Consider the following 72,089-nt stretch of genomic DNA (forward strand, 5'->3'; position numbering starts at 1 on the left):
TCTTCAAAGTCAAGGCAATTGGATACTGAAAGTCTCCTTCTCCATTCCTGGGCATTATACAGATAGGATGATATTGGTATCTGCTGGGAAAATTCTCATATTATTAGTGGCCCATCAACAACATAGTCATCTTCTGGATTGGTTGTTCACTTGAGGAAGCTGAGCTAGGACCTTCAAAGATCTTCCCGTCTGATAAGGGCTCCAGTACACCCTCAGAATAAATGAAGCCATTGTTTCTACCAGGCATAAAAAGGTCTGAAAACACTACATGTAATGCCTTAAGTGTGGAAAGCATGCATTTCTTTCTCCTCATCTACTGTGAAATTTGAAAAGACTAATGTGATTACGCATCTCTGACCAAGACAGTTGAATTGCCAAATAGAAAAAGTGCCAATCCAAAGAAATTTTTCTAGGACACTGCCCAACAGTTCAAAAGGAATAAATTATTAACCAAAGATGGAACAGCTCAGCCAAGCACAAAAAAAGTTTTCTTCCTCAGATCTAAAAAGCAAATGTGCAAGCTTACTGTATTATGCACAACATATGGTTTTCATTATTGTGAAAAATGTGACGAACTCAAAAGCAGCAAATGCAGATGTGAGTGGCTGGTGCTCCTCCTTGCCTCTGTCCTGTCAAGTCAATTTTTGTGGTAGGCATCATGTTGGCGTCTTCCATTACTTTGTTTGAGTGACTTTGCTTCTTCCCAGTACTGTATGTTTCATAAGCAACGCAACTGAGTAAGTCAATAAGTGACCCTGCTGCCTTTGCTCAGACAGCCACTCATTTTCTAAGAACCACCAACATAAACTTGCAAACAACCAAATATGACAAAGCTCTCCGCTTTAAAAGCTATTCAGTAATATGATACTCAGCTATTTGGAGAGGGGGAATCTGAAATCCATTTTAAGCTTAGGCTCTTCAGAGTTCTGGTCCTTGATTAATTCCCCAGCATCTTCTTCTGCCATTCCCCCATCCCCCAACAATATCTCAATGCCCAGTTTTTTCTTCTGTTTTATTTCATTGAAAACAGTCTTCTCACTCTCTCCAGCACTGTAATTTTAGATCTTTACTAACGTCTCTTCTCCTCATCCTTCCAGTTTGAGCACAAGTAACCCGAGACCTGCCCCCACCTCACTGGGTTGAGCTCCTCTACACAAACCCTCTCCCACATGTCTGTTTCCAAATGAACATCCACTTCTCTGGTCAGCTCATGTGTCCCCAGAGGCTAGTGAGAGTTAGTGTTCTGATGCTTGAGAAACATCTGATGAGTAAGTTGTATAAATGACTTATGCATGATATACTTAACCAATGTTGCTGCAGAGTCGTTGTTTGCAACAGATATCATTCAATACAAGAACAGATAAAGAAATTATCCTGATTCTTCTTAAGGTTACTTATAAGAGGTAGACTGCTTTTTCTCTTGCTTCTTGTGAGCAGATTACCACCATGCAACCATGCAACCCCTGGGTAATGGTTACCTTGATCATTAAGTTTTCCTTCTGTTTCGCAAACCTTCTAGTTCTTACTACTTGCTATTCATAGAATTATGAAATTCCTCGTTAGTGTCAAGCCACAACACTGGTTTAATCATTAATGAGACTACAAAGTTTCCTAATACATATTTGAATTATTGAACAGACTTCTATTTCCAGATTGGAATGTGAGGAATTTTGTGCCTGCCACCACCAAAATTGAAGGCTAAAATCTCAGAAACATAGAACATAAGTATAAATTTTAAAGATGGGGCCTTTGTTTATTTTCTTAATAAAATGATTCATTAAGTCTTTGAGAATTCTATACAAAGTATTTTGATTTATTCATATCCAATTTCTCCCTGTAACTCCTCCCATATCCACCCCACCTCCATAATTCTTAATTGTATGTCCTCTGGTTTTCTTCTGGTTTGTTTGTTTGTTTGTTTTTCACTCATCAAGGCCATTTTGTGTTCCTCATATACTTCTGGGTATTGAGCCATAAACTGGAAGGGATTCAATTTATGACAGACCTTAAATTTATGACAAACCTTACCCTCAAAGAAAACTGAGTCTCTCTCCTAGGATCCATTACCTGCCCAGTCCATATCTCCTCCTTTAGAGGTAGGGCTTGTGGGTCCCCTTCTGCTCCCTGCTGGACTCTGTGCAAAAACACTGCAGCTGCTCTGAGCAGCTACTGTAATGAACATATCACCCTGCCCGATGTTAAAAACATTTTGTCTCCAGTAGCTCCCAGCCTCTGGCTCTTAAAATTCTTTGTAAGGTAAGCCCTTTAAAAAGGTGATTAACCTAAAATGAAAAAAAAAAAAGTTAGGTCACATCCTAATCCAATCTGCCTTGTATTCTTATATGAAGAATTATGGCTACAAAAGAAGAAATTGGCCAAACACATACACTGAAAGAATCAAACTTATCAAATTTGGATCTTGAACATAGACCCTCCTTTCACATAGAACTGTGAAATGTGAAATTATACTGATATTTCCCAAATCTATAGTACTTTCTGATACAGCAACGGTTCTCGACCTTCCTAATGCTGCTACTCTTTCATACAGTTCCTCATGTTGTGGTGACCCGTAACCACAAAATTATAATTCTAAACTTAATATTTTATCACTCCAATCTTGCTACTCTTAGGAATAGTCATGAATATAATGAATAGAATATCTGATAGACAGGAGATCTGATATGCAACCCCTGTGAATGTGTCATTTGACTTCCCCCGAAGGGGTCTCTATCCACAGCTTTAGAACTATTATTGTAGTCTAGCAAAGTAGTTGCAACATCGAGTTGAAATCGACCACCCTGATCTACTCAGTCATTCATTTAGTGTTTGCAACTAATTATTATCTTTATAATCCAGAAAGAAATGTGACCCTCAAATGAGAAACCTGTTGCAAACAATTCATTATCACTAAGTAAGTGCCAGGTGTCGTAGTGGGTGAATCAAGGAATGACAACTTGTTCTTCCTTCAGTGGCTCAGGAATTCTGACCTGAGCTCTCTCATAGCTAGCAAAGGGGGAAAGAGGCTGCAATAAAATTTAAAACAATTTTAAAAAATAAAATGAAAAACAAAAAGCTGGATGTAAGGCAACTGATCGTCACAGAAAAACAATAGCTTTAAGACCGTATGGCTTGAATAAAGACCCAGATTCACTGCCACACTTGGTGGTGACTTTGGGTTAGGTCACTTGTCTTCCCTGAGCCTCAACTTCTTCATCTATAAGTGAAAATAAAAGTAATGTTTACCTTAAAAGGTTGATAAATGGACTACATGAGGTACCTTACGAAAAGCACAGGAATTTACCAGACACTGACAAGTAGACAGCTCTGGTTGGCGGAGTGAGGGGGTCTGGTCCTTCAGCTCCTTCTGTCTTTTCCCTAACTCCCTCTATTGGGGTCCGAAGGTTGGCTGTGAGTATCTGCATCTGTATTGGTCAGGATCTGGCAGATCCTCTCAGAGGACAGCTATGCCAGGTTCCTGACAGCAAGTGCTTCTTGGCATGAGCAACATGAAGGGACCCATGGCTCCAGCTGAATATGTAGCAGAGGATTGCCTAATCTGGCATCAATGGGAGTGGAGGCTCTTGGTCCTGTGGAGGCTCGATGCCTCAGTGTAGGGGAACGTTATGGGGGTAAGGTGCAAGTGGTGGGGAGCACCCTCACAGAAGCAATGTGGAGGGTGCTGGGATGGGGAGTTTGCAAAGGAGAAACCCGGAAGGGGGATAACATTTGAAATGCAAGTAAATAAAATAACCAGTTTTTTAAAAAAGAAAAGTAGATAGCTTAAAATCTTGTCCAATTTCTATCCAATTTGCTGTAACAAAGTAGAAGAATCTGGGTGCATTTATTCAGCTCATCTTTTGGATATCTAAGGTTGCAAGGTTGTATTGAAAACAGGCAGAATTTGGTGATGGTAATGAAACACTCAGCAGTAAAGAACAAAGGTGATCTCTTTTTCTCTACTAACAGAGCCACTAATCCAGTGATAAGGGCCCTCCCTCATGACCTCTTGGATCTAAATCACCCCCTAAAGGTGCTACCTCTGGATACCATTAGCACATGACTTTAAGAATTAAGCTTCCAACACAGTCATTCCAGAAAAAAACGATGGTTGTAGGTAGAAGAGCCAAGACCTCAGAATTACCCAAAATTGCCTTCTAGTTTTTGATCTTCGTGTTGCTGTGGCTACTGCTTGTCTGTTTGAGTGAATAGTTTACATTTTACATTGTTTACATTGAACAAATAAAACTAACCAAACAAATTTAGATATAATTTAATTCACTCATAATTATTTATCAAAATAAAAATGGTTATTTAAAAAAGTAAAGTTCTACTCGAAAAATTAGCCAGACCCAAGTCAAAGCCTTCTCCTTCAGTTTCCTAGACTAGTGATGCAGGTGTTGGGCCAACTTCTCCAGACTCCCCAAACCTGTTTCTCTCAACTGTAAAATAACTCACAATAATAACTACCTCAGAGTTTGGCTGTAAATAATAGAAGCAATTATATGTGTATGGTACTTAAATATAATAGCATTTATGTGTTGTGTGCTAGTCATTGGCCTGTGCCCTTGAATTGTATTTATTGGACTTATTATGGTCTTCACAACAGATTTATGAAATAAGTACCCCTATTATTCTCAGTTTGCTGGTGAGGAAGCTGGTGGAGAGTCTAAATAGTTTGCTGTAGGTCATGGAGCAATAGGTGTTGGATGTGGCCCCAGGAAGTCTGAGCTATTAGCTATTGTGAGATGTCTACCTGACCCTACCCCCAGGAAATGATAAATATTCAATACTTGTGTTTCCCTAGGGAATAATTATCCTTTCTTAAATTTCATAGTATCTTGGTTTCAGAAAATCTTGCTTAAAAGCTAAGGCAATTCTAAGAATTTTTTTTTTTTAATATCTCATAAAGTTATATTAGTGGTAAACCTTGGATTTCTCATCTTTTTAACCATGAATTACATTTTTAGTAGCAACTTGCTGGCATGGTAGACACATGTGGATCATGTAAATGAAAGTTAATTATAAAATTCACACAATTCACAGGGAAGTGGAAACAACATTTATCAAAATCTACAGAAGATTCAAAATATCTTTACAGCGTAAAGAATGTTTGGGTATTTTTAGTTTTTAGAAAAGAAAACACAATGACCAATAGATATTTTTCAAACCAAAAAGTAACTTTCTCATAAAATATATTAAACATTTTAAATCTTCTTCTAAAAAAAATATAATTTTTCTTCTGATAGTAAAGAATCTTAAAGAAAATCACCACAGTAGCTGAAATTACAGCACTTCGCCATGATTTTCCATCTTCTCCTGACTTAAGTCATGTTTATCTTCGCTTGTCTTCTTCCAGCACACACTGAAGCACTGAACATACACACAAACACACACACACACACACACACACACAAAACACACACACAAGCTGGATACTGAAAGACAGAAAAAGAGCCAGGCTTCTCTGAAGGTACTCAGATTGTAAACTCACTACAGTCATTCATAAACTGGATTTTCCAGGGCAGGGATTTGTTAGCTGGAGAGGAAAGCAGGTGAAGAGAATGGGAGGAGAAGGATGTGGAGGTGTTGGCGGGGCAAGGCCTTGAGGGTGGAGACCAGAGTATGTTGTAACTGATACTGCTTCTGGGAATGTGGAAAGGGGCTACTGGACAGATATACAGTGTTGATTACATTGTAATCAGTACCCTGGAGTTAAAGAATTTTACTAACTATAGTGGGGCCTAACACGGGTCAGTCTATGTCTTTAGAACTTTTTCTGGTCTGAGCAGGGAAGCAGAAATTTAAGAGCAAATCAACTTAGCATCCTAAGTACTGCTGCTATCACAAAAGACAAGGTTTTAAAGAAGCCATGGTAGTGGGAATTGATAAGGAGGGTTAAGAACTGATCTTGAAACCCTAGGTTTCCTTATGGGCTTTAAAAAAAAAGAAAAAAAAAAGTCCCTGTTTCCCCCTCTCTCACGTGTATGATTTATGAACAATCTAGAAACAATTTGTTAAGATTAATATTTATTGCGCTATTATTCTGTGCCAGGCCCTGTGGTAATGCTTCACATGCATTGCTTAATTCTTACTTAACAAATAAGGAATCTGAAGCATGATAAAGGGAGCAACACCCTCTGGGTCACCTTAAATCTCACCCACAGACCTTCAAACTCCTGTTTACTTTTCTCCTAGACACCAGTCTCTTTAGTCTGAATCAATCCTGTCTTCTTTTTAAAAGAAAAACTTTTTTTTTCTTTTCGAGACAGGGTTTCTCTGTGTAGCCCTGGCTGTCCTGGAACTCACTCTGTAGACCAGGATGGCCTCGAACTCAGAAATCTGTCTGCCTCTGCCTCCCAAGTGCTGGGAGTAAAGGCGTGCGCCACCACTGCCTGGCTTAAAAAGGAAAACTTAAGTCTCCTTCTAATCTCACCAATGACTACCCAGCCAGAGTTCTGTAATGATGGGTTTGATAACAAAACAATCTCTCTCCATTCATCAGCCACTTTCTCCTAAAACTTGAGCACCAGGTACTGTGCCTTTTAAATTTATTCTTACTGGCTATTACTGCTCTAGCCCATTCAAAACCTGCCAAATGTTGAGCTTATCTCCGTCAAAGCACTAGGCATCCGGACCATTTTGCTTTTGGAACGTTTTTTGAGTGCTGCAAAGCTGCTTTCTTCAGACGTCTTCACTCATACTTCAAAGCTGGTTTTTGTTTGTTTGTTTGTTTGTTGTTTTTGTTTTTTGTTTTGTTTTGTTTTGTTTCCAGCTCTAGCCAGATCCTTCTGGTGAAGATGTGTTCCTTTTCTCATGCCTTTAGCCCTGGCTTTCTGTTATTTGTCTCTTCTTCTCTTCTTCTTCTTCTTCTTCTTCTTCTTCTTCTTCTTCTTCTTCTTCTTCTTCTTCTTCTTCTTCTTCTTCCTCCTCCTCTTCCTCCTCCTCCTCCTTCTTCCTTTGTCTCTGCTGGTCTCCTTCAACATCAAGCCCTCATATGTGGCCACTGTTGAGTTTCAGTGCCGGGTCCCACACCCAAATGCATACGAGTAGGACTAACTGAACTTGGAGGGTTGGTTACTTGAGAAATAAGAGGAAGGGTTGTCAGGGCATATGAGGAAACTTGGAGGGAGCAAGTCATATTTCCTTATGTACATTCATGAAATTCTCAAGAATAAAGAAAAAAATTAAAATGCAATGCCTCCACTTACTCTTCTCAGTACAATGCTGGGTGTAAATATGTTCCTATCTTCTTTTCTCAGTATTTTTTTTTCAAGATCTAGTTTCAAGGCAACTTTGAAACCAGTTGGCTTAACAACACCAACTCTGTATTTTCTGCAGCCTCTCCAAACACTTCCCTGAGGAACCAGGCACATTCACCCAGGCTTCCTTCTATAAGCGGACAAAGTACACAAAGAACTCATTCTGCTGTTAATCTCGGGCTTCCCGGTGTGCTCAGATTTCTTTGTGTATGAAAATAAATGCCAATGAATTAAACTGACAGAATGCACTTTGAAGTTTGCCCCTGGGAAAGTGAGAAAGGTAGGAACTTAATCAGTGGACTTGTGTCCTGGCAAACAGTCACCCTGGCACAAAGTTAGTTACTCCAATGCCTGCAGGTCTGGGGACCTCAATCCCCAATCTGGATGCTGAGCCTTAAGGGCCAAGGTGGACCAACAAGTAAGCTTCCATCAAAGTCACAATATGCAAAGCTATCACCAATGCTGACAGGTTAAGTGAAGGCATGACTAAGGACAATTCAGGATAATACACAGTTGACACTGATCTGAAACAGAAACGCCAAGAAGATTCTTAAAACTCCGGCGCTGGAACATGACTCAGGTTTTTGGGATCAGAACAAAATTAAACTCTCGTGTTCATTGTTTGTACAAAACACCAGTAAATAAAAGCGTTATCCTCACCCACCCCTATCCCATAACAATATTCATTTATGAGGTGAGAAGCTAGGAAAAAGCTTAATACACACACACACACACACACACACACACAGCGACATCCCTAAAAAAATTGTGTTTGATCCTTCCTCTGCTTGCTTGTAGTTTAATATCTATTGAGGATGTGAGGAGAAATTCAAGTTTCCCAGCCTCTTCTCTCCTCTCCTATAAGATTAGCCTTTGAGTAGCTGAAGAAACTTTTTCAGAAAGTTTGTCTTCCTTCCTTTCAACTTTTCCTTTGTTACCTCACTGTCTTCATGCAGCCAGAGGCTGGAGAGTAAATCCTGTTCCGGAATCGGCAACAGCTGAAAGCCTAGAAGCAAAGATCACTTCTGCCGACCCTACCCGGGTGCTCAGGGGCAGGTGACACAATGACGGTTTCCTAGGCGCTGGCTTGACAGTTTCATCCCCGCCCACTGGCAATAGAGCTCCCAGGGCCGCTGCACACGCGCACGGAGGGGGCTATAAAAGCTGCAGCGGCGGCCAGAAGCGGAGCTCGCCCACCACCCGCAGAGACACGACCAGCCATGCACGTGAACGGCAAAGTGGCCCTGGTGACCGGCGCGGCGCAGGGCATAGGCAAAGCCTTCGCCGAGGCTCTGCTGCTCCATGGAGCCAAGGTAAGGACGTCTCCGTGTCCACCCACACGCCGCCAGAGCCCCCGGGGTGCCGAACTCCAGGCTCGCAAGTCGACCTCCAATGCCGCTGGCAGAGAACCCGAACTTGGATGAGCACATTCTGAGGTCTAAGAAGGGAGCGTCTTGTTTATCCATTGCTTCTGTGTCTGTAGCTTGGTGGCCGGCGTTTCCTTCATCCAAGACCCACTCCCTCTTTTCTTGTTTGTAGGTAGCATTGGTGGATTGGAATCTTGAGGCAGGTGTAAAATGTAAAGCTGCCCTGGATGAGCAGTTCGAACCTCAGAAGACACTCTTCGTTCAGTGCGATGTGGCTGACCAGAAACAACTGAGAGGTAAGACATGGGGAATCAATCCATAGACTAGGGGGACACACCCTGAGCAAGCAGCAACCTGAAGTCTGCCAGGTAAGAGCAGACGAGGCTGAGAGCCAGCATCTCTCTCTCAGGGCAAGCTGTGACCTTCTAGCTCCAATGGATAGTTCGAACTGTTATGCTTCTTTCTGACAACCCAATGGCCATAAAAACTAAGAGAAGACAGAACTGCCTAAGAAATCCTTTTGTTTTCCTCACTTGGCAGCACAGAATGTAATCAAGTATTTTGTGTATTCGAAGACAGTGCTGCTACAGTTAATTACCCAGTGCGGGGACAGGCTGAGGAACTGTGGCAAGTAGCTCTCAGAGAGCTGGAAGACTTAACCAATGACAATAAAATTCAGCATGCCTTTCTCTTAAACACTTCAGACTCCAAGTTCTAGGTCATGGTCACAGGCAAACCAATTGCTTTTAGTCAGATCTTGCTCTGGGTTTCCCCTCTAAAACAATAACTGCGTGGCATTAGAATTAAAGAAGAAAGGCTCTATCGCTTTTCCCCAATGTTTTCCTGTTTTTCTGTGATCTCTTAAAATAGATCCATCTACTTGTGAACCTTCAGGAAGAATACTGTCATCAGCAATTCATACTGGCTGTATAGAGGGCTCAAAGGATTTTCCTAAAGATAATTTCCCCCCCCCCGGGGGTGGGGGGAATAGGAAAAAAAATGTGTTTCACAAGGCATTATTCAAAGAACCAAAGTAAATCGGTAGGCAACTTTTTAATCCAAATGTCAGAAAACTTCCCCAGTCCCACTCTAGAGTTTCTATCAATGGGGTATTAAGATCTTAGGTTTCCTAATTCTTAGAATAACCTACGAATAAAAATGGAATGATCCATTAGAAGACAGTGAACCAAAGATAAGGGCAATTGGATTAATGAGAATGCCATTAAAATCTGAAAATGCTAATCTGTCCGATAGAGATAGCCTGCGTGAGTAGAACAGACCTAAGAGCAGTCATAATAGAACATTCTTAACTTGAGGATAGTTTTATTGATAGCATTTTGATGACATTTAGGTTCAATGACAGTTATGCCCAGTCCCAGCATTCATGCTGCTGGAATAGGGACCAGTATAGATAATTTATATGGCTTCACACATCATATTTAATGTGCTATGGTGCCCGTCTTTAAAATGAGTGTCGCTGCTATGAATATATTCCTTAAACATAAGTGATTGTGAAGGGACCTCAGACACAGAGTAAATGGCCCAGAAGGCTTATCAATCATAAGAAGTTCACACCTTGTTTACAGACCTACATACAAAAAAGTAAAGGATTCGAGAAACTTCAGAACATAAGGTTGCCCGCAACTTTAAAGACTGTTTAGATACATTGGATTCATAAAATATACAGAGCTGAAAGATGCCCATCTAGACATGTTACTGTGCAAATCAGCAAACCAAAACAACCCAGAACGTTCAGATGAATTCTAAGAGTATCATGGCATGCATGTGGCAGAAGGAGCTAAACTTGAGCGGAAATCTCAATGAGATGTCAAATAGCAGATGGCATAGAACACTTTGGTAAAAATCGAAGCAGTGGCAACCAGGAGGAAAGAAAATTAAAGAAAAGTCAGGTGTGTGTGTTCAGTAATTTAATTTCCCATAAAATTGCTGTGTCCCTACAGAGGGACGAGCATGAAACCTAGACATTTTCTGGAACCAATTTAAGACTTAAGAAATGGTTTTAAAATTCCACTAAAAAGTAAATTGTATATACCTATATGTATACACACACATATATAATTACATATATATATATATATATATGCATGAGTCTGCTTTAAGAAGATCAAGCTTCCCAAAGTTAGGTAAAGCCAACTTTCAGTTAACTATAGAGGATTATCAAGACTTTGATACATCATTAGATATTGAAATGAGTGAGATTCAGGTCTGTGAATCTATAAAAGATGTCCCAATTGAACACCACTTTAGAGAAAGCTATACTATAAACTAGCAATGATAATAGGAAAGAAGAATGAAATAGTAAATCTGAAAGCAACATTAACACAATGAAATTGACTAAATAAATGCTCAGCTTTGATTTATTAGAACACCAGAGATTCCTGAAGTACAATCATAATAGATTTAAATGCACGAGTACTTGAGTTCATTTAATCTTTAGCATGTAAAATATAGTTTATTAAGAGGGGATATTTGAAGGGCTAGAGGCATAGCTCTTGTGCTAGAGCACTTTTCTAGAATGTGGAAGGCCCTGGATTTGACTCTTGATGCAAACAAACACAAAGAATATATAGTTTATACCAAAGAGTTCCAGTCACTTCTTAGGAAGAGAAAGATAACTGCCCAAACTGACCTCAAGAGAGTTCCTAGTTTTGAGATGCTCACTTCTCTAGAATTCATCAATTTATTGATTACAGAATTGATTGATGATTTACTGTGAGTTCAAATCATCTAAAGATGTAAGCTGAAATAAGTTTCTGATTTAGTAGGCAATGACCATACTGTGTCTCTAATACATAGGTAACTCTAGGAAAAACAAAAAACAAAAAAGAACCCCTGTGCTATAGACCACTTACTGAGAACCAGGTGATGAGGTTAATTCTTACCATGTGATCAAATAGATTTTAAAAATCTAACCAAACCTGGCAGTGCACGCATGTAATTTCAGCTAGAGAGGCTAAAGCATGAGGATAAAATTTAGGGACAATCTAGGAAATTTAGTGAGACCCTGACTCAAAAGGTGAAGGATGACTGGGGTAGAGTTGAGCTCCTCGCCTGCAATGTCCTAAAGCTCTTGCCTAGAAGTCCTAAATTTAACCTCTAGTACAACAATAAAATAGAATAAAATCATAAAGTAAAACCAATAAAATTAATTTCCTCTCACAGGAAAGGGTTTCAATGCATATATTGAAAACAAAAATATCTCTCTTTTTTTCTTTTGTTAGATACGTTTAGAAAAGTTGTAGAGCATTTTGGAAGATTGGATATTTTGGTCAACAATGCAGGAGTGAACAATGAGAAAAACTGGGAGCAGACTCTACAAATTAATTTGGTAAGCTATATTAGGCTCATTTATTGTCTAAAAGTATTTAGCACCACTTCTTTACACATAAAAGGCTATCATTTTACTCATTAGAACAACAATAATAAACTTCAGTAAGATAAGTAGAAATTACAAAAAACTGGAAAGTAAACATTTTATAAATATGAAGACATTTGATATTTGTAATTATGAAGGTCTCTCTTAAAATATTAGCTAGAGATAAAGAGAAATACAGTTCATTGCATTCTTAACCCATAGACCCAAATGGTTTTCAGATGACCTCCAAACTAAAAAGTATTTTTACATTTTAAGTGGTTGAAGAATTAATAACAAAAAATACATGAATAAGGGAAATTACAATTTCAGTATCTATAAAGTTTAATTAGAATGGAACCCTGCAGTCATTGTTATGTATTTCTGTGCCTGGCTTTTTGTTATAATGGCAAAACTCAATGTTGAAACAAAAAACTTATGGCTTGCAATGCTAAAAATATTCACTGTCTGAGATTGCTAAACTCTGACTCCACTTATTTATAAAACAAGTCTTAAATTTTGAGAAATAGATCAGCAAAAAAGGTTAAAGAGACTATTGAACTTTGTAGTCAGTAAGATTGAAATTCATTCTTTCTCCCACCAACTCCTCCTTCTTTCTCTCCCTCCCTTCCCCTTTCTCCCTCCCACCTTTCCTCCCTCCCTCCTTTCCTCCCTCTGTCCATCTCTTCCCAGACTTCCTCACTTCCTCTCAGTGTCTGTGTCTGTGTCTGCGTCTGCGTCTGTGTCTGTGCCTATGCCTGTATGTGATTTCCACAATATTTGAAGATAGGTTAGTTCTAAAGTAAAGTAAAAGTAAAATTTTAAGGTGGAGTTTTCAATTCATGCAATGTAGCACAAATGGGTTAGGTATAACATTTTATGAATACCCTCAGCATAAAGCTATTAAAACTCAAACCTTTCGCTAGCATAAAAAAAAAAAAAAAAGATCAAAAACAAAACATAAGTGTGTAGCTAAAACAAAATGTCAGATGGATTTTGTACAGGGCCACCATGCCCTGCCTGGCTTAGGTTATTTTTACAAATTTGCAAAGCAGCCAGTTTTCGAGTACAACACGGCCGCCCCATGTGAGAATATAGAGTACCACTTCATGAGTGTCTTCTAGGGGATAATAAGCTTAAAAACAGGAACTAGATGGAGTTGGAGAGTTGGCTCAGCAGTTAAGAGTCTGTGCTTCTCTCATAGAGGACACAAGTTCAGTCCCCAGGACACAGTGGCAGCTTACAACTGCCCATGGCTCTAGTTCCAAGCAACCCAAAACCCTTCTTCTCTTCTGGGGCCTGAGGGTACCAAGCACACGTGTGGCTCCCAAATGTTGGAGCAAGAAAATACCCATAACAAATAAAACAGCCATATAATTTCCTTCTGCCCCAGGCAAAGAACCAATAAAATAAATGAAATATTTTACGACCAAGTGTCATACTTACTCTCTTTCAAAAATCGTATTTTCTCTTGTTATATTCACAGTCAGTATACCATTGAGTTTTTTTTTCTGCTTTTAAGTGTTACAAACTTAGTTCTGCTCAGGTTTATGTTAATTATACTTTGGCTTTATGATATGGCTTGATCTTATATAAATTCTTTTCTTAATCCTTCCGTCTAAACAAAGAGAATTTGCATATCAAATGACAAATACCAGTTTGCTCACCTCCCTCTGAGTTCTGTCAATTTGGACTCAAGTACTTCATCAATGATATTCAGAGCCTAAGTTTCTTGACTTCCTCATTTTTGGTACTTGATTTTTCAAGTTAAATCTCGATTTGCAACCTAGAAGATATATGATTAAGCTTATATCTCCAAATTTAAAATTAATACCATGCCACTTTTTTTTGATTCATATTTACCTAAGTCTCCTTTTCCATCTTTCCTCTTGAGAATGTAAATAACCTTTCAAGGTAAATGTCTTCTGATATTATACTGTGAGCAATTAGCTTGTTAAACTATGCCTAGGAACAATCTTTTTTTTTTTAATGTTTGTAAATTTAAGCCACTTAAATTTATTTATACATTTATGATTTATACTTTAATGCTCTTGTGCTTCTACTTTTCTATTCTTTTTGTAAATTAATTAGATAGCTGTAAATTTTTATTCTGTTAAGAACTTATTTAAAACCATACTTCATTTGCTACTTGATAAAACAATTTTTAACAAGTTTTGAATATACAAAGACTTGAAAACTGGAAATGTTTACGAGTATGTTCCTGTAAACTTGTGCCAGTTTACAATCACACTTAATCACAAAGACTTTATTTTTGTCTGCATATCCTCATAAGAAACCACAAAATATATACCAGAAATGTTCTTTCAGCACCACTAATGTCTTTAAGAGTTTTATCAAAAATACTTTGAGTATTATTGTCACTTGAGAACAGGCCTCTTATCTTCAGTGCATTTCTGATGAACAGTTATTGTGTCTTTTATCTGAAAACATAGGAGTCAGAAACAATACACAATGACAATATAGAAAACACGAAACAGCAAAGCTATTGTCACAACGTGCCAGGTTTTGGATAATTCATCAAACGGACATATTTGTTTTAAAGGGAGCTGGGTTTTTTTTTTTTTTTTTTTTAAGTGTTTTAAGCTATAAATGGGGAATTCAGGAAGACTTGGGAATTTTATTAAACCCCTTTCTATACAGCTAACTCTTCTGTATTTTCCCACATTATAATCCAGCCATCCTGAAGTGTTTGGGGAAACTTCTGGCATAATCTATCTTCTTAGCTTCAGGTATTGTTGCCATGACTTTTGCTAACTCATACAGGACTTTAAAATATATTACTTCTCTTGTACCTGAATCCCAAGATAGACAAACTCACTGGACTAACCTGTTTCTCTAGCTTGATTATCACCGCTAGTGTTGTGCAAATATTTATTTATGGTTTGAATTCTTCTTTTAAAAAGAAAAAAATCTATAATAGATACATTTTCTTTGCCTTGATCTTGGACAGTTTCTCCCTTCTTAATGCTTCCCCCATTAGCTCCCATACCAGAGAGGAACTGCTAAGGTAAACAACTTCACCACCTAGGTTTCCCTCCCCCCTTCCTCCTTTTCCTATATCATCATTTCCTTCTTCCTCTTCCCCCCTCCCATGAGGACTGAGTTCATTGTTCATATATACCAAACAGACATTATACCATTGTTGTACACCTCCATTCTTAATGCATCCTCCTAAGAAATACCATACAGCGTGTTTTTTCTCACAGAACTCTACAGTATGTAATTCTATTAGAATCGTTTTTAGAGGTATAATTTAAGCTAGCACAAATTAAGTTCTTTGGAGGCAGAAAATTATTTTTTTATTCTTACAGAATAGAAGTACAAAGAATATTTTAAGAATTAATATGTAACAGTTTTTTTTAAAAACAGTGTACCTCTGTGTTTTAGTACATTCTTTGGTGATTCGCCAAACTGTCCCATGTGTTCTTGCACTTCCATTACTTACCAAGATTGCACCTTTCTTATTCTTCACCCTGCTGATCTCATCAGTCTTCACATAAAAAAAGAAAAAAAAAAACCCACCACACTTAAACACCGTCCAGTCGATTGTTTCACAAGTCATTTTTGAGCTTTTTCCTTTGTACTGTCATTCAGCAGAGTCATTTGCAGCCCTCCCCTCTGCCAGAGCTCACCAGAAATGTTCTAGATAGAGCAAGTATGTGTAGAATCACAAAAGCTCATTCTGGCAATAGATCGATATCTCTTGATCAAATCTATCATAACTTTGGATATTGGGAGATCCATTCTATAATGTGATTCTTTTAACATATTTGAGATTTAGTAAACATAAACTATTCATCTCTCTGTAGAGGAGAAATGCAATGTAGTTTAGATGCATAATTAACATATGCTGAACTCTTTAGTATATTCAAATATACTGTTGTTGATTTTCTTTCCAGAAACACAAGTTTCCACTTTTACAGGAGGGAAGATGAACATTTGGAAGTAGTCAAAACTTAAGTTTAGCCTTAAATCTAAAAACTCATGAGCTCTTGATATATATCTCTGACCTTGAATTTCACTGTTTGTCAAAGAAGTTAAACTCCTTGCCTTTAAGGATATTTCAGCTTAAATAGATCACAATCTTTGTAAAGAACACAGCCCAGTGTTACTGCGTAGGCATTGAAAAAAGCATGTTTCTGCTCTAAGTGACAGAATACATATTTGTGCACCATCTCTGTTTCGTACTAAGGGGATTCCTCTGCCATTATCATGCCTCCAGTGAGAAAATGAACTGAGAGAATAGGAAGAAATTTTGCTGCTTAAAAACACTTTAGATATGTTTATTATAAATTCATCAATGATAACTTAAGAAATAAATAATTGCCATGTTGTTTGAGTTAAGACCGGGTGGAGGTCAGCCATATGGCAGACACCAGACAAATGATGGGGAGAGTAACATTAGAGAAAGAGTGAAAATTTTCAAAGTATCAGACAAAGCAGACTAGACTCTAACCAACACTCAAAATAGAAAAGGGAAAGTGACTTTTGTCTGATCCAGGACTCAAAACCATGAGTAGGCCGGGTAGAACTTCCTGGTGGCTTCTAGGGGCTGCACTTGGAGTGGGAATTTGGGGAGACAAAAATACAGACTTATTAAAGTCTAATTACTCATCATCTCTCTTTAGTTTGCTTGAAGAAGCATTGTTCTTATGTGTTTCCTTTTGTTGGCTCCAGACACGTGAAACAAGTAACTATTTTCCCCCATTGATACTCTATAACAATAAATGTTGTTGTTGAAGTATCCGGGGGATGAGTTTGCTAAACTATAAATATCTCTAGCAAAGTGGTAGACAGTGTTTACCATGAAGACAAGGAAAGACTAAAAAAACAAAAACTTAGACATGAAAAATTAAACAACGAAGGGGATTTCAGAAAAAATAAGCATCTCTATTAATATTCCTTGGGAACTGGCCTAGAGAAAATACATGGGCCCTAAAAAGCAAAGTTGTATGATTCAGATGCCAGAACATTCTCACGGCATCGTAGTATAAAATCCATAAACTGTGAACTACCTCAGAGTGGACGGAAATGTGGTAAGGGAAATGAAGAAGTGACACATTAGGAATTTCAGTAGTGAAAAAAATATCTTTCTGAGTGTTCATGTGGGTGTGTCATGTATGTGTGCTGTAGAAATATGCAGTGACTAGTAAGAAAGGAAGCATACTAGGATATTACTCCTTGTCAATTTTTCTTTGTTAATAGAGAATTAATCCCAATACGGGGGAATTGAAAAGCATGTTATAGAATACTGAAATTACTAAAAAAAATTCTAACACTTGGAATAGGTTGTGATTATAATATTAATATTATATATAAAAGTTGTCTCTTTACAACCAAAAGTATTCAATGAACATTACAATTTGATCATTTTGTCAACAGTTCATTTTCTCTTTTTTTTTATTTAAAGAGATTTTTTCCCTCCCTTGGAGTGAAAAACTTAATTTTAGCTACATTCACAATGTACTTTAAATAAGAGTACAAAGCCAATTTATATTCTATTTAATGTTGGCACATATAATTTTATCTAGATATTTGATTTGATGATCCAATACATAGCAGAAAATATTGCAAAAATCCAAGAAATACTAAAAAGAAATATTTCACTCTATGATCTTTCTAAATTTTCATAGTGTGTGTGTGTGTGTGTGTGTGTGTGTGTGTGTGTGTGTATATAATTTGGAACAAGAATATTGTTTCAATACTGAAGTGAAAATACCATTTATGTACAGCCCAAACATTAAATATTACTTGATGTTTCTTTCATTAACACTTCCACTTAAAAAGGTGATTGTTTTTAAACTTACGTGGTTGAGGAAAATATTCTCCCCCCACCCCCAGAAAATATAGAAATGAATCTTCCTTTGTAAAATTGTAAAACTAGGGAGCTGGAGAGATGGCTTAACAGTTAAGAGCATTGGGGTGCTCTTACAGAGAATACAGGTTTGGGTCCCAGAACCATACAGAGGCTCACAGGTCTATGTAACTCTAGTTCCAGTGATCTGATGTTAATGCCCTCCACTGACCTTCAGAGGTACCAGTTACCTTCATGGTACACATACATACTTATAGACAGACATTCATACACATAAAATACAATAAATATATTTTCAAGGACTTTAAAATTGAAGCTTAAACTTTTATACATTTCTTGTCTTTCTACATCTTGAAGATTTTGAAAACATAGAAGCAGTATGCCAGCAAAAGCTTTAAATATCAGGACAAAGCAAATACTGATAAATGTAAACTAGACCTCTGTTCAGACTTGCCGAAGACTTGGGCAGAAACTAACAATCTAACTGATTTTGGTAATTCTAACCATTTACATATTTGTTTCCTTCTTATATTATACAATACAGTTTCCTTTTTTTCCTTCAAAGAAGAACTGTGATAATTTAACCATTCTCAAACTTCACCTAAAAATGCCTTAAATGAATCAAATTTTCAACTTTGTTGCTGTTGTAAACATATTGTTAGGAAAGGAGTGTGTCCCTGAGCACTTGCTAACAAAGGATGCTTTAAAATGAAAGAAGGCACACAGTAACCTGGACTCACTATCTCAGACCATTGATCTTTTCCTATCCATTTCTGTATAACGCAAGAATTAAGTTGTCAAAGTGAATTTTCATTTTTTTTTTAAAGCGTGAGATCAAAGAGAAGGGAAGAGGAAAGATATTGTCAGTTTTCCCTGGAGTTATTTCAGATAGTAGTAAATTCTTAAAAGTCAGAATAAAAGTAAAAACGTTCCTACTGTAGGATTCGAGTAGACAAACATTAGGCTATGAGGATGACTCCATTTGAGCGTGGAAGGATGGAAAGTATTAGATATATCTAGAGACCATGTCCACATGGCAGAAAATCTTCAAACTAGAACTAAAAAAGAGTTACTTGATGTCACCAGACTGAAAGCCACGAGATTATCTGATACTGGAAATCAGTGCTGTCATTACAATCCACTCTCCTTTCACCTTACCTACCTGCCATGGCTCACACTGGTTTCACAGTCATGATGTTAGTAGTATGGTTGTGCTTTACAGCGTCTGAACATTTACAAGAAATGCCAAGGGGATAATGTAGCCATTTCTTTATCTCTTTCTTAAGAAAAACAGCAACAAAATTTCGCCAGGTTCTATTCTTTACCTCCACATCCAACTGTCAACCTCGGGTCTCACTTAGGCAGAACTGGGCTGTATCCTTGCTCTCAAACAAACACTATCAGGGAAAATGGAATCTCCCAGACTGAATTTTATCAGCCAGTGTCTACACTAACTAGTTCTAGGGAGGTCACGTTCTTCTGTTACATGGAAAAGATTCACGCAGATGTAAAATAGATAGTTTATGCCTGCAATCCCAGCACACAGGAAGACGAGGCAGGAAAGCTGGCTTGAGTTCAAGGTTAGCTTGGGTTACATAGCGAGTTCTTGGCCAACTTGGGAAAAGCACAGAAGACCCTGGATAGCCAACACAGTCCTGAGAATGATGGTTGAAGTATCACGATACTTGATTTCATTACACTACAAAGTTATAGTAACAACATCAACAACAACAAACCCACCAGAATGAAACTAAGACAGGACACATATGTAGATCAATAGAATAGAATAGAGAAGTCAAATTTATACCCTCATAGCTGAAACTATCTGAATTTTTCCAGGGATGCTAAATACATACACTGGAGAAAAGACCCTCTTGGCCAAGTGGTGTTCAGAAAACTGGGTGTATACATGTAGAAGAGTAAGATTAGATCTCTGCCTTTAACCCTGTTTAAAAAAATGCAAAATGTATCTGAGACCTTATTAAGACCTAAAACTCTGAAGCAATTAGAAGAAAAAAGCTGAATAAATATTTTAAGATACACATATACAAAAGAACTCTCTGAAAAGGACTCCAATCCTTAGGAAATAATAATGATTGATAGGTAGAACTTGTGAAAGCCAAAAGTTTCACAGCAAAATAAACAACCAAGTAAAGAGATAGCCTCCAGAATTTGAAAAATCCTAATTATTCATCCAGCTCAGCGGTTTCCAACATGTGAGTCACGACCCCTGTGTGGATTAAACAATCCTCTCACAATCGTCACATATCAGATATCCTGCACATCAGATATTTACATTAAGAGTCATCACAGTAGCAAAATTACAGTAGTTAGGAAATATCAACAAAAATAATTTTATGGCTGAGGTTCATTACATCATGAGGAATTGCATTAAAGTGCCACAGCATTAGAAAATTTGAGAACCACTGATATAGTGTCCAGAAGATTGGTAACCAGAATATATCAAGAACTCAAAGAGAAAGCCATAATCACAAAGTAAAATGTAAGACATAATGGATAAATGGGTTGGTGAAGTGAACAAATAATACTTGAAAGATGAAGTCCAAATATGACCCACAGTCAGAAAACAAACATTTAGCACTCTTAGCCACCAGGAAAATGCAAATAAGACTCCATCTTGTCACCACAGTCAGAATGACTGTCAAAAAGAAAGCAAATAAAATAATGTTTACAAGGATGTAGGGAACAGGGAGCCCTTGTACTCTGCTGATAAGAATGCATATGCTTTGAAGGACAATTAAGTTTTCACCAAGACACTTTCCCTGAAGAAACTGGTTACCTGTGAAGGTAGGCTGCACGCTCATGCTCAGAAGTAGATACCAGCATAGAAAATGAACTCAATGACAATTTTCAAGGTCCCTTGTCTCAGTGTCATCTCAGGGCTTTTTTATTTTATTTTTCACATTATATCTTAATTTTATTTTATATAATATATACACATACTGTATTCTCTCTCTCTGTGTGTGTATCTGTGTGTGTGTATGTGTGTTTGTGTGTATATACACATTTGTCTCTCTTTTTACCCTACAGGTTCTTTCAGTATATATTATAGCTTCCAATTCGGTGGTTTTTATGGGATTCCTAAGTATATAAATAAGTGGGTTTCTGAGTCTCTATCTGGTTTTTGTGCCTTTTCTTGGGCTTTTTTCTTATGTTTCTTCTGTATTATTTCAATATGCTAGTTGTTGTTTTATCGTTATATTATATTAATTATATTCCCTTAGAATCTTGTTTTTTAATGAGAGAAAGAAAGGGGGTAGATACGGTTAGAAAAGAAGGTGGTGAGAAACTTGGAGAAAATTGGAATCAGGATTTATTATGTGAGAAAAAATCTATTTCACCGAAAGGTAAACAATGTATGTGCAATAACAGTGAAAAAGAAGCCATGATTTTTAAATCACTATTGCTAATATGAAATTACTGTATTGTACAGATCAGATGTCTTAAAATGTACATCAAGTTTTGGAAGCACATGTCCTGGTTAGCTTTAACAGTCAATTCAAAACAGCTTAAAATCCTTTGAAACAGAAGACTCAACTGAGAAACTGCCTTGATCAGAGCAGATATGTGGATATATCTGTGAGTTTTTTTTTTTTTTTTCAATTAATTAGTATTCAGGCCCAGCCTACTGCGGGCAATGCTATGCCTAGATGGGTGGTCCTGCACTACATAAGAAAAGTAGACCAAGATAAGCAAAACCTATGAGTTAGAAAGAGTGTTGGGAGCATATCTAGGTTACATAGGGGTATATAAGAAAAAAATGGAAGGGAGAAATTTTGTAATTAACTTATAATCTCAAAAATAAATGAAGTAATATTATAGATATGTCATCTACTCTGTTTTCAAATATTTAAAGTATACATGTATTTAATATCCATATATTATTAAAGCCAAACAAATTAATGAATTGATAACCTAACATATACATATTTGAAAATGTGTGTTTGTGTATAATATTAAGAATATGTGAAACTTTCTCTCTTACTGCTCTCCTGCATATAGTAAATTATCCTTGAATAGTCTTCATTCCACACATAAACTTGAAAATATAAAGTCCTGTGTAAGCAGCCATACATAGACCCTATGTACTGGTTTGAATAAAAATTATGCTCTTTTTAATTTAAGTAGATGAAATAAAAGTTTATTCATTTAACAAGGAGATGAGGATGGGAATCATTATATTGATTTCTCAAAACAAAACAAAATACCTTAACTTTTATGACTTCTGGTTGTATACCTAAAGTACTCTTAGGTCAACATACCACAGAAATATCTGCCACTACCTATTTATTACAGCAGTGCTCAAAATAGCTAGTTAACCTGACTAGGAGCCCAACAACAAATGAGTGAACAAAGAAGAAAATGTAATACATAATGCAATGGATTCGTTCAGAAAGAAGAAGGAATTTATGTCCTTGGAGGAAAACACTCCAAACTCAGAAAGAACACCACATGTTTTCTCTTATTTTGGAAATCCTAGATTATTTATAGAAACACAAATATATATGGGGGAGGTTTGTATGCACATACATACATACATATATACATACATACATACATACATACATACATACATACATACATACATATGTATATGATGTCAGTACATTAGAAAACTTAGGGAAAGTATTAGCAGAAGGGGAGAGAGAAGAAAATGAAAAGAATGAGGGTGAAAATATTCAAAATATATTACACATTGATGAGAAATTGTCATTGATTTACATTAATAAAATTTAAAATTAGATTCAATGAGCAACACAACACAAAATGAAATATATATATATACATATATATATACATACATAATGTTATTTGTCATTTTCTTTGTATACTGATGTGTGTGTCTGTGTAATCAATTTTGTCCATTCTTCTGTAATACAAGAACCATGACAATTATACAGTGTGAGTGAATACAGACTGCTTGCGTATGGGAAGCCCATGCTGAGAAGAAACTTTTTGTCTTTAATATGTAGAAAAGAAAACAGAATGAAACTTTAATATGTAGAAAAGAAAACAGAATAGAACTGTTATAGGCTGGTTGGAGTTGAATCAAAGAAGAAAACACTACAAGAGTAAATCTTTGATCATGAAAGTATGTAGAAATATGATAGCTATACTAGTGTTAGGCAGACAAAAAGCAAATCACGATCAGTTAAAACTTTAAAACACGAAAAAGCTCTCATTAATTATTGAAGATCTCCCTATATGCCTGACTTAGCAATGTCTTTGGTATGTGGGCATATGATAAAAGTATGATAAAGATGTGTCACTATTTCCACTTATGTTTCTGGATTAGGTTTCTGTTATCAGTGGGACCTACCTTGGTTTGGATTACATGAGTAAGCAAAACGGAGGAGAAGGCGGAATCATCATCAATATGTCTTCAATAGCAGGTAAGGACAATTCCTATTTGAACAGGAATTTTTCATATTGTTCACCTGGACCACAAAAGTAAATCTGTGAGGTATATTATGAATCAAGACAAGATTGAATTGAATCTGATTTTTTGTTTATTTTCTTAATGATTCTTTAGATTTTCTTATACATAATGCAAAAATTTTGAATATGTCTGATTCTTTTCCAAGTTGTCTCACCGTAGTATTGATTTAGTGTGTGTGTGATTATGTCTGTTTGCCTCCATGTACGTGTTTGTATATATCTTTATGTATATAGGTGTGTATATGTGTGTCTGTGCACATTTGTATGTGTATATGTGTGTCTGAGTGTGTGTTTGTGTATATGTGTATATGTGAGTCTGTGTGTGTGGTTGTGCATACATGTGTTTATGTGTGCCTCTCTGTGTGTATGTTTTGTGAATGTGTGTTTCTGTGTATATGTGTGTATATATGTGTGTATCTGTTTGTGTGTTTCTGTGTGTGTGTGTCGTGTTTGTGTCTATATTTGTGTGTATATGTTTCCACTTACTACTTTTTAAAGCTTATTCTAACATTTCCAAATAGTAATACATGTGAAATAACTTTTGACAGGGTAAAAAATAGTAATGCGATATGAAGTGACTTCTACTCCCTTATGAGTTTAGTAGGAGTGTGTTATTTAAAACATGACATTTGTACTAGGTGCTATATGCCAAGCTGTTCAAACAAATATATCCAAATACACCAGAGTTTCAAAATATAAAAAGTTTAGTCAACACCTGTATATTATTAAGGGCAAGAAACTGCTCACATTTTCATATAACTGTTCATCATCAAAAGCAGTGGAGGTAGGAACTCACAAAGATTAGAAACCTGGAAGAAGGAACCGACGCAGAGATCACAGAGAAGTGCTGCTTAGTGGCTTGCTCATCACTGCTTTCTCAGACTGCTTTCTTATAGAATTCCTGCGTGCCTACTCTATATGAGCAATTTGGAAGGTCTAGCTGACAATGGAGCTTCTAGATTTGCTCTGATGAGTAGACTTCTTTCTGCCCAGTAAAAGGAAGAAAGGCACTTGGAGAACACATTACAGCTCTTCTAACACCACCCAAGCCTTGGCAGACCTCACTGTGCTCACATTACAGTGTGGAATTTGATCCCATGGTTCATCCAGCTACGTGAAAATCTGGAAAATGTACTCTAGTCGTACATATAAAAACAAAACAAAACAAAACAAAACTGATTTCAGCTGACGGCTGCCTTTTGCCATACCAAAGACTGGAAAATTGACACTACACGAGCAAGCCAAACGTATTTTTCATTCAAGGCAAAATGGTTTAATATCAGCTAAACATTGCATTCTTCAATAATAGCTAGGAATATCTGGAGCTACTTAGTCAAGAAACTAAACTGTAAAAACTCCAGTTAAGGATGGATATGTTGTTTGACATGGTAGCACCAGCACTTGGGGAAACTAAGGTAGGAGGGTTTGAGAGTTAGAGGTCAGTTTAACCACCAAAAGTGCCCCCTCTCAAACTTACACACAAGCAACAAGAATTCTACAGAAAATCCATCAATGCTTCTAAAAAGGCGCAAGTGAAGTCACAAGATTTATGAAGCCTGATTTCCGTTGACACCAAGTCTAAACTATTCACTTAAAAAAATAGGAAGATCTCAAGTTACCTGCTTTGTCTCAGTGTGGTAACTTCAGGTTAAGAACACACACACACACACACACACACACACACACACACGTCACACAGCTGTTCTTTCTACCTCCTGTAGTGTCTTCGGTGAGGCAGGAGTGACCAGTATTTGGAGCTACCGCTGACTCAGTCAATCCCTGGTTCTCAGAATTTTCCTAATTTCTCCAAGAGTCATTATCAGGTGACCCTTGAGCTACTATAAAACTACCACTGGTATATTTATAAATACCCTTCTTGAGGAACTCTGAAATGAGACTCACGTCTTATTTTCTGGGTTGCTTAAAATCAAAATGGCATGCCTAACATGATTACAGAGCTAATTCTATAAAGCATTAAGGATAATTGGGCTACTTTGTCTCCTATGATATCTACTTATGAATGCCACTGGTTCATTTCTACAGATACACTAAAAGCAGAGCACATGAGCCATACTTAAAAAGTATGCATGCTTTAGAAAGACACAAATCATAGTTGTATATAGGGCTAACTTCTACAGACAAATTGGCAAAGCTGATTTTACAGTATTTATTGAGATGAAATTATTAAAAAAATTATGTAAATGGTTAGTGACTTAAAAGGATATTTTCTATTTTCTTGAAAGTACAAACATATGAAGCCTGAGGTTGCAATCAATTGATAATTCTGATAATTGATAATCAGTAAGTATATCCTCATGGTACAGGCCTGTAATCTTAGCACTCAAGAGTTTAAGACAGAAAGATCACAAGCTCAAGTTCTGCCTGGGTTAGATAATAAGATTAAGACTAGCCTGTGTAAATAAGTAAGACCATGTCCCAAATGTTACTTTTAAATAAAAGACGTAAGGTGGACAGGTAACTCAGCAGCTAAAAGCCCTTGCTGCTCTTGCATAAGAGGAGAGTTCTGTCAGGCAGCTCACAGTTAAAGGCAACTCCACTTCCAGATGTTTTAGCCTCTGCAGGCATCTGAAAGCACACATGTGTTCTGAATTGCTGCTCCCTCTCCTCCCTCTCCCTCTCCCTCTCCCTCTCCCTCTCCCTCTCCCTCTCCCTCTCCCTCTCCCTCTCCCTCTCCCTCTCCCTCTCCCTCTCCCTCTCCCTCTCCCTCTCCCTCTCCCTCTCCCTCTCCCTCTCCCCCTCCCTCTCTCCCTCTCCCCCTCCCTCTCTCCCTCTCTCCCTCTCCCCCTCCCCCTCCCCCTCCCCCTCTCCCTCTCTCCCTCTCCCTTTCCCTCTCCTTCTCCTCTTTCCCACCCCCCTCTCTCACACACACAAATGAATATTTATAAAAATAAATGAGCTGGGGGAGCTTGGGGCATATACATCAACAGTAAAATGTTTCCTTATTCATCATTATAAATTCAGTGATAAATTCAGCTTGAATTTTTAATTAACTTTCTGGCCCTATTGCCATAATGATTATCACATCGTTCGAAATCCCTTCTCTCTTTGATGTCCATCCTAACATGTAACACTGTTTAAAAAGGCTAAGCAGTGGGTTAGGCTTCTTGCTGTCTACTGTGCTTGGTTTTCTTGGTGCACACAATGCAGCCTCCACACTTAACCGTGGTTAGTATCATTCGCTTGCTCTCATTAGCCAGTCTTCCGCTCTCGCTGTCACTCTTCACTCTTCCCACCCAGAGCTTTCATTGACACGACTTCATCCCAATATTAGAGGAGAGCAGATAGGAAGATGACCAGTTTGAAAACAGTCTGATCTCATTTGAGACTCTTCTCTCAAGAAAAGGTTAAGCATGTAACTCGTAGAAGATCACTCACCTGGCATGAATAAGCTTGTGTGTGTGTGTGTGTGTGTGTGTGTGTGTGTGTGTGTGTGTTTACAGGCAAACAAACACACAAGCATGCATGCATGCACACACACATGCACACAAGTACACACAAACAGAATTTTAGAACGATAAGAGGTAAGGGAGAAGCCCCTATTCTTTATAGTTTTCTCAGAAACTGTCAAGAACCTGTTTGACCTTGAGTCACAGTACATAGATTGAGGTAATCAAACAAACAAAAAAAAAGTTAGAGGAATTATTAAGTAGAAAATACTTTTTAACTTTATTGTTGATACTGTAATTATACCATTTCCCTCCCTTTCCTTCCTCCCTCTCATATACCCCTTCTTGCTCTCTTTTAAATTCACGGGATCTTTTTCTACTAATCGTTGTTACATGTATATAATTTCTAAATGTAAGTTGCTCATCCTGTATCTCGATGTTGCCTGTATCTATGTGTTCAGGGCTGATCGCTTGGTATGGAATAGACATTCAAAGTGCTTTTTAGCACCTGTTTGTTTTGCAAGCTTCCTTTACAGAATTTTCCTACTTGATTTTTTTTTGTTTTGCTTTGTTTCCTGTTTCCTGTTTTTTCTTTTCTTTCTTTTCTTTTTTTTCTTTTTTCTTTTTTCTTTCTTTTTTTTTTTTTTTTTTTTTTTTTTTTTTTTTTTTTTTTTTTTTTTTTCTGCTTGCTGTGGTACAGGCAGTGTTGAGTGTTGCAGGCCATATTCAGGTCATCATGATTCCTTAGCGACTTTGCAGAGTCCTTCACTGTTGTGGTAAAGCCTCAAGTTGTCATACTGGCTTGGGCAGAGAACCTAATGAGTAATGCCCACTGACGCAGTTTCAAATGCAGTTAATGGCTCTAACAGGCAGAGCGAGGTGAGCCTGGCTGGAGGAATGAATGTGCTCCATCTGTACCTTCAGAAAAGGCTCTGGTCCTTGTTGACAACATAGACTCCTCTAGAGGAGTTTTTGTTTCAACAACACATACAAACACTCATTTTTTCATACTCATTCTTCAGCACATTAAAAAAAATGTTGAAGAGAAAAGCAGAGAACTGTGCTAAGACACCCCAACAAATCAAGTGAGTTTCTTGGGATGGGGAGATAGCTGACAGAGTAAGATCATTTGATGTGCCAACAGGAGGACCTGCATTCAAATCTTTAGCATTCATGCAAAGAAGTTTGGCATAGCTGCCCTTGTCTCTAACTCCAGCATTGAAGGATGCAGACAGAAGGATTCTATAGCTCCCTAGCCAGACCACCTCCCTCAAAACAACCTTCAGATTCAATCATTCAGATAATTCATGAAATTATCTTCAAAATTCAGTGAAACTGCTAATCTCAAAGGAACCAAGTCACATGAAAAACATTGTAAGAAGCAGTGATAACGAGAGAAAATTCATCTTGTAATATTTTAGTGACTGTCATGAAATGTATGAACTATTCCTGCTATCTGAAACTTGTTCAGATGAACTCTGTCAAAATGGCTCTATACGAGCCACACTTCCTGATTGGCACTGCTGAAACTCCTTCTACTAGTCCAGAAAGACTAGTATCGATTTTGTTGTATTTGATCATAAAATACTTAATAAAACACATATAAGAAAGGACTGATAGGGAAAGTTAAATGTTTTTAAGAATCCTCTGGGCTCACAGAGAGTGAACCACCATCCAAAGGATATACACTGGCTGCTTTTAGGCCTCCCTGCTCATATGTAGCAGATGTGCCGCTTGACCTTTACTGGGGTCCTGAACAACTGGAGCAGGGGCTACCCCAAAAGATGTTGCCTGTCTGTGTGATATGTTCCCTATCCAGGCTGCCTTGTCTGGTCTCAGTGGGAGAGGAAACACCTAGTCTCACAAAGACTTGAAATGCAAGGGTTAAGGTATACCCAAGGGTGCTCCAAAACTCTCAGAGGAGAAGGGAATTCAGGATGGGGAAAAGATTGTGGGAATGAGTAGAAATGGGGAAGCGACTGGAGTGTAAAATGCATAAATTATAAAACTAAAATTAAATTTAAAAAAAGTAAACAGATTAACTGTTTCATAGTATGAGAAATAAATATATTCTGGAACTGTGCTTCTCTCGTTTTAATGTGTGTAAGCATTACTGCAAACTTTACTTAGGAATAAAGTGATCCGGAAACTCCATTCCCAGGTAACAAGACACAGGTATAGTTTCCCACTTCACAAAGCAGCCTCCATTTCTGTTTCTTATAAGAACATCACAGTAGGGACTGGACCTTTAGGAAGAACTAATAGCAAATTTCTGAGAATTAATAATCACTGGGATGCATTCTCAGATTTATCGTCATGAAAAGATAATTTATTGTAAAATAAGTAATAGGTATAAAAGATTCTGTCACTTTTTATGCCATATCACACCTCCAAATATGGCCTCACGGCAAACCTAACAATAAAGAGAAAAGCCACAGAGAGCCGGGGATGGAGCTAACTCAGTGGGAAGACAGGTACCCAGCATGCATCAATCTTTATGTTCTATCCCAGAATCAAACAAAACAAAACCAATAAAACGGAAAAAAAAAAAAAAAAACCCTCCCCTGTGGAAAGTTATAATGAGGAAGTCCTTAGCTGCTTTGGTCACTTTTAGGCATAAACATAGATAAAGAGATCACCACTACTTCTCTGTTTCCCCTCATATAGGGAAGTAGAGATGAGAACAGACAGATTGGAGATGCTTAGCTTCCTTAGGGGTTGTATAGGAAACATTGAAGGTTTAGATTCTGCTTTTCAAACCCCCACATTAGCCTATTTGGATTCATAGTTTGTATCCCTAAATTGAATTCTTTTCAATATTTGTACATAGTTCACTTTATACGATTCCTCTCTGCTGAGGAACAAATATTCTTGCAGATTATGTACAATTGTGAGGAAAAAATGTTAATTTTGCACGAAATAAAGAATGAGATTTATTGAGAGATGTAGATATTAAGACTGGCTTTTACAAGTATGGGTAGAATAATATTGCGAAGAAAATAATATGAAGATAGAATGTTAAATTTATGGCTCTAAACGGCTTTATACACACATCAGTAATTTCAAGTACTTCAGATTTCTTATATGGATTATATACATTGTTTTGTTAGCTGGGTATCATTTAGTAGTTCCTCGAATGGTCATAAATATTTGTTTCTGGGAAGAGTTTCTCTTTCTATTGTGTGGTGACCTGCACAGCTTTGGAGTTGACCCGACTGGGAGATGGAGAATGGATACCCAGGCAGAAAAAATGTGATTGGGTGGACCATGAGCTCTGATAGAGATGTATAGCCAGGGAATGTAACGTTTATTATGTGCATTATGTGCAGCTGAAGAAGGAAGTGAGTTAGAGGTTCTCAGCAAGGGAGCAGTCAAAAGCAAAGTCCTCAAGGAGGAGGAAGCCGGATTGATAGTTTCTGCACACACTGTTAAGATTCATATTCAACTCAGGGGAAGATTATGCCAGTCCCCAAGTCTGACCTGGCAAAGGTCCTGCTATTTCATAGGTCTGGGGTTTTGACATGGCCTTGCTCATGTCATAAATGCTCGTTTATACACTAGGTATGTGTGTGTAGTGTTTGTGTTTATGTAGTATAACTATATCTATCTGTATAGATATACACATATAAACTTTTCACACAATCTCCCACTGCACCTAGAGCTCAACTAGACTGACTGACCAGTGATCTCTCAGTACCTTCTTGCCTTTGCCTACCCCTCAGAGCTGGGGTTACAGGTTATTACTGTGCCAGGCTTTGTGAATGTGTGCCAGCACTTGCACCCCCAACCCTCATCTCCCACACCCCTCCCTCTACATCTTCTGTCTCCCTTTTCATATCCCTCCCTTTTCCCCTCCCTCTCTCCCTTTCCCATTCTCTCCCTTTTCCCTCCCCCTTCCTCTCCCTCCCCTTTCTTTTCTCTCTCTCCCTTCCTCCCTCCATGTCATTCTTTTCACTACCCTTCTCCTTCTACCTCACTCTTCCACTCTCCCTCCCCCTTTTCTCTTTCTCTGTCAAATCTCAGTCCAGCACTCAAACTTCCCTAGTTATACTTCTAGAAAATCATCTTTGGAGAAACAAGTGGAGGTATGTCTCCTAGGTAATTCTAGGTTTAGTCAAGTTAATAATGAAGATTAACCTTCAGGCTGATGACTATTATGTGCGGGGCATCATATTAAGCATACTCTGTATATTGCTTTATTGTAGACTCACAATAACTGCTATTATGATCCTGGCTTGCATAAAAAAGCAGTACTGTAAGAAACACTTATCTCTGCAAAGTTGACATGGCTCATAAGCCCATAATTCTATATTGAAGAGTTGAACTCAGTATGCCTGACACCTATGATCCAATCCCCTGTGCTAGAATGCTTTCTCAATACATTTAATTAAAATGATATTGTTGTCTAGCCAAGTGGTACAGTATAATAAATAACCCCACCATTCAAAAGGGTGAGACAGGAGTATCTTGAGTTCAAGGCTAGCCTGAGTTAAATACTGAGTTTCAGGCCAAGCTGGGATACAGTGGCCAGATTCTGTCTCAAATACAGTGAAACTAAGAACATTGTTTTCAGTAGGCTTTATTTTATAAAGAAGTGTTTGGTACAAAACAAATTTGGGCGCAAAATACAGAGAATTTCCATTCATCCCTAGAACCATTTAGTAACAGTCTCCTTCACTGTCAGCACCTTTACTACAGCAGAACATTTGTTACAATAGATGACTATAGATGACTATATTCTGACACTTATCGTTATTATCACTTGCCGTTTGTAACGTGTGTTAGGATTCACTCCACTACCATCACCACTGCCTTCATCATCACCACCACCACCACCCCACGGAAACATGCTTGATTAGATTAAGAGGTCCATGAAGTGAAGGAGAAGCACAGTATTTATTTTTTACTAAGTTGAACAGAAATTTAGCATTCTCTTGATCATGAAGGCAAGCATGACACTATTAACTTCCTTATAAGGCTCACTCTTGGTGTATACTTGAACAGATAAAGAATGATGTACATTGGCTATTACCTTATTGTAATACTCCATTCATTGCCTGACGGTCCTCCACTCTACCCGTTCATCTCTCCCCTACGCAGCGCTGGCAAACACTGACCTTTATTCAGAGTCTCCATTATTTGTTGTTTTTAGGAAGTCATAGCTCGAATCGGAGTGTATGTCGTTTTTCACAGTTCAGCATTGTTTCTTCACCATAAGCAGTTTAGTTTCTGCCTGGTCTACTCATGATTTGATACCTCATTTACTTTAAGTGCTGAGTACAGTGTACACTGCTTTATTTATTCATTCACCCATGAAAAGACATCTAATTTGACTCCAACTTCTGGCAATTTCAAGTAAGACCCGTGGAAGCATCCAGGTGCAGGATTTTGTGAGGACATAACTATTCTATTACTTTGGGCCAGTGCCAAGAAACATTTGTATTGTGAAAATACATTTTGTCAAAAGCTGCCAGGCTGACTCCACTGTGTCTATGCCCATGTACCTTCTCACCAGCAATGAATAGGAAATCCTGTTGTTCTATTTCACCAGTATTCGCAGCTGTTAGTGTCTATGTTTGTGCTATTTCAATTAGTTCTAGCTAGAGAACTAAAATTTAAGTATAAAAATCATTTGGGGCTGCCTGTGTGCATGTGACAAGGAGAAAGAAAATGAGAGTATGTCATCCAACAATAGTGTGTACCAAGAGGATCAGAGACAACACTGGAAAGTGGAGGGGTATCTCACTTTATTTTACAGTTCCATAGTAAAATGAGGTTGAACATATTTTCATATACCTCTTTGCCATATATATAAAATCTTTAGAAAAGTTGTCCAGTTGTCCATTTATTTTCTGCTGAGTTTTAAGGTTTGTTAGGTATATTTAGTTAACAGTTCTTTAGTAGTTATATATTTTTCGAAGTCTCCCAGTCTATGTGAAAGTAGTTAGGTTTCGGAAAAAGGAAGAAGAGGTCATATCTAAATAATAAAACAAAGTTTAGAGGTGACATTTTTATGCAGTACTAGTCTGTCCCATTGGTTATATGCCTTTTAACTTGCATATGATCTCATTTGGGCTTAATTTTACTCATGTATGTATTGGAAATTAATTCAGAGCAACACAAATATTAAATTGGTATACCTACAATTTAAGAAAAGAAAACTGGCAAGAGAGGAAGCAATAATTAAGACAAAGCTGTTGGGAATTCAGAGCAGATGAGAAGTCTTGCTGGAAAACTGCAGTTTAAACTTGAGAATAATTGGCCTTCCGCCCTTCTCTTTCTGTGTGTCTGTGTCTCTGTGTTTCTGTCTCTGTGTGCGCATGTGTCTGTGTCTCTGTCTGTCTCTGTCTCTCTCTGTCTCTGTGTGTGCATGTGTCTATGTCTCTGTCTGTCTCTGTCTCTCTGTGTGCATATGTTTGTCTCTGATTCTCTGTCTCTGTCTCTCTCTGTCTCTATGTGTGCATGTGTCTGTGTCTTTGTCTGATTCTGTCTGTCTCTGTCTCTCTCTATCTCTGTGTATGCATGTGTCTGTGTCTCTGTTTGTCTCTGTCTCTCTCTCTGTGTGTGTGTACATATGTACACACACACAGAGAGAGAGAGAGAGAGAGAGAGAGAGAGAGAGATGTACATGAAACAAAAAGAGAGAAACTGAAAGACTGTATTTTTTGTTACAAGTCAATAAGTCATCCAGAATGGGAACATCCACAAAAACAGGGTCAGGGACAAGTCTAGAGTTGTTCAGGATGATTACAGATCTAGCCAAGGAGAGCAGCTAGGAGCAGATACTTAGTGTATGGGAGGAAGAAGGATTCTGGCCTGGCCTGAGAAGCAAAGGCTTGCAAAACATAACTATGTTTGCTACTATAGAAAAGATCAAATGAAAACAGAAAGTAACCACTCTGTGAATGGGGTCCCAGAGCCACACTTTACCCATGCCAGTATGTCTATGTGAAGCATTTGAAAACCAATAATGCACCCTATCCATTCAAAGAAGGAGAAGCAATGATTGAAATCATTACTTACTGTGTGCTGAAAAGAATCTACTCCATTTAACCAAACTATCTACAGTAACCAGTGGATAACTGGAAAGTGGAATCCTCTTTATTTTGAATTTTATTACCATAAAACTGGAAAGAACCCAAATATAAGAACCTAATATAAGAACCAGGTGAATGCATAGTATAGATAAATGCTATTCAGTGGCTTTCTCTTTAGAAAAATCATAATAGTAATGATGTATGAATCTCAACATAATTATCACAAAATCTCAACATAATTGTAAATGCAAAAGAACCAGACAAAAACAACTTCAATGATTACATATACATAAGGTTCTAGAAAATGCAAACACTGACATAAAGCATATCAGTAAGTTCTTGGGTCACGATAGAAGAAGGTAATAGAAAGAGTCATGAGAGATGGGCTTGTTCATTGTCTTGATTGTGATCATAGCTTCATTTATTTATAAATATGTCAAAACTTTCCAAATATTGTTTACCTGAAAAAGAATATGCTGTTTTATTTTATGTCAATTATAACTCACTAAATCTGTAAAAATTACATAAATGAAAACTTAGTAAGGACATTAGAATAAGATCATAAAGCCAATACTATTGTTTTTATGGGAAGAAATCCATTGGGGTATGGTAGCTCATGCTTTTAAACTTAGCACTTGCAGGGTTGAGGCAGGAAAGTTGAAAGTTCAAGGCCAGGTTTATGCTACATAGAAAATTTGAGGCCAGTCTGGAGTACATAGTGGGACCTTGGTTGATTGGTTGGGTGGGTGGGTGGTGGTTGGTTAGTTGGTTGGTTGGTTATATGTTTAGATATAGATAGATAGATAGATAGATAGATAGATAGATAGATAGATAGATCAAGGGATCGATGGATAGATAGACAAACAGATAGATGGATACATACATATATACATACATACATAGGCAAGCAAGTTTTTTGGTGTTCTCATTAATTGCATTTATAATTCTACTTCTTAAAAATGATATAAGTGTTTTCTGCTTGCTAATGATCACAGCCAACAAAACACTATTGAATATATTTCTCATATGTGACACTTTGAAATAACTGTAGAACATGTTTGTCAACTTTCTATATCTAACAAAAATCCATCATCATCTTTGCTGATATTTATAAGCAATATCCTTATCCTTTTTATGGTGTGTCAATTAGCTTACCTGTGATTCATATGCACTTTTTCACTCCTGCAAGATGTGAGCACCATCCTTCACAAGTTGCCTTTGTCCCGTAAACGCAGCAGTATAAACAGTACCATCTAGATATACACTTCTAACATCTCTGTGTACCCTATGGTGACCTTGTACATTCTTGCTGACTGCCACTGATATAAGTAATTAACTTGCAAGTTTTCTGACCCAAAACAACAAGAGGACCAACATGTTCTAGTACCTTGAGATCACTGTGTACTAGGTGTGATCTACTGTCCTTAGGGATTTAAACTGCTCTTGAGCAAACATGCTTCACAAATTGAAGCCCGGAAGGCACTCAGGGAGTGGTTAAAGTCTGTGTTTATTGCTGAACTTTGTCATGACACTCTCACACTGTGTGGTGGTGTTGTGTGACGAGTTAGCTGGGTGGAGACTGTCACATCTCAGCAGAATAATTTAACACTAATATGACTTTTGATATGAATCTCACAGTAACGAGGGGTCAGTCGCTGCTTCTGGACTGAGAGAAATTACATATTTAGTAAGAAGTTAAAGTAGATCATCTAAGCCAGACAAGGTGGTATACACCCATAATCTTGGTACTTGCAAGGCTAAGCAAGGAGGATTACAAGTTCAAAGACAGCCTGAGCTGTACAGGAAGAGGGTCTCAAAAGGGAAAATTAAGTTAATGTAGGAAACTCATTAGACACAGAATATATAACTGACTAAATTTGTCTGTTTTGTTTTAATGGAATAAGATTGACAATAATAGTCATTGCCGTAAAGACGTTCTGTAGGATGTTGGTTTGTTTCAGATTGCTTTAGGTTCTGCTATTATACAGCACTTATGCTTTCATAGGAGTGTATTTTAAAGATTAATCTTAAATTGATATGATCATGAAACACCATTTGTGTAGTCTTTATAATACAGTCGTCCGCTTGTCAACACATCAGCTTATTTAGAATTTTTCTTTGTTTCAGGGCTCATGCCTGTTGCACAGCAACCTGTTTATTGTGCTTCAAAGCATGGCATAATCGGATTCACACGCTCAGCAGCGGTGAGGAAATCATAATCAAAAACTCTTTTCTTCCTTGCATTCATAAATGAAACCCAAATTTTACAGACTATAAGAACAGAAGTTCAAAATTCAATATATCTGGTCAAAAAATGGAGAAGGCAGATTACTGAAATATTTATTATAAAACACATTTTCAATCATGTAAAAGGCTAAATAAAGAATATATCATTGTAAAATAGACAAAAAATGACACTATTAAATATTTTAAGGATAAATAATGGGGAAATATTCTCTTTTTAAAATTGTGTACAGTTTCTGTAATATTAATGCCAAGAGTCCTTAAGTAGAACACGTAAATAGAATTTTGCCTGTTACTTAGAAAAATGTATTACAAAACATAAACATAGTAAAAAAGAATACTTAGGAAGCTTCTGGGAGATACTGGATAGGATGGAAGGACCAGGGAGATACAGTGTTTTTCATTAACAAGTAAAAAATAAAGAGAACTGTCATTGTTAATGATCCCGAGAAGAAAAGCATTCTTTACTCTTAATTTGGACTGATTAGAAACCAGTAGTTTATTTGAAAATATTTCAACGTTTTAGAGCAAAATCAGCCATTACCACGCAGGAATTTAACTTTATGGCAGAATATTTCTACAGTTGGCTCTCATCGTTTACAACAGTTATGTTTTCTAAAGTTTCATGCAAATACTGAATTAGTAAGTGTTGAACTATTATTTCTTGGAAAAATAAAAAGCGAAATGGCAAAAGGCCTGGGTTTACAACATTTTAGTCAACTACTCAATATTAAACCTTGTTTTGATGTGCATTTCTGTTTAATGAAAAGTCACCTTCATATACTGTAAGAAATATTGAATTCACAAGTAATAAAACTTCCCCTATGACGTTTGCCTCAATAAAGCCTCAGTTGCTTTAGCTTCAGGTTCCCACAGAGTTCAATAAAAAGAGCACCTTAGGTAAGTTTGTAATTTTTGAAGTTATCTAGTGGTGTTGCTTCACAAACAATTCAGTCAGGCTATCGTGAAGGAATTCTGTGTCAGGTATGTCTTTATGCTCTCTCTATGTGCCTGCCCACTAGCAACTGTTCCATATTTTAGAGCACACCCGACTCATGTGTTTTTATTAGCCTTGTCTTGTGCTATACTTTTGAAAAACTGAACCCTGGACTGTGTTCTTTTGATTGGCAGATGGCTGCTAACCTTATGAAAAGTGGTGTAAGACTGAATGCCATTTGTCCAGGCTTTGTGAACACACCCATCCTTGAATCCATCGAAAAGGAAGAAAATATGGGCCAATATATAGAGTATAAGGACCAGATCAAGGCTATGATGAAATTCTATGGAATTTTGGAGTAAGTAAAATTTTCTTTCCATAACAGAACAAAGCATTATCTACAAAAGAGATCAATTTTTTAAAGGTTTAAATTTTAGAAAATAGTGTATGCCTCAAAGTTTGAACTGACAAACCTTTTGAAAGGAAATCCAGACACAAGGAATAGAATTATGTATAAACATTATGGAATTTGCTTTGATCAACCTTTATTGGATTTCCTTTCTATATAGAACCTTCCAATGCAGTTATAGTTTACATGCCTAAACTTCAAGCAATAATCACATAAAACCCCTGTGAAATGTTGTATGGTCCCAACTTTCATAATACACACACACACACACACACACACACACACACACACACACACACACACACACAAAGAACTGTGTCTGAGTTAGAATGGATGAACCAGCACAGATATGAACTCACCAAGAGTGAGTATGTGTATGGTCGCATACACATGGCTTGGACAGGTCTGGGCCAGATGGGGGTCCCAACACTAAGAGGGAAAGTGAACAAAAGCCCCCATCCCTAACCCAGAAGTTATCTCCAATTGACAACTACTAGCAAATAAAAATATGATCTTCTATAAATACTATTAATTGTTCTATTCCTCCCCCACTGGTGTTTCTGTCTGTTATGTCTGATGTCTACTGATCTGGTATAAGTGAGAACATGATTGTTTTTATCAATATAATTAATGACCTCAAATACACTCCTAAATTATCACTAAGTATATTATATAATTTATTTGTCATCTCAATGAATAAAAATTGGAGGTAACAGTATATTAACAAAGTATGTTTCCTTATGATCAGGATGCAAGCGTGTTGGAAAATAATGTGAAGTTACTTAGTTTGACTCTTTAATTTTAAAATATAAATGTCTCCTTTATTTTTAGCCCATCAGCCATTGCCAATGGATTAATAAGTCTCATCGAAGATGATGCTCTCAATGGTGCCATTATGAAGATCACGGCATCGAAAGGAATTCATTTTCAGGATTATGACATCTCTCCATCCTTTGTAAAAACTCCATGAATCTCCTAAGCATAAGTCATAATTGAAAACAAGCACAAGTGACTCATTCAGACTGCATCCTTGCTGATAGAGCTTTTCCAATGAAATGCTGTACGATGAAACCTACCTTCATGTATTTGATGTTGATATTTTTCTGAATTAGTTGAATGTATGGTTAAAGATGTTTGATAAGCTAGCAAAAATGAAGTGCAAAGCAAAACTGGGTTATGACCTACATAATCTTAAAGACAAAACAAAGGATATTCAGTAGATATTCTGCCTTTCAGAAAACATATTTATAACAGTGCCTCATAAATATTAATTTTCAGAAAGTCATCTTAAAGGAGATACTTGAATTGTTATTTAAGTCAAAGCAGATTTTAAATGATTCACTTTGTATGTTTGCACTTCAAAAGGGGAAAGCTCCTTTACAATGGAAATATTTAGTAATAACAGCTTGTACACGATCTGCAAGCTAAACATTTCAGCTCTTTGAAGTAGTGTTGTATTTGTGGGGCCAGTGTTAGGGAATGAGTTTCAGTGTGGCCATGTCCCAGTGACAAGTGTGCTGTGTGGGAATATGACCCAGTTACTAACACTGAAAATTCACACTTCAGCTCCAAATCAAGGAAGATGATTTCTTTTTCCTTCCTACTTTAAAATTTGTAATAAATTCCAAAACCCTCAGGAATGAAACTTTTGACAGTCATAGCAATATGGGGATGGGTGTAAATTTTTATATATATTGTATATGCTTATTATGAAATGATTCAAATATATTTTCCAGATTATGTCTCTGTTGGTTTGTATCAGTTTCAAAAGTGCCTGTCTTTCAATAAAACACTTGTATTCTAATTCACATAAATTGCCTATTCTTTTTTTAATCTTTTTTTTAAATTGCATTTTTTTTAAGGTTCATTGGTGGTTGTTCAGATGTATGTCTGTGTGAGGGTGTCGGATGCCCAGGAACTGAAGTTACAAACAGTTGTGAGCTGCCATCTGGGTTCTGGGAATTGAACCAGCATCCTCTGAAAGAGCCAGTGCTCTTAATCTCTGGGCCATCTCTCTTTTCCTGTCTAGTCTTGTATATAAACCTAGTGAGATGACAAAAGGAATTCTGCCAAAGCCAAAACTTAAAATGTATTTGTACATACATTCAAAACTCATTATAGCATCGAGTGATACATAGTTCCGCTTCGCTCTCCTGATTGTATGATGTTTTAAGATAGAATCATTAGATGTACCTCCTTTGAGGAACATATTGTACAAGCAGTGATTAACAATAAAAGTACAAGATTTTCAAATCACTCAATTTCACAACAAAGAAATGTTGTGAAAATGATTCACTGTGCCTGCAAAGTCCAGGCTTCTCAGGGTGGAGCAAGACCCTATTTGAAATTGATGAGTACTTTCTAAATGCTGAAGCATTGGCATATACTTCGCATTATTTTAATTGTTCTATGAAGAACTAATCGCTTAATTTTTAAGGAGTAATTTGAGTCTGAATGACTAGTATGAAGTTTCACCTAATATATTGACGAGCACCAGGAAATCAGTATCTGTGAAGATCTAGTAGAAATGAATTACAAATAGATATAAACACATATGAATATTCTAGTAGTGACCAATCAGCAAGCTCTCTATATAGATATACTATGCCTTATCTTATTACACCTTTTCTTCCTATAATGTGAAGTCACAACATAAATTTCTTACTTATAAAGAATTCTTTTGTACTTATAGATATCAATGTAGGTTATACTTTGAAGTAAACTGTTCAAACTAATAATAATTTTAAATAAATGTATTTAAAATCAAATACTACATAAAGCTGAAATATTACATTATCGTAAATATTTATTTACTTAAAATGTATGTTCTATACGTAGCTTTAGATAAGTCTTTAATGTTATATCTTTATATAATAGATGTAAAAATAACTAAATTGACTATGGGATAGGGGCCTTGACTTCCTAAGTTGTTTATTTCTGGAATTTTCCATTTAATATTTTCAGACTATTGATGACAATGAACATTGAAACCATGAATAATGTAGGACTACTATACGCTAGGGATGCATTCTCGCATCTCAGGACCATAACAAAACAACTTTCTTTGAACAAAAGTATTCAATGTAGGATTATTGTAGGCAGCATTCAAGGTTCAAGGGTTCATATCACTTACTGTTCATAGCTCTGCCATGGTTCAAAGTCTTATATATTATTCAGATATGACCAAGGCACACCTATTTCATTCTATACTAGGGTAATTTTAAAAGCTACTAAAACGGCCCCACCTACAAGCAAAGGTGGTGGTGTGGTATGTTGTTTTGAAATGTGATCCCTACCTGCAAAGTCACTTTGCAGCAGCTGTTCCGTATTTGGAGTGAGAATATAAGGCGTTCATTGGTTCTCTCAGGGAAGAGTAAAAATATCTGAAGTTGCTCGCCTGTCCTTCAAGCTTAAATATAACACTAGTTTAAATCATTGCAATGTGGGTACTTTGTATTAGCTTTTACTTGACGTGACAAATACTTGAAGAAAAGAAAAACACCTTAATAGGATTTATTTACAATGTTTAGATCTATAACCTATTCTTTTCTTCGGTTGTATTTTTCTTGACATTTTTAGTTCTGTTTTTATTCCTTATATTATTCCTTGGTCTCATATATAGCTCTTAAAGCTATATTTGGGCCTCCTCATCACTTAATCTACTTTTATTTCCTTTGCTGTACAAAAGATTCCACTCCTTTAGAAGAAATCCTCATTGGGTTAGCTTTGAAACTTACTTTCTTTCTTTCTTTCTTTCTTTCTTTCTTTCTTTCTTTCTTTCTTTCTTTTAATTTATTGGATATTTTATTTAGAAACTTTCTTTCTTTTTTAAAATTTATTGGATATTTTATTTATTTACACTTCAGATGTTATTCACTTTCCCCATTCTTCCCCCCTCCCACCCCCAGAAACTTCTTATCCCTTTCCCCTCCTGCTGCTTCTATGAGGGTGTACCCCCACCCATCCAGCCACTCCCCCCTCTCCACCCTGGAATTTCCCCACACTGGGGCATCCAGCCTTCACAGGATCAACGACTTACCTCCCACCAATGCCTGACAAGGCCATCCTCCACTACAAAAACAGCTGGATCCATGGGTGTTCCCAGGCTGGTAGTTCAGACCATGGGAGCTCTGGTTGGTTGGTATTGTGGCTCTCCCCATGGGGCCACAAGCACCTTCAGCTCCTTTAGTCTTCCCTCTAGCTTCTCCATTGGGGACCCCATGACCAGTTCATTGGTTAGCTGCTAGCATCTAGCTCTGTATATGTCGGACTCTGGCAAAGAATCTCAGGAGACCACTATATTAGGCTCCTGTCAGCATGCACTTCCTGCTATCCACATCAGCATCTCCTTTTGGTGACTGCAAATGGGATAGATCCCCAGGTGGGGTAGTCTCCAGATAGTCCCTCCTCCAGTGTCTGCTCCACACGTTGTCTCCATAATTGCTCCTATGAATATTTTGTAACTCCTAAGAAGGACACTTTGATCTTCCTTCTTCTTGATCTTCATATGGTCTGTGAGTTGTATCTTGGGTATTCTGAGGTTTGGGGCTAATATCCACTTATCGGTGAGTAAATACTATGTGTGTTCTTTTGTCATTGGGTTACCTCACTCAGGATGATATTTTCTAGTACCATCCATTTGCCTAAGAATTTGTTTTTAATACCTGAGTAGTATTCCATTGTATAAATGTACCACATTTTCTGTATCTATTCCTCTGTTGAAGATCATCTGGGTTCCTTTCAGCTTCTGGCTATTATAAATAAGGCTGCTATGAACATAGTGGAGCATGTGTCCTTGTTATATGTTAGAGCATCTTCTGGGTATATGCCCAAGAGTGGTATAGCTGGGTCCTCAGGTAATGCTATGTCCAATTTTCTGAGGAACCACCAGACTGATTTTCAGAGTGCTGGTACCAGCTTGCAATCCCACCAACAATGGAAGAGTGTTCCTCTTTTTCCACATCCTTGCCAGCATCTACTATCACCTGAGTTTTTGATCTTAGACATTCTGACTGGTGTGAGATGGAATCTCAGGGTTGTTTTGATTTTCATTTCCTTGATCACTAAAGATGTTAAACATTTCTTTTGGTGCTTCTGGGCCATTCGAGTTTCGTCAGTTGAGAATTCTTTGTTTAGCTCTGTACCCCATTTTTAATAGGGTTATTTGTTTGTTTGGACTCTAACTTCCTGAGTTCTTTCTATATATTGGATATTAGCCTTCTATCAGATGTAGGATTGGTAAAGATTTTTTCCCAATCTGTTGGTTGCCATTTTGTCCTATTGACAGTGTCCTTTGCCTTACAGTGGCTTTGCAATTTTATGAGGTCCTATTTGTCAATTCTTGATCTTAGAGCAGAAGCCACTGATGTTCTATTCAGGATCTTTTCCCCTGTGCCCAAGTATTCAAGGTTCTTCCCCACTTTCTCTTCTATTAGTTTCAGTGTATCTGGTTTTATGTGGAGGTCCTTGAGCTTTGTACAAGGAGATAAGAATGGATGGATTTGAATTCTTCTGCAAGCTGACCTCCAGTTCAGCCAGTACCATTTGTTGAAAATGCTGTCATTTTTCTACTGGATGATTTTAGCTCTGTCAAAGATCAAATGACCATGGGTGTGTGGATTCATTTCTGGGTCTTCAATTCTATTCCATTGATCTTTTTGCCTATCTCTATACCAATACCATGCAGGGTTTTTTTTTTATCACTATTACTCTGTAGTAGTTTGAAGTCAGGGATGGTGATTTCCCCCCAGAAGTTCTCTTATTGTTGAGAATAGTTTTCTATATCTTGGGTTTTTTTATTTTCCAAATGAATTTGCAAATTGCTCTTTCTAACTCAATGAAGAATTGAGTTGGAATTTACATAGGGATTGCATTGAATCTGTAGATTGTTTTCAGCAAGATGGCCATTTTTGCCATAGTAATACTGCCAATCCATGAGCATGGGAGATCATCCCAACTTCTGAGATCTTCTTCAATTTTCTTCAGAGACTTGAAGTTCTTTTCATATAGATCTTTCACTTACTTGGTTGAAGCATTTTATATTATTTGTGACCATTGTGAAAGGTATCATTTCCCTAATTTATTTCTCAGCATGTTTATCCTTTAGGTAAAGGAAAGGTACTGATTGTTTGAGTTAATTTTTTGTCTAACTACTTTGCTGAAGTTATCAGCTTTAGGAGTTCTCTGGTGGAAGTTTTTGGGCCACGTAAGTATACTATCATATCATCTGCAAATAGTGATATTTTGACTTCTTCATTTCTACTTTGTTCTCTTTGACCTCCTTTTGCTGTCTAATTGCTCTGGCTAAGACTTCGAGTACTATATTGGATAATAGGGCTCTCCCACTATGGGACACAATGAAAGCAGTGCTATAGGAAAACTCTAGCCCCTGATCTTAGTGGGATTGCTTCAAGATTCTCTCCATTTAATCTGATGTTAGCTACTGGTTTGCTGTATATTACTTTTACTATGTATGTGTATGGGCCTTAAATTCCTGATCTTTCCAAGACTTTTACCATGAAGGGGTGTTAAATTTTGTCAAATGATTTGTCAGCATCTAGTGAGATGATCATGTGTTTTTTTTTTTTTTTTTGAGTTTGTTTATATAGTGGATTACATTGATGGATTTCCTTATGTTGAACCATCCCTTCATTACTGGGATAAAACCTACTTGATCATGATGGACGATTCTTTGGATGTGTTCTTGGATTCAGTTTGTGTGAATTTTATTGAGTATTTTTGCATCAATATTCATAAGGGAGATTGGTCTGAAGTTCTCTTTCTTTGTTGAGTCTTTGTGTGGTTTATGTATGAGCATAATTGTGGCTTTATAGAACAAACTGGGTAGGGTTCCTTCTGTTTGTGTTTTGTAGAATAGTTTGAAGAGAATTGATATTAGGTCTTCTTTGAAAGTCTGATAGAATTCTGCACTAAAACCATCTGGTCCTGGGCTGGTTTGTTTGTTTGTTTGTTTGTTTGTTTGGGGGGGTTGAGGGGGGAGACTTTTACTGACTGCTGCTATTTCTTTAGGGGTTATAGGACTGTTTAGATGGTTTATCTGATCCTAATTTAACTTTGGTACCTGGTATCTGTCTAGAAAATTGTCCATTTCATCCAACTTTTCCAGTTTTGTTGAGTATAAGCCTTTGTAGTAGGATCTAATAATTTTTTAAATTTCCTTAGTTTCTGTTGTTAAGTCTCCCTTTTCAGTTCTGGTTTTATTTATTTGAATATGGTCTCTTTGGCATCTGGTTAGTCTGGCTAAGGACTTATCTATCTTGTTGATTTCCTCAAATAACCAGTTCCTAGTTTTGTTGATTCTTTGTATAGTTCTTTTTATTTCTACTTGGTTGACTTCAGCCCTGAGTTTGATTATTTGCTGCTGTCTATTCCTCTTGGGTGTATTTGCTTCTTCTTGTTCTAGAGCTTTACAGATGTATGGTCAAGATGCTAGTGTATGCTCTCTCCAGATTCTTTTTGTAGGCACTTAAAGCTATGAGTTTTCTTCTTAGCACTGCTTTCTTTGTGTCCCATAAGTTTTGGTATGATGTGCCTTCATTTTCTTTAAATTCTAAAAAGTCTTTAATTTCTTCCTTTATTTCTTCCTTCACCAAGTCATCATTGAGTAGAGTGTTGTTCAGTTTCCACGTATATGTGGGCTTTCTGTTGTTTTTGTTGTTATTGAAGAGAATCTTAGTCTGTGGTGATCTGATAGGATGCATGGGATTATTTCAATCATCTTGTATATGTTGAGGCATGTGTTGTGACCAATTATATGGCCTTTTGGAGAAGGTACCATGAGGTGCTGAGAAGGAGGTATATTCTTTGGTTTAGAATGAAATGTTCTATAGATATCTGTTAAATCTATTTGGTTCATAACTTCTCTTAGTTTCACATTGTCTCTGTTTAGTTTCTGTTTCCATGATCTCTCCATTGCTAATAGTGAGGTTGTTGAAGTCTCCCACTATTATTGTGTGAAGTGCAATGTGTGCTTTGAACTTTAGTAAAGTTTCTTTTATGGAAGTGGGTGCCCTTGCATTTGGAACATAGATGTTCAGAATTGATATTTCATCTTGGTTGATTTTTCCTTTGACAGGTATGAAGTGTCTTTTCTTTTTTGATAACTTTTGGTTCTAAATCAATCTTATTCAATATTAGAATGGCTACTCCAATTTATTTTTGGAACCATTTGCTTAGAAAATTGTTCTCCAGTCTTTTACTCTGAGGTAGTATCTGTCTTTGTCACTGAGTTGTGTTTCCTGTATGCAGCAAAATGTTGGGTCCTGTTTATGCATCCAGTCTGTTAGTCTACATCTTTTTATTGGGTTATGGCATCTTCTGCACCTGAGATTCTCTCTTCTATCTCTTGTATTCTGTTGGTGATGCTTATATCTATGACTCCTGATCTCTTTCCTAGGTTTTCTATCTCAAGGGTAGTCTCCCTTTGTGATTTTGTTATTGTTTCTACTCCCATTTTTAGATCCTGGGTGGTTTTGTTTAATTCCTTCACTTGTTTGGTTATGTTTTCTTGTAATTCTCTAAGGAATTTTTGTGTTTCGTCTTTAAGTGCTTCTACCTGTTTACCTGTGTTCTCCTGTATTTCTTTAAGGGAGTTATTTATGTCCTTTTAAAAGTCTTCTATCATCATCATGAGAAGGGATTTTAAATTTGAATCTTGCTTTTCCTGTATGATATGGTATTCAGGACTTGCTATGGTGGGAGAACTAGGTTCTGATGATACCAAATAACCTTCATTTATGTTGTTTATGTTCTTGAGCTTGCCTTTTGCCATCTGGTTATCTCTGGTGCTACCTGTACTCACTGTTTAAGACTGGAGCCTGTCTCTCTTGTTATCTTGGTTGTTTCAGAGCTCCTCAGAGTCCAGCTGTCTCTGTGATCCTGTGATCTTGAGATCCTGGGTGTCAGAGCTCTTGGAAGTCAGGCTGTTTCTGGGATCCTGTAATCCTTTGATTCTGCATGTGTTAGAGTTCCTGGGAGTCCAGCTTCCTCTATGATCTTGGGTGTGTTAGAGCTCCTAGGAGTCCAGCTTCCTCTGGGTGTTATGGGATTGGTTACAGTGGTAGCACCCAAGGTTTACTCAGGGCACTGGCTCAGGTCAGAAGGAATCTGTGCCAATGGGTCAGGATATGGTGTCTTCATGTGAGCAGATCAGCTAGTAGTCTGCCCCAGCATGAAGTGCTTTGTAAATTTCTTAGTATAGGTCTTTAGCCCTCAGCTCAGCTGACTGGGAGAGTTTACTGTATTATGCAGCTGCAGTGGGCATTGCTATGGTGCAGTTACAAGTATGAGTAAATATTCAGAGGATGCTTGGTGGAGTGTTGACCAAATGCATCTTAGGGACTGGAGAAACAGCTACTTGAGTGATAGAATATTCCTTTTTCCTTTGTTTCTTCAACTATAGTCAATAACTAGTTCCTCTAGGCTGCCATATTACCTGTTCAACTTCAGTTCATAATAACAGCAGTTTTACTCAAAACAGATACCAAGATGGATCGCAGTATTAGTTACTGAAGAATAAGGATGGCTGTATAAGTCTCTTAAAATAAAACAACAATGTAAATTGCTGCATCCATTTTCTTGTCCTAAAAATTTTCTCTCTACCATTTGCTAGTATTTGACAGCATTTTCTCATATTAGAGCATTTATACCATTCAACCAGTCATTCTAAAATAGATCTTCAGACAGCTCCCAACCATCCCATCCAGAAACACGTATACATGTTTGACATGAAATGCTTCCTGGGGAAACATGAAACACATATCAATTCACCACAGACAGAAGTAACTATTACACCAGTGTCCGATTTGATGAACCAATGAGTGTATTGGCATTGTTTCCAGTAATATGGGTAAGAAGTTACTCACAGAAGCAGAGATGATTCTAAGGCAGCTGAATCACTGAAAACCCCACTAAAACATGGAGATGACTCATGAAACCTGGGGCACTGGCACTCTGTCCATGGCTTGCTCACCTCAACAGGTAGAGGAATGTTTTCTAGGCTGTTCTTTTTAGTGGAGTGTCCTCTAAACAGCTTGGTTGGTAAGAGTCTCCAGACCCAGCTGTTTTTATTGTGTCTGTAATCTTGGGTAGGGGCTTTATGAATCCTGTAAATTTTAGTTCTCTCAGAACCTGTAAGGGCTCTATTTTAAATATTTACGCTCTTGTTTGTTTGTCTGTTGGGGATGATAATATAACCACACCATTTCCCTCTTCCCTTTCCTCCTTCCAAAATTTTTCCATGTATTGCCTCATCACTCTTGCTCTTTTAAATTCATGACCTCTTTTTCTTTCATTATTGATGCTGTTGGTGGTGGAGATGGTGGTGGTACATGTGTTTGTGTGGAGAGATAAATGGATAAGCAATTGTTGTGCCCTTACCCAAGGAAGCCTGTTTTTCTTTCTCTCAGTACTCCTAAGTTACCTATAGTACTTTGTCTAGGGTCAAAGGCTTCATGAGCATTTCCTTATACATATTCGTATGTCTACTTATATTTTTCTTGTTCAAGTCATATTTATTATAATGTAAGCAGGCATGTTGGTAAGACTACATGAGTATAGCTGCTGATACTACTAGGAGACAGTGTCTCTCAAAAAACTTCCAGTTTCTCTGGGTCTTATAATCTTTCAGGCCCCATTTTCACAATGGTCCCTCAGCCAAGAGGTAGGAGTTGTGTTGTAATTGGGACTGGGCTCCACAATGGCATTTTGATTTTTTCTAAGGATCTCCATAAGTGTACATGTTCTATAGATTTATGTGTATATGGATATGTGTACATATATGTATGTGTAAAGATATATATGTAGATAGATAGATGATAGATAGATAGATAGATAGATAGATAGATCCTTAGCCTCTTTCCATTATTGAGTTTTACAACTTGGTGAAATTTGCTACACAAAAATGAGTGAGTCTCATCCAAAGTTAACCAAGTCTGACTCAAAGCAGAAAATCTTCTCCACTATACACAATCCAAATCATCAACCTACAGAAGCAAATAAAAAAAAATAGACTATTGTTCGAATCCCTGATGTAGAAGTGATGTGCTTTGTTATATAACTAATGCTACCTGAAACCACATGGTCTGAAAATAAAATAGCACACAAAGTTGTGCAAAAATCCTAAAACAAAACAAAAAAAGTGTAAAACACAGTAAAGTTAATAACATAAAAAAACAAGAACCATCTGACTTTAATGAGCTCCTTCCAAGAAAAGTCAAAAGGTAAGAAGAGAGAGAGAGAAGGAGGAATAAAGGAAAACCAAAGAGACTTCCTCAACAAAGAAGGAAAAAACTTTAAAATCAAAGTAAGAGCTCCAGATGAGGGAAAACCCCCAGAGAAATTAAGGAAATGAGGCAAGAAATCAGAATGAATAACAAGATTAAGTAATAAAAATCATGACTTCTAAGAAATACAATATACTGTATACATTATAATATACACAGAATAGAATTATACACTGTAGCAGGTACAACTTAGAATAAGCATTGGAGAAATGAGGATTTTCAGCCACACTAGCCTATTTTCTTCAACAAACGGAAATGAATGTCTCCCATTCATCTGGAATGCCAGATTGAAAAGTGGCCAATCAACCTGGTGATTCTTTGCTAGTCCATTAGGAGCCAACCTCCAGCTGAATCCCCCCAATATCCTGAGCATTATTCAGGCCCTACAGCTGCAGGAAATGGGATACATCCTTATGAAAGAAGCCCCATGTACTTTTCATCCTCCACCCATAGAATCTCTTTTTATTACAGATCCTTCTTTGGCCCTAGCTCTCTTTATCAGCCAATAAAATTCATTCTTATAGGAAAGGTCCCAAGTTCCACTATGTTTAAGTGTGTAAAAGAAGTAAAATGTAAGGTCAATTCCTAGAGGCCAAAAGACAGTGTAAAAAGATAGCATTGTCTCAAGTTTCATTCTTCACCAATCACAGAGTTCCCTATGCTGGCCAAGAACCTTTCAGGGCATCCTGACAATACACAGTCAACAAAAACAATACATTGAACTTTGAGTTTTAATATTTTTCAGAGTATGGCAATGTACATACCATTCTTATGAGTATGAAGCAACAAGAAGTAACAACTCCTATTTCATCACACACTCATAAGCATAAGGAAGCAGTACCCTGACGTGGATGTTACACTAAGCGACACTACAGGATTTTACACAATAGATAGGCATACTCACTCCACTTCAAGTTAGGTTACTTTCAACTTGCATGTATTCATCAACATGTGACTCCATGGTGTATCTCTGGCAGCATATGTGATCCTGTTGTGTGGTGATCATTCTGTCCACTGATCTAGCACCAATCACCTCTTGCAGCATGAAATGTGCAGTTTTCTTTCCTGCTATCTCCCTCCTTCTCTCCTCTTTTCCTTATTTTAGTGGTTTTACTAGCTTCTCTGAAACTCAAATATGCCTAACATTTCCCTTCTCATAAAAGTCTTTCTTACCACGTATTTCCAAGGTAATCTTGACTGCACTATTATTTGCCCAGTTTGGCTTCTATATCTATCACTGTAAGTCAACATCTTAGCCACTCTCTGTAAAATTATCATAAGAGAGAGAGACTAGATATACTTGTACTCTAGGAAGGGGCTATGAACAAGTGCAAGTAAAAAGGATGCATCCGGAAGTACCATCTGAATTATGGTACCCAATTTAAAAGCATGGATTTTCCAAGAAGGGAATTCACTGATAATTGAGATGATTCAGCTGACAAAAGTGAACCACTAGCTAGGTTCTTATATTCAAAATTCCTCTATAATCAAGGAGTAAGGTCAAATGACTTTCAATGCATTTTTAAACCATGCTACTCTACAACACAGAACAATGACTTTGCTAGTTACTTTATACAAAGTAAAAGCCATTTACAATTAATTATGCCTTTATTACTTTTTTTAATCCCCAGGGGTTGGCTCTGGAATTGTTATTCTACTTTGCTTTCTTTTAAACAATTATAGTGTTGCTTGTCTCCAATGGTTTTACAATCTGAATTGTTTTGGTAAGATATCTTGTGAATTGGGTGTCACTACTTTCAGTGAGGCAGTCCCATGATAAAGTCCATGCAGGTGTCTAATTCTCTAGACAATCTGGCTGAGACCTTTCTAATGACTCATGGTAGCCATCGAAGTTTAGATTAATACAACACAAGTCTTTTTTTTTTTTATTGTGAAAGAGTTATAAAATTCTGACTGCTTCATGGTTTCTTTCCATGGGGAAGTATGGAGACAGGAAGGTTTCTATCAGCAAAGATGTTTGGAGTAGCAGTTTTCTTAAACAAATTTCATTGTCCTTATCTGACGGTCGCCAAACTATGTGAAAACATGGTTATGCTTTTCCTCTTCTTGTATCTTAATCAGTAAGGGAGTAATATAAGTTTATGAGAATAACACAGACACCTAGGATTTTATGGGGGTGAGCATGATGCAATAGAGGTTTATGAGGTCATCAAGTCAGAAAAAGCAATCTTTCTAGACTAGGCTCTTAATTACTTTCCTAATATTATTTTCTGTGGCCCACACCCACTGTACAAAGTCAATCTCTCATAACATCGTGTACTCATTAACACATTTTTTCTTATAATGAATCTCAAGCCTATAGTTTTTACTAGAGTATATTAACCCCAAATACTGTTATTGAGGTGATTTATTTTACCCCTCACATTTGGGTAGTTTTTTCAGCTCCAAACCAAAAGCCTCTGTTACTTTCAGAAGCTCCAAAGCTTCTGTTACTTTCAGAAGCATGAAACTGAGGCCTCTAGCCAGACATGCCAGGCGTCCACAGTCAGATCACAGGTCAGTGTCTTGTAACTGTCAGAGCTACGCCTTATCAAATCCCACACTTCTCACCCTGTATGCTGGCTTTGCTCACAATATTACCTTTGCTCGTAACTCTTCCATGTGTTGAAGCTGATCAAGGGAAGATAAAATTCTTTCAAATAGGAGAATATTAAAATTGAGATGGAATAAGATGGGTGCATAGGTTCCAAAGTAGAGACACTAGTTGGAAAGTTGGACATTTCTCCAAGAAATGTGCACTTACAATTTAATCTAGCATAAAAGCATAAGGAATAAATTTCTGAAGTCAATTTTCTGCACACAGATGTTCGTAATCACTGTTGATTCAGATCCAATTGAACAAAGAATATGCTTTTCATACTATAATCATAGCACTTGAGAAGGAAAAACAGGCCTCCCTGTGATGAAGCCTTATCCCACAGTGCCATACAGCAATACATGTGACTTGTGAGTTGATCTGGACCATAAAGGAAGGAGTTCAATAGTCATAGTCTGAAAAAAGCATTGTCACCATCTGAACACAGCTCTTTCTTCTCATGTTCTAAACCTTTCCAAGGCAGCCCTGAAGGCTGCTGGGCAGATTCCATTCTGCAGTATAATTTCAGAGCACTGATGAATCTCAACTTTCCATGATCTTTCTTTATCGTAGCTCAGATTGAAATGGGTGACTAATGAGAATGTTAAATATTCAATAATTCTGTGTCTCTGCACTTAAACACTCAAGTCCTGAAGATGAGAAGAAAAAAAGCAGCTAGAATAACACTCTAAAGACCCCTTCTCTCTCTCTCTGCCTCTCTCTCTCTCTCTCTCTCTCTCTCTCTCTCTCTCTCTGACATGTTAAAATGTAATATGATGAGGAAAAATAAGGTGAAATCAATCCAGACTGGATACAAACATCAATCTTCAAAAACTTACTCACTTTAAGACTGTGGGACTTCAGATATTTCTCAGGCAAGTGCTGATTCTTGAAATCTTGATCTAATTCTTGAAAATATGATCTAATTTGCATATTTATTAGCTGGAAATGTTTTCAATATATATTTGAAGCAATTTATTGTGACAAAGTCTAAAGTCAAATAAATGATGACTGTTCAGCTAAGAATGGCATACACCAAGGAAGATTAAAAATGTATTTTTAAATATACAGACCATGGGAGAAATAAAATTGGACTCTGGCACTTCATGCCTATGTACTGTCTATGTTTCACTACCAATTGAGAAAACAGGCTTTTTTCAGCTTTTGGTCTTTTGAGTTGTTCTTATTTAAATGTGATAATCTGGAAGTAAAAAAAAAATTGAGGATAATTTTTTTCTCTTCACTTATTAAAAATAAAAATCAGAATAGGGATACCATCAAAAATAGCCATTGAATGTTAAAATACTTGGAAGCCAGTGAATCTAGAAAGCCAATGATTTATATGATCTGAAAAGGACTCTGAATAGAATGTAGGAAAACTGGAAAGATAATTAATTTTATTATTTTCAGATGTGTGCTTATATATTCCCCCAATCTTAATCTCAGGATAAACATCGCAAGAATTTTGTTTGGATATAGTCTTGATTTCTTTCCTCTTGAATTTGTTGTACACAGCATCTCAGAATTTTCCCATATAACTGGGAGTTCGATGTACCATTTATTATATATTAAGTATTATTTAAATGATATAATTTAATTTATAATTTAAGTCTATATATCCACTTCTATAAAATAAGTGAAATGGTGAGTTTTATAGAGGAGCAAGGACTCACTTTGCCGTATCACATATTAGTCAGATATACTTTTTCCTGTTTGGTAAATGGTGAACTTTATACCTCTGTTTTTCTTTCAACTATTCAGAGTTTCAGAGAATAAACTCTACCTGAAAGAATCTTGTGAATAATAGTTGGTTATAGTCTCAGAGTTTATTCCACCAAATTTTCCTTTGAAAATGACCCTTCCCTGTTGTACTATAGCCATGAACTCTTGTGAGAATGAACTCTAGCTCTATACTGTCTAAATTTATTCTACTTAAAACAGACTAATTCTGTAGTTTGTCCAACCCCAGATTAGTTCACATATGCTTCTGTTCCAGGCACAGTGAATGCCCCTGTTAGAGTAAGGCTCAGAAAATACGGTTCATTGCTTGTAGAAAATGATGCTCTTGTTAGGTATGATTAAGAAACATTCTGGGTATATGATAGTAACTGACCAGAGGATGAATTTAGATGAACAAAAGAATTCAGAGAAGGTCACAACCAAAAGAATACAGAGAAATCTTATTTCTCTATGAATCTGTCCTAGTCTAAGGATGGCTGAATTTTTTCATGCATGGAAATCAATAAATCTAAATTATTGTTTATGCTAGTTTGTTAATTGTTAATTGCAACAAATACAGTGTTGCTAATAGGTAAATATCTGGCAAGCTATACCTACACAGCAAAAGAATAATAGAATACAGTAAAAGTTAAATTAATGGCTATAATCTCTTTTAACTCTCATTGAAAATCTGTATTTTTCTCAAAAAAAAATGTATCATGATTATGGATCTTCCGCCTAGCCCACTGTTCCTCCCAGTTCCTCCCCACCTCTCCTCTCCAAATATACCAGCTTTCTGACTCATTAGAAAACAAGCAGGCTTCTAAGGGATAACAATAAAACAATGAGATAGAACACAAACTAACACATTGAAATTGTATAAAGCAGAGAAACATGAGAGCACAAGAAAAGGCACAAAAAACAGATACCCACTTGTTCAAGTACTCACAAATTCCACCAAGACACTAAACTTGAAGCTATAAGATATGTATAAAGTACACGTGGAAAGAGAATGTGTGTGTGTTTGTGTGTGTGTGTGTGTGTGTGTGTGTGTGTGTGTGTGAATAAGGTAAAAATATATAAATTTTAAAACCATTAGCCCTAACACAAAATCTTGAGACAAAGAACCTCCAGTGATCCCACTGAGTTCATTTTCTGTTGGCTGTCTACTTCTTGGCATGCAGCCTATCTGTAAGAGTAGTTTGTTTTCCCAGTGAGATTCCCTTGAAGGAAACTAGATTTTCATTTGCAGGTCATTATCAATTGGAGATAGCCTCTGGGTTAGGGATGGAGGCATGTGTCCACTTCTCCTTTCAGCTCTAGGACCCCATCTGGTGCAGACCAATACAGGTCCTGTAACATGTTGCTTCAGGCTCTGACTTCATATGTGCATCATCTCTGCTGTGTTTGGAATCCCTTGTTTCCTTAGTATCTTCTATCCCTTCTGCCTCTTCCACTCTGTCTACCTCTTGGGGTTCCCTAAGCCCTGAAGAGAAGGATTTGATGGAAATGTTCCATTTGAGGCTGAGAGTTCCTGGCTCTCACTGTCTGGTGTGGGTCTCTGTATTTGTTCCCATCTACTACGAGAAGAAAGTCTCTGATCATAGTTGAACAAGGCACAGTTCTATAAGCACAGCAGAATGTAATTTGAAATCATTTCACTACTATCTTTGTTTTAATAAAACAATAATATTTGGTTTATCCCTAAGTTCCTAGACTATTTAATTTTGGATTCTTGGTCAACCAAGCAGTGTTGGGTATGAGTTCCATCTCATAGAGTGAGCTCACACTGATATCAGATGTTAGTTGGTTACTCCCACAAGCTTTGTGCCACAAATGCACCGGTAGGACAGCATTTTAGATTAATGATTTTATTACTGAGTATCCTGTTTACCTTTGTCCTTTTGGTAGCATGCAGAATACCTTCCTGAAACAATGATGCTAACATGTAGAGGTAAAGGATCTATGTAGGCACTAGCTTGATGTCTCCATGTTCTATGAGTTGTGTAGGTGTTATCTTCAACAAAGGGGTGTTGGCATCAGTTTGTGGAGAGCAACCTATAGTCTTAGCCAACAACTTAAAGATATAACCCAGCCCTAGTTCTAGAAGTTTTATTTGGTGGCAAAGAATGTCCAGTTAGGGTTGTCGACCTCCATTATTTAGTTAATCTATTAAAGTTAGACAATTTTTTATATGTATACATTTTAGGCTTCTGGCTTTTAAACTCCCCATTGAAAACTCAAGTGTTATTCTAATAGATCTGCCTTTATATGTGTTTGTGTCTTCCCTCTTTTGATTTTCTGGTTGGTGTTCTCGTATGTGCTTAACCTCCTTAGGTTGGAGTTTTCTTTTTAGATTTTATGTGAATTTGTAGACAGAGCATCCTTAAATTGAGTGTCATAGTGGAATGCCTTATATTTTCTATGTACTGTGATAGAAAGTTTTGCTGACTATTGCCCAGTTTGGAACTTCGGTCTATTAGAGTCTGTAGAACATCTGCCTTGGTTATTCTGGCTTTTAAAGTCATCACTGATGACTTTAAAAAAAGTGTTCTGATTCTAATAGGTCTGTGTTTATATGTTACTTGGTGTTTTTCTCCTGCAGCTTTTAATATTTCTTTTGTTTGTTCTGTTCATTTAGTGTTCTGATTATTGTATAGTAAAAGACTTTCCTTTCTGGTTCATTCTATTTGGTGTTCTGTATGCTTCTTGTACCTTGAACAGGCATCTCCTTTCTTAGGTTAGAGAAATTTTCTTCTATGATTTTGTTTAAAATACTTTCTTTGACTTATGCTTCCTCTCTTTCTTCTTTTTCTATTATTCATAAATTTGGTCTTTTCACAGTGTACCAGGTTTCCTGAATGTGTTTTTGCCAGAGTTTTCCTTATACTTAACATTTTCTGTGATTGAAATATCCATTTCCTCTACATTTCATGCAAGACCTGAAATTCTTTTTTGTAATTTTTTTAATGTGTCAATGAGACTTCCCTCTGAAGTTCCTGTTTATTCAAATGTTCTTTCATTTCCAGCTTTCTCTTAGGTGGATTTTCTTCATTGATCCTATTTCTACATTCAGGTCTTGAACTGCTCTTCTCAATTTTTTCCCTTTGTTTATTTATTTTTTCATAGATTTCTTTAGGGGATTTGTTCATTTCCTTATATTCATAAATGCTATCCTAAGGTCTTTGTCTTTGCTTCAGCTATTTTGTACATATGTAGAGCCTGTTTGTGGTAGGGTTTCTGAGATCTAGTGGAGACATAATGTCTTGGCTGTTATAGATTGTGTTTTTACACTGACATCTAAGCATCTGTGTTGGGAAGATTGTAATTCTAGATGCTGATACCTAATTGTCTTTGCTGGGTGGATCGTTTCTTCCTTGGTTTCTGTTGCCCTCTCTTGTTCTTAAGAGGATGTGATGGCTGTGTGCTGCTTGGTAAAAAATTCTTCTGGAATCTTTCTAGGTGTGTCTCCTGGAAGTTTCAGATAAAATCTGTTTCTAGGTATTGGGAGCTGATGCTTACAGATGGGGATGTGCAGGGGTTGAATGCTGAGGTCTTCCACAGGATTCGAAGAAAGCATGATGTTCTATCAGGATCTGCTCAGCCCCCTCAAAATGAACACAGAGTATTCGAAGAGGCCACAGCAGGTATAGAGCATGGAATGAAGCTGGGGGATTACATTTGTAAGAGATAAAAATGAAGATCTGAAGCTTGCCTACTTTCTTTGATGGCTTCCTTATTTTGCTGGCAGACTCTGCTGAAGGGTTTCCAGGGAATTCCTGCTGTCACTGAGGGCTATAATGAGTAAGGATGAAAAATGGTGACGATCTAGGTGATCTGTTGCAGATGGGGGCAGAGAAGAGCTGGAGGCCGCCACAGGTGGTCTGCCATAGAGATGGGGTAAGACTGGGGCATGGATTTGGACGAAAGAATGGAAAGGTGAAGCGTTGCAGTTAGACTACATGCATCCTTGGCTGAAGTGGCCTGTGGGTTAACCAGGAAAGCCTGCTAGAGCTGGGGAGTGGGACAAAATGGTGAGTGTCGAGAAGAAAGAAGGAGAGGATAATCTGTGCTGTCCACTAGAGATGAGGGCAGGGATGGATGGGAGGCCACAGTAGACATCTGCTTCAGAGATGAGGGTGGTACTAGAGGATTTATTTGGAAGAGAGGATGGAAACGTGGAGATTTACAATTAGCATCTGTTTCCTTGGCATGTGCATCTAGAGTGGTCCCAGGTAATGCCTGCTGGTATTGGAGGATGGGGTAAGGGAATGAGTGGAGGCAAGGAAAGTTGGAGAAGGACCCTTGTCCTACAATATATTCAAGAACTAACTTGAAGTCAGTTATCTGAAGTACATGCTCCAGCACCACAGAACTCCAGGAAGAAACAAAGAGGAAAAGCTCCTTGATATTAATCAGTGCAGCGGATGTTTTAAGAGGAAGCCAAAGGCATCTGTAACAAAGGCAAGACTAAACAGGTAAGCCTGCACCATATTCAGTGTCTGCTGTAAAACAGAGAAAATGACTGGAAAAATTAAAAGGCCATGTATGAAATTAGAGCAAGAATTTACAACCCATAGTTCTGATAAGGTGTGAATATACTAAACCAATAAAAAGATACACAACTGAATACTAAAAAAAAATAAATAATCATAAGGTATGCAGAGAATTCAAATAAAATATAAATGGTCAACTAATTAGAGAGTAGAGAGATAGGCCTCCAAGATGCTCAAGAGTAAAGATGCTGGTCAAAAAAACAACCAGAGTTCAACATTTGAGATGATAAACGAATAAATACTTAATTTTTTTATGTAAAAATAATAAAAGTAAATCTTCCACAGATCTTTCAAACCTTTAGAATATTTATTAATTTTTATGTTAGCATATGAAACAGTATGTTCTGTCATAACATAGTCATTCATTAGCAGTAAATTGAATTTATTTTATTTTTGAGAATTTCATAAATGAATATTATATTTACATCACTTTCACTTTTCTAACTTTTCCCATGTTCCTCCTACTTTCTCTCAAGCTCATTAACTCTTCATTAATTATTATCATTCCAGATATATATTATATATTTATATAATATATAAACTATCCTGCTGCATCTATTTAGTGTTTCTCATGTGTTTAGAACTGGCCACTTGGGTTTAGATACCTATCAGAGAGGGCCCTTCTCTGGAGAACACATAGTAACCCTATCTCAGCATCCATCAATTGCCTATAACTCTTCATTCTAGGGTAATAGCTTGTAAAAAGTCTCTCTACATTAAAAGGTGTCAAATGCTACTGTCATTGTGCCAGTCTTGTTTGTGTGACCATATAGCTGTGATTTCACAAGTGCAGCTCCTTATTAACTTCAGAATACATTGTCTCATAGCATACGTCTTGGTCTGGGTCTCACTATTCTCTGGTCCCTCTTTGTGATGTTTCCAGAGCCTTAGATGTAGGGATAGTATTGTAGATGGATCATTTAGGGAGTGAAACATCAATATACTTCTACATGTGTATTCAAGTAAAATGAAATTGCTATCTCAAAGAGATAAGTGACTCCCCTATTTGTTGAAGCATTATTTCCAATAGAAAAAAAATATGGAAATAACCTAAGTGGATAGTGACAGGTTAAAACTGCAACATGCACAGGAATGTTATTCAGGCATAAAAGCAAGGAAACTGCCATTTACTCCAATAAGGTTGAAGCTGGATGTCCAAAACGCCATCTGAAATAAGTCTGACAGAAAATAAAAATTATTGCAGATATTTTTACCCTCATGTGTAGAATCTGAAACAAAAACACAGAAAAAGAATAAACAAAACCAACCAAATAAACAAACAGAAAAAACACAAACTCTGATAGGCAAAAAGGAATGCTGCTTTTCAATAGCTAGATTGTATGGAAAATGAAAAATAGAGTCAAAGACTATACATTTTCAAGAGGAGTAATTTCTGAAAGGTTATTGTATACCAGGTTGTATCTGGAGGTAGAAAGAGACTGAGGCTACTTGGCTGCCACCTCTAAGTTCTGCACTAATGGCAGCACCCGCAGCTCAAAGCCGATCATCAGCTCCGGGTTCTGGCACCATATTGACAGAATTGAGCATTACCAGTGGGCTACCTTAGCCTAGCTGGGTAAAATACCATGACTATGGTAACTTATTTAAGGAAGGATTTATTTGGGCTTAAAGTTGTATAGGAGTAAGAAACCTTCACTATCAAGTCAGGCAAGCATGATAGCAAGTGGGCGTGGTGACTGGAGCAGAAAACCAAGAGCTCATATTGTAAATTGCAAGTACAAAGCAGAGAGAGAGAGAAAGAGAGATGAGGAGGGGAGACCTAAAAATGGCCCAGTCTTTAAACTTTAAAAGCCTGCTACCAGTGACATACTTCCTCCAACAAGACCACTCCTCTCACTGTCCCCAAACAGAGACCCCAATTGGGTACCAAGCATATCAACGATTTATGTTAGGCACCTTGTATACATGTGATAGGGGTGGCAGTTAGGTACTTTTAACCAAGAGGAATATCAAGTAGAAGGAAAGTAACCAGTTAATGAAAACCAAGCATGCTTGATAGTGAGTACATATAGTAGTCAGTTCAACTGTATTTTGTAAACGCTTGATACTAGGTTTGAAGAGTATACCCAGAAAGGTGAATGAATAATTTTGGACACTACTTGATTTAAAAGTTTCAGTCTACTAACCAGCTTCTCTATTACATATATTACATAAAATACCTAACCTTGTTCATTGAAGTTGAGACTTTGAAAGTTCTTAGCATACAGAACTACAATCCTTGATGGGCAAGATAGAAGCTATTATTTGACATTAAACAACTCAGCACACGTTAGTTTTATCAGACTCCCCAGAACCCAAAGGAAACGGAATACAAAGTTTATCTGCCAGAGGAAGGGCAAGGAAGAAAGTGTTCTGGGACACAAGAGCTTACAAAGGAAGCAGATATGAATAGAACCAGATAATGAGCACAGGCAGAGGTGAAGAAGGTAGCAAAGAAACGATCTCCGGTCCAACTTCAGCTATTACCATTGGCCAGTGCCAGTCCTGGGTTGAGAATGCTCATACATTATATCTTCACTCTTGGACTACTTATTTTCACGAGTATGAACTCAGACACCAACAGTTGGCAAGGCAATGAGAACACGTTCTAGAGCTAGCAGTGAGTTCATGCCCAAAGCCTGCCACAAACAACCTGAAGAGACACCACGTTCTAATGCTTGAAGCTTCCCTCCCTACTTCCTTTCGTGGGCCCTTGCCCTACCCTGCCTCACTAGTCATTGATTTTCTTGACAATCTGTCTTTACAAGATCTGTGCATGACTTCTCCACTGCATTTTCCATCCAGTTTGGAAATTAACCAGTTCCATGAAATTCTCTACTTGTGTCACTAGAAGTGATAACTCAGTACTAGGACCACATCTTGACATAACCAAAGCCCTTACAATTGTAGTTAATAGATTTTACTTTTTCAAGATTTGTTGTCCTTTTGCTACATCTTTTGCTACCTTTTTTTTTTCTAGTACATTAAATGAATTTAATTTTTGGATAGACTCCCAGGTATTCATGTGTACTTTGTTTTGGTTTTGTTGTTGTTGTTGTTTTTCGAGACAAGGTTTTGCTGTATAGCCCTGGCTGTCCTGGAACTCACTCTGTACACCAGGCTGAAAGAAAATCTTTATAAAAGGCACTTTAAGAAAGCTATTTTTTCCCTAGGATAAGGGTATTAAAAATAAATGTTTGGGGGCTGGATGTGTAGCTCAATTGGTAAAGTGCTTACCCAGCATCCATGAAGTTAGACCTCTCCTGTCCCTCAAGCAGCACATAAATCAGTGATGGTTCACTTTTCAGTCCCAGTACTTGGGAAGTAAATATAGAAGAATAAGAAATTCAAACATATTCCTGATTGCCTATAGTTCTTTATATAATGTTGAAGCAGTCTGAGTTTTCTCCTCATCCACTTCAGCATGTCTATTGTGGTTGTCTTTGTTGAGCTCAATTATAAATATATATGTGTGTGTGTGTGTGTGTGTGTGTGTGTGTGTGTGTGTGTGTGTGTGTATATATATATATATATATATATATATATATATATATATATATAAAATCTTGAAATACAGAAAGAGTTACAGGCCATCCTGGGATGTAGGGGCATATGAAAAACCATCTTTAAAAGGAAGTAATTATTTTCATTTTCTTCTGAGCCCAAATCAGAAAGAAAGGGAAGAGATAATACATTAAAGTATAAAGCTAACAAAATGTTATATTAATCTAATGTTTTATTTTCAAAATACAGTTTAAGAAAGTACTTCAGTGGGCGTAAAATTACAGTATTGAGGGAAAATGATGTTGTGTAAAATTGTAAGGAATGAAAAGTCTTCCTTTAAAGGTCTAGTTTACGGGTTGCTGCTGGGGAGATCACGGGAACCTCATTTGAACCACAGAAGTCATTTGCCAGCACAATAAGTTCAAATGCTCCTGGTTTTGCGATGCTGACCTTCTCTTTTTCTTTTGTTTAATCAGAAAATAGTTTACGCTGCACTGTTGAGGCTTCTAGTTTTCAGATCATCTCCTCTGCCAGCAGCCTGACCTCCTCCTGGGGTTCTGGCAGAAGTAGACTAAGCATGGTAAAATATCAAAATTTCTGAGGCCCATAAGAGCTACAAAGGCTGCATTCTCTTCATGATTTACTCCACATCCGGTTTCCAACCTACAAATCAGTAATGCAATCCAGGAAAGAAAGGTGGAACTTCTGAATCAAATGGAGTAGAACATAAAATCCTAGATTAAGAAAACAGAAGTTCACTAACAGAGCTATGAAAATTATTCATAATTATGATGGCTAAAAAAATTTACACCAGGAAGCTGTCTTGCACATGCTCTGTTGCAAGTCTCATCTTGTCTGGGCACTAGTCAATAAAGCATGTAGCATCTCATAAGCAGGAGCTCGGAATCTATTTGGAGCAGACAGGTGAAGCAGCTACAGAAAGAACTTGAGATGGTAGCAAGAGGCCAAATCCAGAGCTTGTCTTTCTTGTTCTCAAAAATTTTCTACTTTCAAATAGATGATTTGGTTGTATAGGTGTTCATTTTAGGTTCAGTAATCATCGAAGACATAAAGGAATAACGTTTTTTAACCTTCAATATAATGGCAAGTTTTTAAGAGTAATAAAAGAAAAATTACAGAAGCCATAGATTCTTGGTGGAAAAATACTGAATATTGTCATATTTCTTAAACTCACCTTTTTCAATAAAAAGACTCATGATACTTTATTAATTCTTTATTATACTTACTTTATAATAGCTTCAACAACAGTAGAAAATACAATTGAAAGATAAAATTTTTATTATCTATGTGTCTGTATCTGTACTTGTGTGAGTGTGTGCACAGGTGCCCATGGAGATCAGGAAAGGGTATTGGATCCCTTGGAGCCGGAATTACAAGTTGGTTATGAGCCACCAGATATGGTTCTAGGAGCCAACTCGATTCCTGGAAGACTAACAAGTATTCTTAACTGCTAGACCATCTCTTCAGCTCAGACAACACTTTGTAGTTATAAAAATACATGTAACAAGTACAAGCATCATACTTGAAATATAAGACATAGGCATGTGAAAATACATGCATTGCCTGTGGTTTCTTACCTTGTAGTACTCACTAGGTCTTGGTGACATGATGTTTGACCTTAACTTTCTACTTCCTCACCTCCTTTCTGACACATTTTCCAAACTCTGACCAAATATTTTGTGATGGTGGAAAAGTTATTAGCCTAGGGAAATATTTTTCAAAACAAATAGCTCAATTTTCTATTCTAATAATAAAAAGGATAAGACCTTGGGTTTGAAATATCTTGCCTTTAAAGCATTTGTGTACAATGTTTTATTTTTTATTTTTGTTTTTGTTTTTAACAGATTGTCTAATATCCCCATGACATACTTAGAGTGACTTGACTCACTAATGGCTGAGGCTGGAACATAAGCCTCCCATATAAGATAAGTGCACTCCGCTGGGTTGATAGACTGGTCAGTTCCTGATGACTCCACCTCGATGTCCCAAGGCCTGTAGATAATAACAGAAGGTCATACCATTTTAGATAGCTTTCCCCATAGGCATGAGCTCTGTTCCTTTTTGACAGAGCCAATTTTAACTTTTAAAGAAAGCCCCATATTTTATCCTCACCTGGGAAAAGAACTATAGCCTTCAGGTCTGACATTAGGCTAGGTCAATTGCCTAGATAGACTTTGCCAAGAACTGGTTATGTTTTTCAGATGCAGATAAAAAGGACCTTATGAACATCTCAGCCAAGAAGCCAGACTTGAGTGGCAATAGTTTAAGGTGCTGACATGCCTCTAGCTCAGCATTCAGAAGCAAGAGCATCAGAAGTAAAAAGGCAGACTCAGCTACATAGTGAGTTCCAGACTAGCCTAGAATGCATGAGACTCTTTTCCTGAATAAATGAATGAATGAACAAATAATTCACTAGCTTATTGAACCTCAATTTTTATACAAAATGGAAATGATAGAACCAACACTAATTATTATGAAGAAAAAAATGTTGTAAAAGAGAAACAGCATACCTTTAGAGCAATAGCTAAGCTAGATAAATATTCAAAAGTTTTCACTTTTTTTTATCTGGGTCATTTCCATTGTTACCCATCCTCTATTTCTAGTTATCTGAAAGATCCCATGTTGATCTCAGATATACCAAGCAGCACTGCATCTGTCTTCTTCCTTCCCTCCAACCACCTGCCCAAGCGTCTGCTCCCATTCCTTCCCTACTCCTCCCAGACAGAATACAGAGAAACTCAGCAGAAATACTTTGCTCAAGATAGAAATTTATCCAAAGCTGTAATCATTTTTGAAAGTGTGGCTCTTCTGCAACATGTAATATGTAAACTGATAAAGATCATTCATTATTTTTCCAGTTGAAATGTAGGAATATCTCCTCACATTTAAAGACTTCATGTGTGTGCATGTGTGCATGCATATGTGCATCGAATACATGCGTGCATCCATGCTATTCTGTTTTAACTCACAGTTTTCCCACTTTACAGAAGTAGGAATGGACTACTACATTCTGTAGAAAGCTCGATTAGATTTAGATTTTTGATCTCGTCTCTACTAGTTGTTAAGTATGTTAAGTAGTGAGAAATGCCTGGTGCTGGGCAGTGAGCCAGGGCTTCCCGTCAGTATGGAATCATGCAGATAAACAGTAGACACTGCTCAGTGCCCCTTGTTGCTCAGCTTCAGTGTTTAATTGGTTTATGTATGTTAAATATGGTTTCAAATTACGGACTTCCAATTTACGATGGGATTGGTGGTGTGTTCTTTCTCCATCATGAGCCAAAGTGCTTGGGAATCCTGAGACATTAAATCATCAAGTATTAAAATTGCTCGCTGTTAAAATAATGACCGTTTAAATGATACATGGAAGACACTATTAAAAGAAATAACTACGTTTTTCCCTCATAGGTCACAATGCCTTTATTTCTCTATTTTAGTTTTTCATTGTGTGTGATAGTGAACGTTTAGAGTCATGATATGACATCCTATTTTCAATCCTTCATTTCTATATTTTCCTTAAATGTAGTTCGTTATTGTTAAGTTGTTGGTTTAGTCTATATGAAATTCACAATTGAGGCTGGTAAGGCAGCTCAGCGGATAAAGGCACTTGCCACAAAGGCCTGAGGTCAGTTCCAGATCCCACTTGTAAGATGGAGAACACCAACAACTTTATCAGCTTGTCCTTTGCCTTCTACGTGCACAACAAACTAAATGTAACTTTTTTAAAAAGTAATTCTCAGCTCAGGACTTCTTTAATCTTTCCTGTTTAAAACAAATATCATAGGACAGGAAAGCAAACCTCCATCTGTCTGTCTATTTATCTACCTATACAACTAACATACGTATGTTTGTTAAAGGAATCTTTAAGACACTGTGCCTCATATTAAACAGGACTCTCCATTTGTACGGATTAAAAAGCTTTACACAATCATAAATCATTTGCTACAAACTATATGTAGCCAGATGTTGGTGAATTTCTGCACTGACTTTGGCCTTTGCAGTCTTAGTTTACTTATCCAGAGTTTCTCTTTTCTTTTCCTTTTAATTCAAACTTTGTTTCTATGTGAAGATTTTGGATGATAGCTGTTTGCTAGTATCCCAGAGGGGACATTAAATAGCTCAGAGGTTAAAGTCATGTGTGAGCTCACGCTGTGGTAAGTTATATAAACATATCAGTCTTTCTTTCAAACAGTTATTTTCATTGTATGTCTTTTCCCCCACCTCTGGGCAGAATGCCTTTACTTGCCATGTGTTTTCTGTCTCAGTATCCTCTGAATTATAACTTACAAGAATACTGGACATTAAGCTTCTCCTTTCTACCTTGTATCATTATCCTGTTCTTCTTTTAACCCATCTGGACTCCTACAAGCAAAGTCTAAACCTCCCAGTCCCTCATGATATACAGCAAATCTGAATTATTCTGTAGGGAAAACTAAGACTGGGATTTACTTCTCTTGACTCTCCACCTCATGGGAAGCAGGTTAATTAATGAGGATTGCTATGAAGAGGAGAGAGGCAGTACGATTTTCAAAAACCAAAAGCCATCCTGATTTTCAGTGCAAAGTTTGGGTTGCCTCTATCGGAATTTTGATGCAGGCAAATAAATTAGAAGCAAAGACTACACTTACGAGTTGAAATCCTCTTAATGAATAGAAACCCAGAGGAGATAAGGGCAAGGAGTTTGTGAGTCATTGAGTCCAGTTTCCATTTTGAAACTTCATAAACAACAACGACAAATGTTTACAATGTGTAGTGGCTTCAGGAATGTAGACAGAATGCTGAAGCACGGATGATTTGATTCCTGGATTGCCCTCTCACCACAACAAGCCTATGCCTTGGCATGAAGCTGAACAATGAAGTGCAAGAGGTAGACATCAAAAACATAATAGAACTTAACCTGAGTTTTCCATCAGCTGCTTTACACAAGTGCGGGGGGAAAAGGCATTCCTGGGTAATCTGGGATTTAAAGGGCCATAATATAAATAATCATATATGTCAACAAATCAACTACTTGGGTATGACAAAACTAGCAACAGCTGATGATGCCTTTCCCTGTGCTTTAACAGAGGACTATTCTCTATGGCATGGCTATGTACAATATTTAAAACAGCCTTGAACTCATAAAGATATTTCCATAAACAATGCAAAGCACTGAATCTGTAAATCATTTATCTCTACAATTGTAACAGACATTTCTAGTGAACTGACTAACTAACAGGCTTTGGGAACTGTCACAGAACTCAGGATGATTTTTATAATTCTCAGAGTTGAGATTTTTATAGTTCTAACCCATCCCCCAGTACACACTAAAATATCCCTGAATGACACGAACTTCACTTTATGGATCTCTGAGGCTTTACCTGAAATACTTAAACTAGTCCTTCATAGATCAGGTTTTACCTATCAGGGGCCTTCAGACCCACACTGGAAATGCCAGATGCTTTCTGTGACTAGCATTGAAAAGCTCCCCGTCTACAGCCTTTCTAGATAACAAGAACCTGAATGGCAAGCTTGGGCTTGTAGACTCTGATGTTTTAGGTCTCCTCAGGCTGCGTTTCTAAAATCAGAGGTCATTTTGAAATAACAATTTCAATGCTTGGCTCTAGGCAAATACTAACAGAATGTCCCATTATAACTACCTCCATGTGTGTCTTCAAGAAACCAGAGCAGGAGCAGAAGTATTTTTATCAGGCACAGGAAAATATAGGCACTCTGCCAAGTCTCTGCATTAGGCCTGGGTAAGTAGTTCAGTGATAGAGCATTTCTCTGTTTTGGGTTCAGTTCAGTCCCTAGCAGTACAAAGACACACACACACACACACACAAATTCTCTGCATTATTTTTATGAATTTCCATAGACAGAGATTTAAGTCAGAGATTGATATTTTAGTTACTTATTAATGTAAATGAAAACGTCCTGCATTTATTTCTAGAACAAGACTTCCTGTGATTGTTGGATCTTTGCACCATAAAATGAACTTGATCTTTCAGGTACACCTTTCTGTGTGGTTTGCAAACAAGTTTCTGAATTCTGGAATGGAAGTTGATTCATGGCATCTAATAAAGATATTTTACTACCCCTGCCAAGTTCAGCAACAGGCTTGCCAGAACACAGAATCTCCGGTAAGCCTACTCCTTAATCTTCTGTGAGAAAAGAAAACAGGCCCAAAGGCAACAAGAACTGGGTATGAGAAATTATCTCTATTCCCTTCTTTCTGTAAAAGGGACATCACCCAAAGCAACAATGGGAAAATCTACTAGTATTCCAAGCATTCACAAGCAGAAGGGTGTTCTTCTACCTATGTTAGAAAAACCTTTCCACATCAAATAAAGACAACCTTTGGTCTATTGTTAAGACTTCAAGTATTCTAGATGAGTGAGAAACAGCATTTGAGTCTTCCAACTAATGGGGCTTGGAAGACTGACAAGAAGAAGAAAGATCAATCAAACTAGTAGGCAATAAAATATTCAACTGTGATTGGCCTTGCAGTTTGTTTTTGTACTTTTGTTGGAATATGGGTGTGTCTGGTATTCTGGGAATTCACAGTTCAGGCATAGTAATAAAACTAGGCCATAGAGACCTGACTCAGAAAAGCCACCAAATGACTCTAGCCCAAGATGTGTTCCACTTTGCCTGGCCCACCCCACTCGCTGCTGAAGATGAATATTTCTACTTATCTAATTCTAACCCAGGTTAAGTAAATAGAATGGAACACTGCCTGATTCTTAAAAAGAAAATGAAAGCAAGATTTTCCAGAGAATGATTATGTAAGAGGAGGGAGGATGAGTTACTGTTTCCAAAGAAAATCGATGGAGTGAAATCAATTCCCTTCTTTAGAAATTAAAACTGGTCATACCTCTTTTTTTCATTGAGGTTAACATACTTGTTCACATTTTGCAAAAAGAAATTGCTACTAGAATTTTTAACTACTTCCTACTAACCCATATAGTGACCCCATGAATATCATATGTCTCTAAGAAAGTAAGACATGATAAAATCTACATAGTGGTACAGAAGACTAGGAAGAACAGAAATATAAGATGAAGACTATATTTTAAAATTCATTTCATTTGTATGTTCTTGCATTGTCAAAGAGATACACCCATTGAAGATAAGATTAACTAAATTATCTGCTGAGGTTTGAGCAGCAATGGGGCTGCCTGTAAACAAAACATTTTATTGCTTTGCTTTGAAGTTTCAATTATTTTCCTAATGCCAAACCCTTGAATTACTGTAATGAACCAAGTACAGTTCACAGATGCTCTTTAGCATAGAGATTTATTCACTAGACAATGTTTTATCTCAGTATAGTCTCAAGAAGACAGATATTTTAAACAATGCTAACTCAGGTATGTGCTGCATACGGAAAACGTTGCTCCATTTCCAGGTTTGAGAGATTTGTGTATAGTATCTAAATGATTTAATTGTTAATATATACATTGGAAATTTGACTGATCAGAATTTCTGCCTTTTAATAATAATGTAGGAAAACAACATGGTTTAATTTACATCAATGGATGTAAAAACGAGCAATAAAAATTTTGTTAAATTAGGCAGCTTTTTTAGTTTGAAATGGAGATTTTCTAATTAATTCTTTACCATACTTGTAGATAGAGTATGCTAGCTAAGGACCCACCAGATTTTGATAAAATACAGCATAACTTAAACTGGTATCTTATTCAGTAGAAAAATATTTGCTCTGAAACAGAAAATAAATAAAAAGAAAACAACATAGCCTGGCAGTGGTGGCACACACATTTAATCCCAGCATTTGGGAGACATAGGCAGAAGGATTTGAGTTCAGTTCAAGGCCAACCTGGTCTACAGAGTGAGTGCCTGGACAGCCAGGGCTATACAGAGAAACCCTGTCTCAGAGAGAGAGAGAGAGAGAGAGAGAGAGAGAGAGAGAGAGAGAGAGAGAGAGAGAGAAAGAAAGAAAAGGAGAAGAAGGAGGAGGAGGAGGAGGAGGAGGAGGAGGAGGAGGAGGAGAAGAAGAAGAAGAAGAAGAAGAAGAAGAAGAAGAAGAAGAAGAAGAAGAAGAAGAAGAAGAAGACATAAAGAAGTGTAAATGAATATTCATAATCCATCACTAGATAGGAACTAAGTAAAAAGACATCCAAGTGCCCTTTGACATAGTTGGAATAAGCAGGGCCTGAAAGTTTGAGTCATTGAGTACAAAGTAAAAACAAATGAGACAGTCTGTATTTAAAAAATATATTTATAATGTTCCCAGGACTTGCTTTGACAGATGTTAGAAGAACATATAATATAATAAAAATGAAAGAAAATTCTCAAATTTTTTCAAAGGATTTGATCTTAGTCATCATAAGTTTGGTCTGGAGAATCCAAAAAAAAAAAAAAAAAAAAAAAAAGTTCATGTCTTTCTCTAGAAAATATCAGTTTAAAAGATTCTCTCTCTTATATTCCTCAGCATTATCACATGCTGAAAATTAGTCTTACCCTTTACTAGAAAGCATGCACATTAAGGAATAATAACAATAGTAACAACAATAATAATAAAAAACAACTCAGGGTAAAAGAGGTCATCTGCTGTAGTTGGCCAATGTTTTAGAACTTTGAAACATAGTGATATGTTTTCATAGTTTTCATGGCAGAGTAAGAAAGAAAGCAATTTGAAATTTTAATTAAAAAAAAAACTTAATGACAAATGTTGAATATACTTTTCACAGTGACATAAGAAAACAGGGAAGAATATTCGCCTCCACTAAGTCTGTGCACTATTTTGCAACGATCTTCCTCTTTGTGCTTGCTATGGGTTTTTTGTAGTTCAGTTCGCATTTTTATATTTCAACCTAGGCTTTATAGTAAACCAATTCAGTGATGTTCGAAAGTCTGCTTAGAGTCCTAGCTTCCCTAACACTTTGTTCTATAAGCAATCCACTGGCTCCAAGCCCACCCCAGGTAAGTGCCCATTCAAAGTGCCTGCCGCGGAAACAAGAAAGAACTGACAATCTTCCCCATCATTCACTCAAATTCCTTCAAGTAAGTTCCACATTTCTCAGAATCCTAATAGTTCTCCTGTACCCAAACTTTGAGACAAATTTTTGAAAAAGCTTAAAGGCTGAAAGCTTTGTAGATTACCTTCCAATATAAATTTTACCTTCTTTCTTCCAGTCCAAAGGAAAGAAAAGGGGGAAAAATAATATGTACTCTTTTCAAAACCCAGCCCTTTACTTTTCTACGGAATCTCATCCCTATCAACCATTTCCTCATCTTCATATTGTAACTTATCTTTGCCTTTAGAAGAAATTTTTTCTAATGGCATGACTACAGCCCGGTCCTGGTGGTGTTCCTGAGTTTGATGGTATACCTCAGTTCTAATACACTTCAAGAGTTCAATGCTCTAGTAAGATTTTTCTTGCATCTTCAACTCTACATTCTTTCCTTTGGCAGATTCAAGTCCAAAAATCTGAGGGTTTTTGTAACATCTGCTGCTACAGCCCTGATATTGATATTGATATTGATATCGATATCGATATCGATATCGATATTGATCAAGAAGCATGAAAAAAACTAGAGTTCCACCTTCACATTGAGAAATATCACTGACTCTCATTCACATTTTCTATTTCATCATGTGTCAGTTTTGGTAATCTGTGTCATTCAAGGAATTTGTCTATTAGTCAAAATTATCAACTACCCTGGCATCATGTTATTCATATTCCTTCAGTGTTGGTTAGTTCTAGAGTGACAAACTATTTCAAGATTTATTTTTATTCATGTTTATGTGTGTGTTTATGTTAAATGCCTGCTCAAGGAGTCCAGAGGGAGGCACTAGATCCCCTGGAGCTGGAGTTACAGATAACTGAGTCACCTGGCATGGGTTCTTAGACCTGAACTTGGTTTTTTGTCAGAGGCAGCAAGTACTCATAACCTCTGAGCCTCTGAGCTCCATGACAACAGACTACCTTTTTAAATTCCAGACATATTCAATCTATGTCTTTACTCTTTTCTAGTGAACTTTTTTATGAGATTTTTTTTCTACTACAGAACTTGAAAGCCTTTTACATTGAGGCAAGTTTTGAAAACTATCAGACCCCTTTAACTACTTTGCCTTTCCAAAGTCATGATATCAATACACAGCTTGGAATTAGGCAATAGACTTGAGATTCTTATGCTAATTTCTATAGCTCTTTTGCATGACTGCTCAACAATGATACTTGGCTACAAAAAAAATGTATCCTCTGTGAAATATAAATCAATTACTGCAGTGGGATCTATGAACTGAATCCCTCTGTTTGCATATCCCTTTATGTAAAGTGACCCAGAAAGGGCACCCACTGAAAAGCTAAGGTGTAGTACTCACCTTACTTGTCCCCATTCTCAAGCTTACTGATCCATACTGCCTATTACCCAATGTGAGAAAACAGTTTAATATAATTTGCCTGTAAGCAATCAAGGTAGGAACCAATTACTCAGTCAAGAAGGAAACATAATTTGTTTTTTTTTTTTAGTAGAAATTAAATATTTAATTTTGGATTTACTAATTCTATCACCATGCTCAATCATGGTCTTGCTGTGACATATGTGTTTCCTGTTGTCAGTATACTTGAACTCTGACTCCCCTGGAGTAAAAATGCAGTAATGTGTAATCTCTCTCTCTCTCTCTCTCTCTCTCTCTCTCTCTCTCTCTCTCTCTCTCTCTCCTCACACACATACACACACATACACACACACACATACACACACACACATACACACACACCTATACACACACACATACAATGTCTAATTGCAGCCTGTCAGTCTTTCACAGTAACTTAACAGCTATAGATTTGAATGCTAAAACACTGCCTTTTAAATAAAAATTCTCCACAAAGAGAACAGATTCCACTATTTCTTCTTGTGAAAATTGTGACCAAATTGCTTTTATTTTATTTTTTTCATACAGAATAGCTTGAGACCACTGGGTACTGAGGAAATGGTTAAGGTGACTTAGCTTCTCATTTTCCAAGAAGCCATTCATGGAAGATGTCCCTCTCCATTTAGGAGAAAGATTTTAATAAATGAAAGGGGTAAAGTATAAGAGCAAATTCCAAAAAG

The 72,089-nt window shown here is 37.1% G+C and overlaps 1 protein-coding gene across 1 annotated transcript; it reads left to right on the forward strand.

Annotated features, from left to right (window-relative positions):
- Positions 1-8,243: 8,243 nt before the first annotated feature.
- Positions 8,244-38,447, forward strand: Hpgd (15-hydroxyprostaglandin dehydrogenase). The gene is made up of 7 exons (XM_034520826.2): positions 8,244-8,572; positions 8,799-8,922; positions 11,869-11,975; positions 23,153-23,249; positions 35,867-35,943; positions 37,115-37,278; positions 38,161-38,447. Exons 1-7 carry the CDS (start codon positions 8,480-8,482, stop codon positions 38,297-38,299), a joined length of 801 nt encoding a protein of 266 aa, XP_034376717.1. The 5' UTR covers positions 8,244-8,479; the 3' UTR covers positions 38,300-38,447.
- The last annotated feature ends 33,642 nt before the right edge of the window (positions 38,448-72,089 follow it).

Source organism: Arvicanthis niloticus, chromosome 16, assembly GCF_011762505.2.
Source record: "Arvicanthis niloticus isolate mArvNil1 chromosome 16, mArvNil1.pat.X, whole genome shotgun sequence".
NCBI lineage: Eukaryota > Metazoa > Chordata > Mammalia > Rodentia > Muridae > Arvicanthis > Arvicanthis niloticus.

Coding starts and splice junctions, on each gene's coding strand:
- Hpgd (XM_034520826.2), top strand. CDS start 8,480: ATGCACGTGAACGGCAAAGTGGCCCTGGTGACCGGCGCGGCGCAGGGC. Junction 11,976..23,152: donor AGACTCTACAAATTAATTTG/GTAAGCTATATT, acceptor TTTCTGGATTAG/GTTTCTGTTATCAGTGGGAC. Junction 23,250..35,866: donor CAATATGTCTTCAATAGCAG/GTAAGGACAATT, acceptor TCTTTGTTTCAG/GGCTCATGCCTGTTGCACAG.